Below are 70,244 nucleotides of genomic sequence, written 5' to 3' on the forward strand. Positions count from 1 at the left end.
TTTCCTGATTAAAAGTTCAGGCCTGTTGTGCAGGATTCTGAGCCATGCCCAGCTGGAAAACGTGCTCAGTGTGATCGTGTATTGGTGCAGGAAGCTGCTGAAGGTATGTGCATGGGTGGAAGAGTCCCTGCTGGGATATTTTTACCTGAGGGCTCTGTGAATCAGTGGAAAAGGGGATCAGAGCCCTCCCAGAGGCTTTGCTTTCTAGGAGTGGAGATGCCGGTGGGAGTGCTGAGGATCTGGACCGTGGGGTGGGAGCCAGCTCTGGTGTCAGCTCCAGGTCCCAGGCAGTGGGAGGGAGCTCAGGAGACCACAGGCACACACTGCTTGCAGAAACTACCAGAGGATTTTCCTTCCTGACATGATAAAGGGCCCTTCTTCGTCCTGCCTTGATGTCTGCTACTCTGAGATAGCCAGATTTTTCTCTTACACAGTTGGAGCCTGGAGTCTTTGGACTCTGCTGGTGTCCAGCAAGCCCAGCTCTGCCCTGGCTGCTGGAGCTGGTCTGCCAGGCGCAGCTCTGGACTTCAGTAAATGACCATGTGCTCCAGTAAGGACAGCTTCCAAGTGCTGTCTCGCAAGCCATGTGGGTGTTTCCAGCCACTTCCCCTTAAGCCTAGTTGTCTTCTGGCTTGAGCTCAAGCTGAAGAGATGCTGAGCTGTGGTGGGCTATGGGTAGGAAAATAAAAGCTGTCTTTTCTCATGTCCCTGTGGCTGTGTGGCTGCAGAGGAAACTCCCTGTAGCTGGGTAGGCAGTGTAGGAGGGGGATAAGTTCACTGGAGGAATTTGCTTTTCTCTTGGCCTCATCCCAGGTGATATCAAGACTCTTGCTTGGAGATAAATCCCCTCCCACCACTACTAAATAGGGAGAGTTTAACCATTTATGGGATCTAACAAGAGTCTTCCCCCAGCCCTCCTGCCCCTCTGCCCTGTTGCACTGGGAGCAGGGACTGGAAACAGATCCCATCATGACTGTGTCGTGCTGAGGACAAGAGTTTACAGTCCCATTTTCCTCCTTCCTGCCTCAGACTTGTCTCTGTGCTTGTGTGTGATGGAACAATCTGAAAGTGCACGGACAAGTTGGGATTTTGCACAAAAATGTCCCTTCTGTCCCCTCTGCTCAGCATCCCATCGCTGTTCCCATGACACTGGAGTGCAGTGGCAGGTGCCTGTGGCTGGCTGGGTGACAGATGAGCTCTGCCATGTCTGTGAGAAGGGGTTTGGGTCAGCAGAGCCCCAAGGGCTCTGCTGCTGTCAGTGGTGAAGGACACGCGGTGCCAGTGCTCGCTGCTTGGCAGGACTCAGGACCTTGGCAGTCCCCCGCCATCTGCGGCCTCCTGTGTGTGAGCCCCAGCAGCGTGCCAGAAAGGGGCCATTGAGCCTGAGCCCTGCCTGTTGTAAGAGTCAGGAGGGCACAATAAAGAAGATGTGTCCGGGCAGCGGCCTGGAATGGGTTCGTGTGTCAGGAACAAATGAGCCTTTGTACCAGGCACTGCTTTCAGCAGGAGGTTTGTCAGCTCTGGGGCTCGGACACTAGTGCGGGGCTCTGTGCCCAGCCCTGCTGCGCTGCTCGGGGCCTCCTCCCCGGTTCAGGGCTGACAGGCAGCCGGGAGTCAGGGCTGGTGGTTCTTCCTTCGCTGTGGGAGGTCTTTGCAGCAGGTCCTGCATGTCTGAGCATGGCTTTGCTTGGTGGGCTGAGTAGCTGCAGGAGACAGGACTCTCCTGTCCTCTCAAATCCCAGTGTTCGGCAGCCTGGCTGCTCTGTGCCGTGTGTGTGGCCTGAAGCTGTGTGTGTATAGGCTGTGTGTGTTTGCTGCAATGCATAAAGTCCCCAGGAGTGGCCTCAGGGTGACTGGGACAGGGCTGTAATGGACCAGGATGGCAATGTCACTGTATCTGGGGCTTGGAGGAGAACTGTCTCTTGGGAAGAGTTCAGCAGAGCAGGGCTGAGTGGGACCGCTTGACAATATGTGACAGCAACGCAATGTCAGATTGGAGAAGTGAGGGAAGCTCCTATGCTTGGGCTGTTACACTAGATACACTCGTTACAGGAGGATACATACACTTTAGAGAAAGCTGTCTCTTCCAGCTATTGAGAATGGACTTGAGGTCTGGCTGCTCTTCTGTCTCCGGTTGCAGCATCGGTGCCATGCTGGTGCAGAGCTCAGCGTGGCTGTGCCCAGGAGGTGACTGCCAGGTGATTCAGAGCTGCCCTCTCCAGAGTGGTGTGGTTGGTGGTGGGGTATGCGAAACCACAGATGGGCTGAGAAACTGGTGATTGAGGTGGTAGGACAAGATCATGTTGGAAAGTATCCCAAAAGGCTCTAAGCTTCTGGTTTTGTGGTAGTTACGTCCAGCTGGTTGCTGCTACTGCAGTATCACAGTGTGCTACTGCTGCTGCATTTTGTTCATGATACGTCCTAGTATTTCATCCTTTCTCACTAAAAGCACCGTTTCCCAGGAAAACTGGGTTCAGCTTTCTCCAACAAGACTATGAAGCTTTTCTTGGGAAGGAATGGAGAACTTGGTGCATGTTCTGCTGCTCTCTGCCATGGTTGTGAATCCACCACAGGCACCAGCTTTTCCAAAGGGAGGAATTGCTGAGGGGAATTGCAGGGCCTGGGAGGCAGGCTGAGAAGAGCATAATGTCTCTTCTGGCTCTGAAAAAACACTGTGTGTGCTCAGAGAGGAAGCAGCAACCACAGGAAGAGGGTAGTTGCTGAACTGAAATTGCCAAGAATTAAGCAATCTATTTCAAAGCATGAAACCTCCTGTTGAGCAAGAGGACTGTTTTCCCTCCCCAGGCAGGTGTGACCAGTAAAACAAGGCATCAGAGTCCTCCCGTTGTTCAGCTGCCAGACAGGGCCAACACTTCCTTAGCCCTCCCCACACAGGGTGTCCCCCGTTTTTTCCCTTCCCTCTGCTACTGTTTTCAGAAGCTTAGACACTCCCACACTACACACTGCCATTTCTATCTCCACCGTCTGCTCTGTGCTTTTGTGCTCACTAGGGCTGCGCAGGCACCGCTGGCACATCTTGCCCCTTTTTGAGGCAGGTGGGTACGTGGTTGCCCCAAGCGGCGCATCCATAAAAATGAAGACATGAAAAAGGTGTCTAGGTAAAGATTTCTCTGCACAGTATGATCTCTGCGGGACCTGGTAGCTGTTAATTTTTGGATCCTTGCTCATCAGTGGCAGATTTCTTCTGGCTTTGTAGAGAGTGGACCAAGAGATGTGGGAACAGCTTAGTCAACCCCTCCTCTGCTGCGGTGCCGTGCAGAGCAGTTGTGCTGTCTGCTGGGAGCAAGTTCTCTGTGCCCGCAGGGAAGTGGCCTGTGGGTGGGTGTATGGTAGAGCTTGATAGCAAAACCGAAGTGGGAGGGCTGCCGTGCCTCCCAGGTGTGTACTTTGCACAGAAGGAAGGTGTTTGGTCGTTCTGGGGAGGGTGAATTCAGACTGTGTCCGTCCCAACTGGCTGGCTGTTCAGTCTCCATGTGCTCAGGAGAGCAAAGTCTCTCTGGAGTCCTTTGCTCTGTAGCTGCTCCTGCGAGCCAGCACGTAAGTGGAAGCAGATGGCGTCATCTCAGCGGTTAGCAGGAATCTCTTGGTGCTGCAAAACTGCTAATGAAGTTCGGGGCTGGACCGAAGCAGACTGAGGCTGCTGCACTGACGGGGCGTGCTGGCTCGCAGCTCTGTGCTGGGGTGCCCATTATCGTCTCTGTTGCAAGGGCGCTGCGATTGCTGAGCCAACCTCCCCGCCCAGCGAGCTGCAGTGTTTCCTGTAGCAGCCTCGGACAGGGTGTTCATCTGGGCGCCACAGAGCCATCAGGACCTGTCAGTGTCTATCAGTCTCGGTAAATAATCTGTGTGGTCATCCTTACTGTGCATTCCAGACCTTGCATATCACACCTGCATTGTGGAAGGGCATGGGAAGCTCTCTGGTATCCAGCAGTCTCTGTTGAGCCTCTGAGCCAGATATTTCTCTGTCCAAGAGGGTCTTTTGCTCTATTTCACTACCAACTCAGACTAACTATTCTCATTTTTTCCCTACTGGTCAGCATCTCCGATAAGGAGAAGCAACACTCAGCAGCTACTGAGTATTATCTTAAGCTTGGAAAAAACTTTGTTTAAATTCCCTTTGACAGCACAGTTTGATTTAGATATTCAGTGACTTGAAGTTTTCTCCCATCATCACAGCATTTAACAAAATGTGACTCTCCAGTCATGCTGCAGGGCACAGAGAAGTGGCAAGTTGTGCAGCAGAGTTGTAACCAGGCTTGGTGTTTGCTGGAGCAAGTAGGTGGGGGGGAAGGGGAGAGAAACGTGTTGGAGAGCATCTCTTGATTCCCTTTTTGGTTGTTCTGACAGCATCCTCCCCAGTCACGGCCTCAGTGTCTGCATCGGCAGGGTACAAGAAGCCGATGTGAATGCTGGCTGGCCACACAGCCACAGGGAACTGGGGAAAGATCCTGGTCCCCAGCCTCTCTCCATTGGCTTGAGCTGCATGAGCCTTGGGCTGTAAAAAATTTTGACAGTCTTTGAAGCGTGGGATGAGCTCAGCCATCTGCTGCCTTGCAGCCCTTACCTTTTCTTCTTCTTTCATGCAGCAAACTGCCAGGCTTTGTATCTGCCTGGCCGGTCCCACAGCTGTCGGTAGCTGTGCTGGGGACCTCTTCAGGGCTGTGATGCCCTTCGGGAATACCGAGCCACACTGCCACTGTGCAGCAGCAGTGCTGATCCAGCGCAGTCACTGGTGTGTGCCAGGCCTTGGGAAGCTCAACCAGGCCACAAATGGTGGAAGAGGCACCGATTGCTCAACGGCTTCAGTGTCTCTGGCCTCATGGCCAGTGAGCCTGCCAGTGGGACAGCTGGGTAACACTCCATCCAGCACTCGGTGGGCAGCCAGCAATGGGCTAGTATGGATCTGTGGGAGAGAGTTAGCAGCAAGCTCCTGAAATCTTCCGAAAGTCTTTTCAAAGCCCCTTCCATGGGGCAGATGGCAGTTTGGTTTTTGCAGCCAAGTGGAGAGTAGAAACTACCCAGCCCAGGAAGCGATGTGGAGCTGCCCGAAGTCTCAATGGTTTGCGTCAGAGGCCTGTGAGACCCGCAGTGCTCTGCAGGGGCTCCGGACATTGCCTATGGACAATACAGTATGTTATAGGGTACAAGAGGTCAGAATTGACAGATCATCTCTGAAAACCTCAGTCTGCACATCTCCTGTAAGGGGGCATCTCTGGGGAGCCGTAAATCCCAGCAGGATAATTCTTTCTCTGCTGTCCTCTGTCAGGTGGAGAAGATGTGTCTGTGTGTCTTTGCAGGTCCTGGGGACACTTTTGCAATCATCAGGGCTTCAGGTGCCAGTACTGCTTCTCAGAAAGCCACTGCTTAGTGGCAGGGGAGAGGGACAGACATCTTGTATGCTCAGTGAGGATCTCTGTGGATACTTCATCTGGGCACACACTCCTTCCCTTCTCTGGGAGCTCAGAGAGACAGCTCTGTGTTTTACCCCAATTTCATCATTGCTCCATCTCTTCCTCAGGTTTCCTGCAGGAGAGTGTTATGATCTTTTTCTGAGAGCATTTCACACCCTTGCTGATAATCAGGTGTGCTTTTTTAGGCCCTACCCAAAAGAAAGGAGTGTTTCACACCACTAATCATAAATTGAGGCGTGCTGCAACCCGAGTGCAGCTGATGGCTTATTCCTGCTGATTAGCTTGCTTCCAATTGCCAACAACATCGCACTCATTTTAATAACATGCATGATGTGTGTCACTTGAGGAGAAGGGGCAGGGTGCAGGTGTGGGAGGGAAAGTGGTGTTTGCCAGACTGAATAGGATAAATGCTTCTGCAACTAAGCACTCAAATGGTTGCGCAGTTCGCTCTGCTGTTTATATTGAACCGAGAGCAACATCCAGGGGAGGAAGGGAGCAGAATTTCCCTCTGACTAATGCTGCTGGATTGTGCAGGGCTGCGGGGGAACTGTCAGCCGGAGAAACCATCAGGAGGAAAAAGGAAATAGAAAGGGAATCTAATTATCCATCTGCAGAGACAGACGCTAGTCCCAATGCAGGGCCCAGCCCTGGGCAGACTGATGCGGGCAGTGAGGTTTGCACAGACTGGTCATATGGTGGGGCTGGGAAACGGGCTCCCGGGGGTTCCCTCTGGGATGGCAGGTGGTCGAGCACACATCACAGGGAGCCGGGTGAGACTGGAAGCGACATAAGTGTGTTTGCCAGGGACACTGCCCTGTGCAGGCTCCAAAGGGCAGCACTTTGCAGCCAGGTACAGCTGGGTCATGTCTTGGTGGAAGTGGAGTGTGGGCAGAGCTGTGCATGTGCGAAGGGAGGCGGGTGAATGCCTGGCACCCTCTCAGCAGGCTCATCTCAGTCCAGTGGGCTGGTGGTGCAAGCCCAAGGGTGAGGGAAGGAGAGTGGAGGTCTTCACGTGTCTTTGCTATCTCAGCAAGCATGCACAAGGACTGTGCTTCATGTTCCTGCAGCGTGACTGCGTGGGGGCAGCTGACACCAGGGAGGGAGGGTGGGAGACTGGAGCCTGCGGGTCTGAGCGCTGGATGGAGACCTGCAGAAGACCCTCTAGGAAGGAAGAGATGCCTCTACCTCCTTGTCATGAAAAGCAGCAGTCTGTCTGGCCTTGAAGGGTGCTGTCAGCAGAGATTTTCCTCACACAGCCTGAGGCTGGCTTTCCTCTCCTTGAGTGCCTCCCAGGACTGAGGGTTGCTTTAGAGAGCTGTCTTTTCCCCCTTAACTAATGGAATTAAAAACATTCTGGTGAGCTGACAGTGGGCTTATTCTCCTCTCTTGTGGGCATCAGCTACTCCTAAAGTTATATTAATTGTGGCTGGGAGACCCAGACAGAGGTTGGGAGCTATCCCAAAATAGCTGGCTTTCGTTCTCTCAATATTGTTTTCAGGAGCCTGCTGGGAGGACAGCAGGGTTAAGAAAGACCTCCTTGCAGAGCTGGGAGTATCTGTGAGATGGATGTACAGGCGATGAAGTAGGAGCATCCTTGCTTGGGTGGAGCGTCCTGTTTCCAGCCTTCCTTGTCCGCTGCCTTGCTCTCCATGGTCCATGCTTGGTGTGCTGTTTGCAGGTGTGGTGCCCCAGCCTGGACTGTCTTCCCTGGCGATGCCCTTGGACTAGCCCCGCTGGACCAGGCGTGAGTGTCTCACAATGCTCAGAGGCAGTGATGTCCTCTCCGGTTCAGGATTCAGCCTTTTTGGTAGACAGGCCTGATCCTGCATCCCTTACTCACGTGAGCAGTCGTCTCCATTTCAAAGGGACTACTCGGTGAGTAAGGATCGCAGGATTGGGACCACTACCTGTAACTTTAAAGTGGACCTTCTGTAGGATCCTGTCCCCCACCTTTTTCTGTTCATGTATGTTAAGGTGCATCAAGAGCTTACAAAACTGCTGATGCTCCTGTCATTTGGACGGAGAACCTGAGAGCTGGAGAAGCAATGGCCTTCCATTTCGGAGGATAAATCACCATTATTTTCCACCCTCTCCCACCAAATGGCTCCCAGCCCAGCCAGCTTCTGTGCCGTGGAGCAATGTGTACCTGTTTGTCTCCCAAGCGTTCCTGTTCTCGGCTTCCTGGGGCTAGCAGGGCTCTGCTCTGCCTCTCTCTGGTTTTCCCAGTTATGGCTTTGAGATGAGAGGCAGGGAATCTAGGCAAGCCTGATGTGTGCTGCAGAGCTGGAGGATGAAGCAGAGGGAAAGATGAGCAGCGGTAGCACTGAGAGGCTGCTACAGACCTTCCTGCGCCACCTGGTCCCTCCTCCTGTCTGAACGGGCTAAATTTGGAAACCTCTGCCCCTTGCTGAGGTTTGGAATGCGGGCGCGATTGGAGGTGCCGGTGCCAGCGACCCTGTGCGAGGCAGAAGCAACGAGGGTCGCGGGTCTGAGCTGCAAAGTGATTTCTGCCAGGCCGCGGCCAGGGCACGCCGCCGAGCGAGCTCCCTGCCCGGCCCCCCGGGCGCAGCCCCGGCCCCCCGGCCCCGCTCGCCTGCGGAGCAGCTGCGCCCTCGCGTGGAGCGCGTCGGTACCGCCGCAGGCAGCGGGGAGGGTCTGGCTGGAGGCGGCTCCCCCCGCCCCCCCCGTGCTCCTGCCCCCCCGGAGAGGAGAGCGACGAGCCTTTTGTGGCGGAGCCAGCTCCACAGCTGCCCAGTTCGTTGCGTTTTGCAGGTTATCCTAACGGTGAGCAGAGGAGCTGGGGGGGGGGGGGCGACGAGAGCCGTGAACTTGCTCCGGAGGGAGTCACGAGTTTAAACCAGCGGGAAGCGATTTATGGTCCTTGGTCCTTTTTCAGAGCTGGAAGTGGAAGGCGTTGCCTAAGTCACACAGTGAATCTTGGGAAGCGTGAGGTACTTCAAGTGGAAGCAGGGAGCACAAGTACCTTTAAAATGGAATTTGGTAGATTTCTGGAGGGATTATGTGACGAAGCAGCAGTGATCCTTGAGTGGAAATTAAAGCTTGACCTGTGGGGTAGGTAAAAGAAAAGACAGGAGATTTGGTTGCTGTGTTGGTTGTGCTTTTGGCACTGTACATACAGGAGATTAATTGTGTGCCTTGGAATCCCTGTATTTCTGGTCTGGTATCTTGCTTTTCCGTGAGCATCAAAGGATGAAACCTGGCTGAACTGTCAGGGCCCTGATGCTCCCAGTAACCACTTACATAGAGCCTTGCTTTCAAGTTCAAAGTTAAATTAATCATCAGAGTTTAGATCAGCAAGGCATTTTCTCTTGGGTTAGGTCAGCAGGAAACTCAGGGTGAGCGTGCTGCTCTGCTGGTGATGGAGCAGCAGGGTCCAAACCTTGCAATACCTATGAGATTCATCTGTCTGAAGTCAGCAGTGATTTTGCATGTAGCAGGTGAGGAGGCAGCAGGAGGAGAAGGAACCAAGCCATGGATGTTCCCAGCTGTTCACAGGGAAGACACCTGCAGCTCCTCAGCCTCCGTTGCCCTGGTCCAAACTGGGAATGGGTTTACTGCCTGCTGCTGCTTCCATTTGACTTGAGCAAATGGCTCCCCTGGAACTGCCCACCCCATCCTGGTAGAAAACAGCCAGGAACCAAATTTCCCTTCTGTGGGCAATTGTGAAAATAGCTTTGTCTCTTTCGGAGGAAAAAACATAAATGCTGTTATGACGTGACTGTGCTGACCCTGCCGAGCCATGGATATGCAGAGCTTCACCGGTCCTCTGTGCCGGCCAGGCTGGCCAGATGCATCCCTGACAGGATACTATTGCCTGGCTCTGCGCTGCTGAAGAGTGTCTGTCTGGACCAGGCTGAAGATTTTCCTTCCATGATACGCTCCCAGTTGTTCACCAAGGATGGAGCCTGAGCACTGCAGTCCTTATGCCACAGCATTTCTGCCAGAACCCAGCTCCCCTGTGGGTGGGGGACCCCTCCTATGAGCTGGCTGGGGCCCTTTCTCCCTGCACTGTGCTGCTTCCCCTCGCTCCCCTTCCCCCTGGGTGCTCTGGTTGATGAGAGGGGAGAGCTCTTCACACCTGCACCTCTGGATCTAGCTCCCGTTTGTGTTATCTTTGCTGCTCATAGCTGAGCCTCTTGGCTAAGCCCATGCGAAAGGCCACGCATAGATGTTGCCAAGGAGAAAGGCCCCCTGGGAGCTGGGGGCTGCCGGGAGGAAGGTATATGGGACTGTGGTTGTCGTGCCTGGAGCCTGGCCGGGATGGCGTACATTTAGCCAGAATTTCCTCTCCCTGCCCCCATCCCCATCTCTAATCTATGCTGGTCTCTCCTCACTCATCCTTGTGTTGCTTCTGCTCCTTGCTTGTTGGGTTCACAGTCACCTCTACCCACCGTGCTGAGCTCTGTGTGGCTGATCTCTGCCCGTCACCGCTGCCAGGTCCTGAGCACTGGGTGTTTCTCTTAAATGGATGTATCGCTCCCAGCTCCAATGACTGTGCGATAGTCTGCCTTCAATTTGTGCTGTTGGTGGAGCACAGCTCCTTGTTCTTTGTTCCCTCGGCCAGCGGTGTGGAGTGCAGCGTGGGGTTTGCCCCTGCCTGCCCTCGCAAGGCTGATGGGCTGCTCTTGGGGACCATTTCTACGCTCCAGTCAGCTGCCCGGTGGTGAATTTTGCCTTCTGTGAGTTTACATCTAAAAGCATGAAATAATCCATTTTCTCGCCTCTTCTCAGAGCCCATCTTCAGCACTGCAGGCTAGAAATCCCCCCTAACAAAGGGAAAAGTAGGACATTGCTGTGGCTGCTAGTGAACAGCCACAGCTCTACCTACATGTGCTGCGTCCCCTGCTCAGAGCAGCCGTCGAGGCTGAGCCTTCCGCAAGCTGGCTTCAACAAGCCAAAGGAGAGAGATGTTGCAGAAGGGTTTGCTCTGCCTTGGCCTCATTGTTAGTGAGCAAGTGCTCAACGCAGCAGCAATGCGAAGGAGTCGGGCTGTGCTAGACAGCGCTCATTTTTGGGGGTTTGTTTTTTTTTTTTGTGTCTTTCTCTTTTGCTGTCACAGTTTGACAAAGAAGAGCTAGTCCATGAAGTGGGATGGGCTTGGTGCACACCAAATCTGTTTCCCCTGCTGAGTGCTCAGCAGGTTTGGGCCTGGCAGAGCTCTGCTCTGACAGTCAGAAACCTGGATTCTGCTGCCAGCTTCACCCCTGAGCTGCTGCTGCTAGCATCTGCCTGGGGAGGAAGTTAGAGGTGCATGTGGCCCATAAGCCAGTTGGAGAAGACACTCTGGGTTTGCTCTAGACCTTGAAAGGGCAAAAATGTGCTTTTCCCTGCTGAGCTCTGCTGCACGCCATGTGTGAGATGTCCTGTGTGCTATTTTTCCTCTCTTAAGGATGTCATACTTCAAATTTCTTGTTGGAGGAGCAGGCCAGGGTTTACACGGGGCATTTCCAGGGACTGCATGGAAAGGGAGAGGGGCAACCAGAAAGGACAGGAGCAAAATAAGGTTTGGCTTGGCTGTCTTTGGGAAGTTTGCACACAGACCAACCTGAGCCAACGCCTCTGGGTGTGTCATGCAGCACATCTGAGGGACACAATTGTGTCCGCTCCTTGACCCATCATTTCTGGTTTGGTGACTCTGGGTAGGAGAGGAGCCAAGATGAGCATCTCTAGGAGAGGCAGAGGAGACTGAGTCCGGGACCAGTTGACCTGCCTTCAGCATTTTGAAAGCCATAGCGTTGGCTACGCAGTTTTAAGATGATCTCCATAGCCAGGACCTTCTGGGTTTCTTTTCCTCATCTGCTTTCTGCATTCCCAGGCACGGCCTCCTGGCTGGAGTTCCTCCCTGGCTGACGGTTCTGAGAGTGTGTGATGTGTGAGAGCTCAAGGCGCCCAGGAGACAGTAGCTCCTTGTTCCTCTCTGCACTGTCAGCATGGCTCCTGGTGCCATGAACAACACTGTGGTTTTGTCGCAACCAAATCAGTGTTGACTTCATCTGTGATCCCAGCTCAGAAGAATGCTCTGATTTGGTGTAGTGGGCTCGTGAGGACACAGCATGTCTCCATGTGCCCATGGAAGATGCCTGTGGTTGATGGCCATGTGGCCTGTGGTCCTCAGACAAGGGTTTACCAAGCCATGAGAATTCGTGGGTGTTGGAGGGGGTTTGCTTGCAGCTAATGTGGTTTATGATGTGGAAGGACTAGTGAAACCTCTGTGTTATCTTGAGTAAGTTTGGATGCATCTTCAGTTTACCCAGTGCAGACAGTGTGGTACCTTCATTGCTCACAGCTGCCCCCAGACTTCAGGCCACTAGAGACCTTGCAGTAACTTCGTACCTTATAGCAGAACCTGGTGTCAGCCACGCTTGCGGTGTGTGGTGGAGACCCTGGCTTGCAGCCCAAGGGTGACTGGCGCAGGCCCTGCTGGTCAGGTGCTCTCTGGAGCTGCTGCCAGAGACCTGCGGTTCCCAGAGAAGCAGCGGGAGCTCTGGCTGGGGGCGAGGCAGGAGTGTGGCTACAGTCTGTGTCCTTCCCCATTCACGAGCAGAAAGCTGCTCAGGAACCCGTGTGGCAAGTGGCAGGTTACTCCAGCACCACCAGAGTTGCCATCTTGTGTGACTTCATTGTATGTGCTGTGATATTAACTCCCCGGTTTCCGGAATCATGTGATTGTATAAAATTATCAGCTTTTGTCTGTTTCAAATAAATTCCTGTTCAGTTTCTATGACTGCTTGGAAAAGCTGGAAAGCAGGTCTTATAGGTAGGTTCAGAACCCAAACCTGAGGTTTGAATGATTTTTCTGTGCATGCTAGGCTGTTGCTGGGTTTCTTATGCTTAATTAAAAAATACCTCTTTTTTTTGAAATGTCTTCAAAGCTTAAATGGTTGCTATAAGGTCCAGAACACATCAACTGCTCTTACAATTGGATTCAGAGATAAAGCTGCAATAGAGCCTGGACGAGACAACAGATGGACCTGCACCACGTGGAGGCAGATCCACGTCAACCAGGACTAGGATCGGGGAGCTAAGTTTGGACCCTGCTTTTTGGGAGTTTTCTGGACCCTCTAGACCTTCACACACGCTGCCAGAAGCAGCGAGTTTTTGCTGAGAGTAGGTTTCCTTGCAGCAAACCTTTGTCTCTGCTGTGTCAGTCGGGATATCTAAGAAATCCTCCGGCTGAATAAGCCCATTTGACAAAAGGAGTCAGCCTCATGGCTGGGACAGCATCCGGTACGTGCACAGCCTCTCGGCGGGACACTGGCAGAGCGAGAGACATTGCCTCTGGCCTGCTGCCGCAGTGGCTTTGTCCTGTCCTTGCTGGCAGGCTCCTCCCGCAGCAGAGGCAGAGGCAGGAAATCCCGGGCAGCTGCTGTGGGAGCCCACTTGCCTCTCCTCGCCTCTCCTCGCCTCTCCTCCTCGCCTCGCTGGGCTGCCGTGCCGAGGCGAGCCGAGCCAGTCCTGCGTGTGTGTGCATGCGTAGGCGGGGGGGCTGCCGCATGGATTTAGCGAAGGCTGGGAGGGAACACATGGGTTGGGTTTTTTTTCCTTGGCCCGCGGTGGCTGTCTGTCCTGCCGGCCGTGGTTATGGATTCAATCATTATTCAGGAGCGGTTAGTGGAGCGACTGCTTTCTCCCCGGACGCAGGCACAGCGAAGCCACCCGGCCAAGCTGAAGGTACGGGGATGTATTTATAGCACTGTGCGAGCCAGGGAGCAGCAGGGACAGGAGGGGGGAGGATGGTGCCCGAGAAGACGTGTGCGGCACGAGAGGAGACCGCTGAGGAGCAGAGGAGTGGAAAGACCCTGGTAAGGCCGAGATGGCGGGGACAGAAAGGAGGGGAGCAGCCCCCGCGGCAGCAGGGCCGAGGGGTGTGCTGGACAGCTGGGAGATGCACGACATATTTTTGTGCGGTTATTTGAGGCAGCGCTTCCCTGTCTGAATGGCGTATGTGCGCTTGGGGAGGCTCGGGGCAGGGGTTAGCGCTGCGTGCGTGCCCAAATGCAGCCTGGTTTGTGTTACCGTGTTCACGCTGTGCTTTGCTAGCCAGTTCTCCTTCTGCTGCAGCGAATGCTGGTGGGCAAGTGGTTTTGCTGATGTTCCCCCCCGTGCTCAGCCCCAGGCAGGCCCAAGGCAGCAGATGTACGTGGGAGATGCCTCCGGGGCTGTTTGTGTCAGGAATTCCCGCAGCTCGCTGGCAATGACAGGAAGCGAAGGGTCTTCTGCCTCTCCTCTGGGGCTGGGCTGTGCTGGTTCGTGCAGACGCGGACGTGGCGGCTGTGCCTGGCCAGAGGGAAATGGCTGGAGGAAGGGCCACCCGGGAGGGAGCTTGAATGGCTTGTGCTGGAGGCTGTAACACCGAGAGGGTCCCCCCCAGCCCCTGAAGAAGTAGAGGCAGGGGCACCAGGATCCCAGCACAAGTTCCATCATTTATGGTGTTTGCTTCAGACCTGGGGTAGGGGCTATTCTTCAAATTTTCTGTGATCCCATGGTATTTCATTTTAGCCCTTCTGAGCATATGTAGCAAGGCCCCATTTATTCCCAGGCTGAATGGTGAAGTCACATGAGATCTGGATTGGTTTAAACAGCACATCCACCAGAGAGGTGAGGAGGGAATCAGGAAGGACAGGAGCGATGGAGGCTGTGCTGCGTACTGTGCCTTGGAGGTACAGACAGCCCTGCGGACACCTTGGTACCAGGGGTGGCTTCTCTGTGCAATAGATTCCAAATGTTCCTACCCCCGACAGGAACAGGACTTGAACCCACCAGTGCTTTGTTCCTTGGCTTGAACTCCCAGGGAGAGCACTGCCTACCAGGGAGCCTCGGCCGCCCTGGCTGGGTAGCGGAGGATGCAAAGACGCGGAGTGTTGCTGTGATGTCCAGTGAACCAGTGAGCGTGTGCCAAGGCAGAGTACGGACATGTTTTGCTTGGCGTGGGGTACTTTGGTTTGTAACAGGGCCCCAAAAGTCAGCCACATCTCTTGGTGGCCTGGCCTCCTCTGTGGTGCGTGGGGCACGTTCCCAGGCATGTGGGAGCGGGACGCCTGCGGGAACAAAGGCAGCACGTGGAGGAGGCGGTGGGGAGAGGGGCTCCTCATACCAGAGCGCTGCTGGCTCAGCCAGCCGGGGCCTTTTCCTGACAGCTGGGGCTGGCAAGAGAAGTGCAGTGCAGTGACCAGCTGTCCCAGCTTGTGTCAGCTTGATGGAAGCTGGCTCGCGAGGGTCAGGAGCATGCGGAGGGGGCTGTGATGCCAAATATCTCATCTAATTAATGGATTTTAGCTTTTCACAACACAGAAAGGCACCTGCTTCCTTCAGTAGCCCTCTATGACCCCTTCAGTGCTCTCCATCCTGTGCATAGTTGCCCTGCAGACAGTGTCTGTATTGGGTCCCAATAAAGATGGTGAGTGGTGTAGAGCTTTGAGCAAGGCAGACACTAGGCTCAGGAGGCTACTTGGGCTCCTTAAGTGCGATGTTAATGTCAGCACACTAGCAGAGACGGTGGCACGTGCCTGCTGCATTGCCTGAACACGGCTGGGATGGGAGCACACGTTGGGTGTCGCAAAGCCAAGATGAGGAACCGTGGGTCTAGGCTGGCCGTGGTGCAGGGACCACACTGTTGTTCCTGAGAGAAGGCTGTTAGGAGAAGGGCTTCCTTCCCCACAGTTTTCCCTGCATCTCTTGCCTTCACCCTTGGCAGACACACTGGTCATCAGCTCCCGGCAGGGCTCTGCAGGGCGTCCATGGCTGGTCAGAGGGAGGCATGGCTGGGGGCAGGGCTTTTCCCCTTGTGACTCTGGCTGCCTCCACTGCGAGGGAAGCTCTTCCCTTGGTATTGTGCTCAGCACTGATCTTCCTTGCTGCGAGGGAAATGACCACATGAGTCATGGGTAAAGGGCAGTGTCCTGCACCAGCTGGGGTTTGCTCATTTCAAATGTGGTGATTCCCCAAGCTATGGACAGGTAACTAGAGGTACAGTAAATCCACACGTTCTCCGTTGGTCTAAACAGAAATGAGAGATCAGGTTCAGCCAGTTACGCTTGGCTGAAGTAAGCGGAGTTGCACCAGAGCTCAGCTTCCTCGTGTCTCCATTGTCAGCCCTTAGTCATCTAGGTTAAAAAACCAAAGAAAATAAGCGAAACACACCCTAAGCCTCAGCTGTGGTTTTATTAGCACATTGTTGGTACTATTTCACATGTCAAATCACTGGACGGAGCAGGTGATTGTTGTCTTTCCAAAGTCTGGTAAAGATAGGGGCATCTTCCTGCTCAGACCCAAAGCTTGGCTGTATGAGAAGCGCAAGGGGAAGGATGTTGTGTATTTGTGCTGGTCGCTGAGCAACACTGGTCCTTGCGCTGTGAGGCGCAGGCTGTTACGAGTGCGCTTTGGTTGAGTTCATGGATGTGTTTCAGCAGGAAGCAAAGCAGCTGGGAGGCAGCCCTGGCACTGAGGGACACAAGCTGGAAGCGGCCTCTTTTTTCTTGTTTTCTTGATCTTGCCGTTGCCACATTTCTTACCCTGCTTTGCACACCTCATGTTTACCCATTACTGAGCCTTTTCAGTGGCAGTTCGCAGTGTCCCCCAGGCAGGCATTGCTTTGCTGCGTGCAGCTTGTCAGAGCTGCCATCCCATTTTCATCCTGGGGTCTCACTGCACCGCTGCTTTGGGATGCTCCGCAGTTAGCGGCCAGTGGAGTGCTTTGGGCACTCTCTAATTCTCCCCACTTCTCTAATTTCATTTGGTCTTTACCTTTCTGCCTTTCTGGACTGTGGAGTGGTGAAAAAGCATTGCTTCAGCCACGTTAGCAAGGGGGTGAGGTGAGGGAGACCGGAGCCCATGGTCACTCTCTGTCAGGGCTAAAGTGACCAAGTCTGAGACCCAAACCTAACCTAAATTTCTAGAAGGCAGGTACTGTGCTAAAGAACAGAGTCCTTGGGCCATGACGGCCATCAGCCATGTCTTTCCCATCTGAGTGGGCAGCTGCAGAGCAGCCATAACTTGTTGGAGGAGGAGACTCTGTGTCCACTGCTGTATGTCCCCACCGGGACTTTGCAGTCTGCCTGGCTGAGAATGCCCGAGGATGCTCACACATGGACATGCAGTCAGAGGCTGTAGAGGGCTGCTTGCGAGCTGCATTGCCCACTTGCAGTAGGGAAATAAGTGCGAGTCAGCATTGCTCTAAGCTCAACACACTGGATTGTAAATTGTGTTTCTTTAAGTGTGTGCTGCAGGAATGGAGACAGTTAAGCTTAGGAACAGAGGTCTTCCCTGCTGTGCTTGGAGAACCAGTGCCCGGAGAGCTGCATGGTGAGGGCAGCCATATGCTTGAAGACATCCATGGCTGGGTGGGAGCTGGGGCTGGTTTTGAGGAACTCCTGGCTCCATGGATTTGCCTGTGGTGTGAATCCTAGGGGTATGTTTATTTTAAGTGATGTTGAAAAGCAGAGTCTATGATGTCGCTAGCTCAGGCATTTGTGAACGGCTGCTTCCTCTTGGGTCTGGCTTGAAAAGTATGTCACAAGGGAAGTGTTTGCCAGGGCCCATGTGCACCATCCCTTTGTGATGAGGCCTGGGGAGGGGAACGCACTGCTGTGGGGTGCAGGCTGTGAAAGACCAGGGGTGCTCCAGTGGAGGCTGGATGGATGGAGTGGCCAGGCTGTGTGGCCCACAGTTACATGCAGCCACCTGAGCTGTGAGCACTGGACTGTGTGCTGAGCTCAGCCTGAGGGCAGTACCTGGAGCAGGTCTGTGAATCCTGTAAATGAGCTGTGTTCAGCTTTTGGGATGTACCCTGCATGGGTTGGGTGTGTGCCCCTGGGACACAGCGTGTTTGCTCCTGGCTGCGGGAGGCATGCCATGCGCTTGTGCAACACACCATTGGTCATGTCACTCCTTGCGTGCACTTAGTGCGCTTGTACAGAGCAGGTGCCACACTTGTGGGGTGGCTGCAGCTTTTATGCTGTAAGAGAGCGCTCAGTGATGGGGGCTGCATCTGGTGGCTGGTTAGGCAGTAGTTAACACTCCAGTAATACTGTATGTGATACCCTCACCAAAAGCATTTCACCTGTGTTACCAATACTTTTGCATCTTCCCACTTCCCGTGCTCCTTGAACTTCTGTCTCTTCAGAAATAACACTAGAGATTATTCAGGATTTCCTCTTACTCAGCCAGGAGTGGCTGTGACACAGCAAGAAATAATCCCCTCTCAGGTCAAGCAGAAACCAAGCCACCGCACCTTCCCCTAGACACGGCTCAGGACATCACCAGCCCTGGGGTGCTAATTACAGAGAGCTGTCTATCATGTACCACGTGTGCCTCTGGAGGGAGAGATGTGGAAATGACTCTGAAGGACCCGGGGAGAGGTGACATTTGGTGACCCTGCTGTGAAGGAAGCCTCTGACTATGCAGGAGAAACAGGGTTTGGAACGTTGTATGTCAGTAGCAGCCCCAGATGTGCTCTATGGTGGAAACGGTGGGATGTGCCTTTTCGCTTATGCTCTCCATGCTGGGAGGCTTCTATGAACTGCTGTGTTGGCTAGTGACAGCAGCCGAGCAGGGCTGCGACTGGGAGGAGGTGGCCCTCCATGCTCACTTGCAGGAAGGGCAGGAGTCCCTGAGCCTAGAGGAGGTGTGTGCCCTGCCCTGCCCTGCTGCCAGTGCGGGGACCGACCTCTCCCCCAACCCTTGGCTCTTCCTCAAGGGCTTTTGGAGTCCAATGCCCTGTCACTGTGTGAGGCTCAAACAGGAGGGGTGGCACACCCTGACCTGCTCCCATCCTCCTCTGCCCTGCAGGACCATGAGAAGCAGTACGTGGGCTTTGCCACTCTGCCGAACCAGGTCCACCGGAAATCCGTGAAGAAGGGTTTCGACTTCACCCTGATGGTCGCAGGTGAGACTGCCCATGGATGGAGGTGGCTGGGCCACATGGTGGGTGTGTGGAGGGGAACAGCTCTCCTCACTTCCCTTAGGTACCCCCTTACTGCCTGGATCCTCCCCTCTCTCTGTCCTGGTCCTTGTCTCAGACCTTGCTTTGCTCCCCAGCCTGTGCTGCAGTCTGAGAGTTCCCCTAGGAGGAATGGGCCCCTCCTGACCACTCATAACCCAGTTGAGCAAGCTTCTCTTCCAACAGAGTGGCTGCTCTGGGTGGTGAAGGCAGGGCCAGGAAGGGACCGAGGGAAAGGAAGGAGAGGGAGGATGGAGGTGCTCGGAGATCACATGTGTACAAGGATTGAGACATTTTGCAGCAAAAGTCCTCCTGCTGCTGGAAAAATGTAACGCCAATAAACAGCTTCTGGCAGCTCATCTCTCGTCTCTCTCACTTCCTCTGGCTCAGGATTCAAAGCCTTGTTCAGAGTTTCATTTGTAAGTCAATTAGTGGGTCATGTTGCTTGCTTTTCCCTCCTCCCCTTTGCGCTCTGTCAATTAGGAGAGTCGGGTCTGGGCAAATCCACGCTGGTGAATAGCCTGTTCCTGACAGACCTCTACAAAGACAGAAAGCTCCTCAATGCAGAGGGTAAGTTGGGGACAAAGTGGGGTGAACGGTTCTTGTGCCCACAAATCTAGACTGTCCTAAGGACTAGTACTTTGATCCCTTGCTTCAGTGTCAGCTACAGGCTTGGCTGGATCTCAGCCCTGTTACTTGTTGCTCCACTCTCCTTTGCTGGCTGCAGAGGCACTAGTATTCGAGCAAAAAGGGTTTGGCTGTAGGGTTCTTCTGTCCTACAAAGCAAAGACAAGGCTGCAGAGCACCACTAGCCCTTTGGGTTGAGATGTTGAGATTTGTCTTTTGTTCTTGGGTGCTGGAGTGTGGTAGGGATTCCCCTTCACAAATGACTGGGCAAAATATTCAGAACCAGCTGGGCTACAGGCACTTCAGAGGTTTGTGTATCTTCTCAAAGTCTGTCTGCCTGCTGCTGGCCTCCCACAGTACTACTCCCTTGAAGCTCCTTAGATGACGATCAGGGTTTTTTGAAACCTGTGTTACTCCCTGTGCTCGGTGATAAGGAGGGAGCTGGCTTGTTGTGGGTGTGAGCAGGGATCACCTATGTTACTGCCCGGCTTTAACTCATGTATTCCTGTTCAAAGAGAGAATCAACCAGACAGTGGAGATCGTCAAGCACACGGTGGACATTGAGGAGAAGGGTGTCAAGCTGAAGCTGACCATAGTGGACACACCAGGCTTTGGAGATGCTGTTAACAACACTGAGTGGTGAGCAGGCCACTGCTGCCTTCCTTCTAGTCCTTGGCCACGTGTGTTTTCTGTGGATGCTTTACAGGAAGGGGGTCTGGTAGCAGGAAGGGGATGATGCTGCCTCATAGTCTCTAGGACACACTGTCCTGTTAAACACATGATTTTGTTTTGATTGAATTGCCCTTCCCAGCTGGAAGCCCATCACCGACTACATTGACCAGCAGTTTGAACAGTATTTCCGTGATGAGAGCGGCCTGAACCGGAAGAACATCCAGGACAACCGAGTGCATTGCTGCCTCTACTTCATCTCGCCCTTCGGGCATGGGTGAGAGCCCCGACTCCAGGGCCAGGGTGTGACTCAGTCTAGAGGAAAGACCCTTGTGCTCCAGGATTGCCCTATAGCGGCTTGTACCTTGGCAGAGCTGTCTACACAGGAGAGGAGCTGTCTGGATGCTCTCCCTTGGTTGAGCATCACACCACCTCCCTCTCCCTCACTGGCATGACAGACTGCCTGTCATCAGGCAGAGCGGATCTCCCTCAGACCTTACAGCCTGTTTTGGAAATCAGGAGTAATAATGCCACGCAGACTTGTATCTTTCTATCTAGCTAAGCCTGACTGATGGGTAGGAAAGGGAGTTTTAAGCTGCCTTCAGTCCCTGCCCCACGCTGGCTCGTGTGCCAGCCTAGCCTGGGGCAGCTGGAGGGGCCGTGCTGGCTGCCTGTGGCAGAGGACAGCTGGAGGAAGGCCCCAGGCTATGGCCTGGGTAGTATTTGGCCTGCAAGGGAGCAAATACCCAGCCTGTGTCTGCGTGAGATATTCAGCAGCTAAAATCTGAGACAGCTTTCCTGAAGATACAGCCCTAGCTGAGTGCTGTCCCAGTGCTGCTGCAGGCTCTTTTCCCTTCATGCTGGGTGGGTGGGAGAGGCTGGAGGGAGAGCTGCCCAATGTGTCCTTGCTAACTGTGTCCCTTCTTGTCCCTGCTGCAGGCTGAGGCCTGTGGATGTTGAGTTCATGAAGGCTCTGCATGAGAAGGTCAACATTGTGCCCCTGATTGCCAAAGCTGACTGCCTGATCCCCTCTGAGATCCGGAAGCTAAAAGAGAGGGTGAGATGCTCTTTCTCTACAGGGGCATACCTGATGTGGGGTGGGCTGAGGAGGGAGGGGAGATATATATATCTATCTATATATAGACAGCACACGCACGCATGTGTATATATATATACACACACACACAGTACCTCCAGATCTAATTGCAGCAGTGCTTTGCTGTGAGAAGGGAAGTGGTGTCTGCAGAGAGGCCAGCTCTAGCAGAAACATAAAATCCTTTTCCATCTGTACGCTATAGCAAACCCATGGTAGCACAAACAGAGAATAAAGCCAGCATTTCTGTATTGTTCAGTGTTGCGTCCTTTTGTTTTTGTCTTGCATGGACACAGATCCGGGAAGAGATTGACAAATTTGGCATTAAAGTGTACCAGTTTCCTGAGTGTGACTCTGATGAAGATGAGGAGTTCAAGCAGCAAGACAGAGAGCTGAAGGTAAGGAACGTGCCCAGCAGGGGACTGGGAAGTCAGGCTAATGGGTACGTTGGTTGCTTCAGAAGGAGCCAGAGCTGTCCTATATGTGCCAAAGGCCTGTGCTACTGATACCCAGGGGACAGCCTACATTGGCTCACATGATAGATGGCCTGGAGAAGGTGCTGGTGTTCTTGCAGGTGCCACGAAGTCAAGTGTGTCATGAAGACGTGGCACTTCTGCTCTCCCTTCATGCAGTTTCAGTCTTTCCTTGGTCTACTCCAGCCTGTATGTTTAAGATGAAGGCTGAGTTGTACAGAATTTGTAAGCACCACATTTCTGAGTCAGGTCATCAGCAAGGAGGAGCGATCTGTGGGTAAATGAGGCACCAGTGTGACACATTAGTTGCTTGGGGGGAGACAACATGATCATACAGGCCTGTCTGGAGGTCCCAGCAGCCCAGGCCTGACCCTCTCCCAAGCTGAGCCAGCCCTGTGTGTGCATGCAATATGGCCTTGTTTCTCCTGTCAGAGAGGTGCAATGGGCTTTGACTCCCTTCTGAGCAGAGAGGAGCACAGCCTGTACATCCCTGCCTGGACAAACTCTTGGCCTACATTGTCGCACTTGCTTGGTGTCCCAGCCTTTCTGCTCTGGCTTCCTTGTAGAGCTTCACCTCAAAGAAGGGATGCAGGCACATGCAGAGACACAGCTTCCCTCAGGACAGCTGAGAAGGTCAGCCTGGGAATTAGGCTGCCTGCAGATCCCAGTGCCTTAGGCTTTTCTCTGCAACTGGGTTGTGGTGTCCTGTGCTGTGGCACGTGTGGATGTCCCTCTGCCTTTCCTACCAGCACCTTCCTCTTCCTGTTCTGCTCTGCCTGAGCTTGGCCCTTGGAGGAGGGATCCATGGGCAGCTATGGGCTGAGCTGGGCTCAGCAATGCCTCTCATTACAGGAGAGTGCTCCCTTTGCCGTCATTGGCAGTAACACTGTGGTGGAGGCGAAAGGCCAGCGAGTCCGTGGACGGCTCTACCCCTGGGGCATTGTGGAAGGTAAGCGTGGTGCCTGGGAGCTGGCACTGTGAGCGAGGGGCAGGCAGACATGGGGGAAGGCAAGCAGGCACTTGCAACAGGCATGGCAGAGGAGAGCCCACCTCTGCACAGCCGTGACTGACGGTGGCAGCTTTGGCACATGGCAGGGGACAAAGTAGGGTAGAGAGGCACTGGGACTGGCTCAGGAGGTCTGTTGTGGGGATGTAGCAATCACCCAGCCTCTGAAGCCATGACAGAGTGAAGAAGAGAGGCTCCAGTGTGAGTCGAACAATGCCTGGGCTTTAATGCACTAGGATATGGATAAGGGGAGAGGCTGGACATTGCCAGTTTAGCTTCTGGGGAGAAGCCATTGCCCTCAGCCAAACTGAATCACAAACCCCCCTGCACTCCCTCCTCTGCTGCTGCTGCTGTATGTGCTGGAGTTGCTGGGCTGGAGGCTGTGCTGATGCACAGTGTGTTTGTCTCTAACTTTCTTCATTGCTAAAGGGAGAAATTTCATAAAGCCTGTAGGCAGAGTAATCCTGGAATGGCTTTTGCTGCTGTTGCTGACTCCCCCATGCTGGTGCATTGCTTTAAGGTCTTGCAGCTTTAGATCCGAAAAGCTTGTGTGTGCACTTGTGGGCTGGTGCCGGCTGCTTGGGCTGCCCAGCTGCTGGCTCTGCTCTCTCGTTGGCTCTGGAGGGGCCTGTGCCTGTCGAGGTGCTGGCATTTGGCAGTGGGATCAACTTTGTGAGACCCTGGGCCTGACACAGCCAGCTTCCCCGAGCCCTGCGGAGAGGTAAATGGAGATCACCATGGCAGGCACACAGCTGCCCAGCACAACCCTTCCCTGCAGAGTTCCTCAGCACTGCCTGGAGCCTGGCTCCCTCTGGTAGCTCTTTCAGCTCTGCAGACCAATGACTGCCCATGGCTTTGCCTCTCGGGCTGATTTTGCTTACGGGGGCCTTTCAGGAAGTCCGAAATTCTGAGGAGATGAGCAGTTTGCCTCCAGTACTGGCTGTGCTTACTGTGACTATAAGAATAACATCCCATGTACGTGGGAGCAGCATCCTCTTCCAGGACTCTGCTGTACGTGCTTAATTAATCCTCTTACACAGAAAAACTCTTCGGAACACAATGACTTCAGCACTCTTGCCTCAGCATCGAGAAGCACAGAGCATCATCGAGGTCTGCACCAGGGGCAGAGCCCCAGGCAGTGGCAGGGGAGAGTCGAGGGAGGATGAGGAGAGAGCCATGGGGAGAGTTTTAGTCCAGCGTAGGTACTGGTAGGTGAGAAGAGGCTCCCTGGAGAGGGCTGGTGAGGCGTGACATCCAAGCACTCTCTTGTTGTTGCTTCCACAGTGGAAAACCAGGCACACTGTGACTTCGTGAAGCTGCGGAACATGCTGATCCGGACACACATGCACGACCTGAAGGATGTCACTTGTGATGTCCACTACGAGAACTACCGAGCTCAGTGCATCCAGCAAATGACCAGGTGAGTCCCCACCACTTCAACTCGGAGGTGGCAGGGGAGTCTTTCTCTCTGCAGAGCTGGGGTTGCTGTCAGAATGGCTCCTTGGTCAGGAGGCTGCGGATCTGCTGGGGACATGCTGGGCTGCAGCCTGGGGAATGGCACTGGGAAATAAAATAGCAAATCCAAGTGTGTCTCCCACAGCCTGAAGCCATGGTGGGGATGCTTCCTGTCTGAGGATTTCCCATGCAGATCGTGGGAGATGGCCCTGGAGATTCTTTTGAGGAGCTGTTCCTAGAACTGGGTGAAATACATCCAGCCAAATGAAACGGGATAAACCGTCTCTCTGGTGGGTGATAGCTGTGTGCATCGCCAAGAGGAAGGCATTCTGCAGTCTGCAGTTTTGTCCAAATGACAGCATGACCCTTGGGATGCTGCTGTTTCTCGGACAACAGAGCCCAGGCAATTAGCAAGATGCTTAACACATATCCAAAGATTTATCTTCACTGTCTTCCTGTTGCATTTGATTCTCTGGGGTTTTAGTCACAATAATCAGAAGATAGAAGAGAGAACACTCATGGGCTTCTCATTTGAAACTTCTTTTTTTTTCTTTCTCCCTTCCATGACTGAAATACTGGTGACAAATTTTAGGTTTAAGTAGGTCTTGGCTCATCCGTTGTAAATCATCCCCTTCACTTCCTGCCTGAACTGGCTGGGTAGCTCTGTGCTGCCACGTTGCAGAGCAGAAGCAGCTGCACTTCAGCAAGGAACAGTCCTGCATGTGTGCAAACGTGCAGCTTGGCATATTCTGTTCACACGCCGTGTATCTCAGTACTTTTGCATAGCAGATGAGCCTGCCTTTTTCAACAGTGAGAATACAGAGTCCCAAAATAACTATGTTAAATGCTAGAGATCTGTGAGAAGTGTCACAGCTGCTATTTAGGTAGATTATGTATCTATTGAAAGACAAACACAATGAAAAAGCAGTTGCTCAGCTTAAGAAAAGCTTCCGTTTGGTACTGTTTCTCATGCCATGGCTAGTTCCTTGCCAGTGAACAAGTCTCGTAAAACCAGAACGTGGCTATTTCTGGCAGTGGGATAAGGGTCCTTCTCTAGAGAGATGTTTCTGGAGGAGATCCCAAGCTCCAGGGCTGGAATTGACTCAATAATGAACCAACGGTGACTCCAAGTGGTGAACACCTGCAAGTGGCATCTTGACTTCCCAGTTTCAGCCCAGGCATCTTTGGCTGCTACCACCCCCTTCTCACCTACTGAGAGCTCCTCTGACTTTTGGAAGAAAGTCGCCTCCTTCCTGTGTCCTCTGCCTGCACTCGTGTGCTCCCCCAGCCCTCACTGCAATGCTGCTGTGCCATGCCTGTTGTGGCTCGTGTCTCCCACCTCCTGAATACGAGGGCAGGCTTTGTTATCAGACTTGCAGCGGTTGAACTGCTTCCCTGGTTTTATTTTCCTGGGAAAAAAAAGGACCGTGGTGAGCATATGTTGCCTTAAGGGTGCTGATAGTTTGTGTTGATGCTGTGTATATGTATAGACACATGCACAGATGAGCGAAAGGAGACCAGATAAACCGTCTGTAAATGTCTTTGCTGAGCTTGCCTGTGCAGTTACAAAACGTGGTCAGAAACATCAGCGCTTTCTGTGTTTGTTCTCAGTGTAAGCCTGGTTTGGATCTTCTCTGTTAGCTACCCACAAGCTTCTACTTGAAAATGTACTGACTTTGCTCTCATTCTGCATCCGAGTGCATCCCGCACCTCTGGGCTAGATTACCCCACAGCCCCTCCACCTGGCTGGGTGCATGCTGCTGCGTTGCTGGCAGGTCTGCCATTGTGACTGACAGCCAGTGTGTGGTGACAGCCTGAACCACAACTGACTGCATTTCTCCCCTCTCTCCATCTCTAGCAAGCTGACTCAGGACAACAGGATAGAAAGCCCAATTCCTATCCTGCCTCTCCCAACGCCGGACACTGAGACAGAGAAGCTGATCAAAATGAAGGATGAGGAGGTGAGACCCATTTCTGCCTGGGCCTCCTTGGTTTTGGAGTTGGAATTTGAGGAGTTTCTCCAGGATTGCCCCATAGAGGCTGTCCTGGGGCTTCCCACTCCTGTCTCCCAGCGTCATGGGTTCCTGGTGTGGAGGACGGGGTGTGAAAGCTGTGTCTTCCTCTGTCAGGGAGACGTGGCTCCATTGCACCCCAGATACAAATGCCTCTGTGCTCAGACAGCCACAATAGATCCCTTTTTGACTATCTCTTCTCTGTCTCATGCAGTTACGACGGATGCAAGAGATGCTGCAGAAGATGCAGCAGCAGATGCAGGATCAGTGAGAGGCAGGTACTCGGAGGGCAGAGGGAATCCCCCAGTGACCATCTGAGGCCTGGCAAGAGCTGTGGACGTTTAGAAAAGGTTTCCCATTGTATAGAGACTCATGGGCAAGAGCTGCACCCACACCCTCTAATTTATTAGCAGCAATGCTGGCTTTGCAGTCAGCTGGATTGTGGAGGAGGCTGTTCACTTAACGGTTTACTGATGTGTATTTTTTAATAATTATCCTTTCTTTTCTTTTCTTTTCTTTTCTTTCTTTTTTTTTTTTTCCTTTAAAGAAAATAGCCTGGGAAGTCTTTAAGGCATCCTGAAAAAGAAAAAAGAAAAGAAAAAGCTCTTCCTTTCCCATGTACTAATCTCTTGTTTGAGAATGCTCTGGTATTTAAAGTCCTGGTTTCTCTGGTGTACGAACTTGAAGACTATCTGTGTCAATGCACGTATATGTTACCTCCTAAACGAGGTGCTGTGCCCCCCTCCCGGTTCCCCTTGTCTGGGGCCAGCACAAGCATTGTAAAGGCAGCCACACCCTCCTGTGAGTTTGACCTGCGCTGCTCGGGCTCCTCAGCCTGGGGCCAGCTCTGGCCCAGAGAGCTGGGGCTGGGGTTTCTCTGTGCACTGACCTGCTCAGGGGTCCTGATAGTTGCCTGTTTTCCTGCCTGGTTGTTTCTGGGTTTTTCGTTTAGTCGGTTGGTTTTGGTTTTCCTATCAAGGAACTCCAGGATCTTTGCACTCGGCAACAAGGGACTGAGTCTGTTGAGGTCAGTTAGAAGAAGATGTCTTCTACTGCTCTCAGTTATGTCTTTCTGGCAGAGAGGATGAGTTGTTGATTATTGCCTGAAGGAGGGGATGATGGGAGTGAGCACCTTCCCAGCCATGGTTTCTTCCCACAGCAGGCTGGTGTTGGTAGAGGAACCCCAGGGCCCTGCAGTAGCTGGGTGAGGGTATCTCATGGTTTAGCTCTGGTCATCCAGCTGCAGTGTGTCTCCAGTGTCTGCTCTGAAAAGCATCGTGGCAGCTAGAGTGCTTGACTGGGACTGCTTTGGAGGGGGTAGAAACCCTAGGGCTGAAATCCAACCTGAAATGCAGAGCTGTGCCCTAATCCTCAGGCTTTGCGGTCCCACAAGCACGTTGCTGGCTCTGAGCTTCTCCTGGGGAAAGGGGCAGTTTTTGTAGGCTTGTACCAGAGGTCTGCAAGCCACCTGTCCCGGCAGGTCTTGGGTCGGCATGGCAGGTGCAGGAGCATCACTGCATGGGCCTGAGCGCAGCCCAGCAGACTTGACACTTGCTTCCCTGCCCTTCCACTGGGACTCAGCCCTTCTCCCCCTCCCTGGTCCGAGGCTCTTCCTGTCTCAGTGCTGGGAAGGGTGGTGGATCTGCTGGGCAGAGATAAGAGCACTCTTTGGGCAGCAGTTTCTGTCCTGTTCTTGCTTCCTGCAGTATTTTTAACTTTAGCCCAGTCAGAGCAGAGCCCCAGAGTGTGATGTGCCTGACAGGGCAGGCCTCGCCAGCAACACTGCCGTGTTCGCATGGAATCAGGGCTGTTGGAGGGAGAGAGGGTCTTCCCTCCAACTCCAGGGAGTGCTGCCATGGGCTGGGCCCTTCTGCTTCTCTGGCTCTTGGCCCAATTCCTCTGTCCCTTTTTGTATCTGTTCCTCCATCTCTGGCTATCCCCAGTACATCTCCCTGGGTAGGAAGCAGTGTTGGCCAGGAATAGCCAGGTCCTAAATTCTGTTATTAGGTGCTGCGTTTGTCCGATTCCCCCATGGGGCTTTAGAGTCCTGATCAGGACTTGTCCAGGTGGTGAGTAGGTTGGCTGGTTCCAGTTATTCACTGTACAGAGCCTCAGCTTAGCCAGAACATGGGCTGTAGGGGCAGGGGAGAGACCCTGGCACAGTGTGGAAAGACAAAGCGAGAGTGGAAGCCCTTTGGCAGAAATTCGCAAGTTGGGCAAGAGCGGTGTCCAACAATGTTGGGTTTTTTTCTTTTTTTTTCATTCTCCTCCTGTATTGGGCTCACAAATGACAGCAGCAGTGCCAGCCTAGGAGAGGGGAAGGGTTCAGTTTGCCTTCCTAAACATGCAGGACCAAGGTGTTTGAGGAGGAAATACAACCTTTCTTTGTGCGATGTGCTTACTTGAGCAGTGGAGTAGCCTGAAACAGCAGCTTCCTCCAGGTTTTCTGGAGCTGGTTTGCTGCTGTCTGAAGCAGGAGGACTGCTGAGTTCTTAGCTTTAGCTGTGCTAGCATAATGGGAAACATCTTGCAGTACCTGTCCCCTCTTTTCTTACACTAGTCTTGTCTGTGAGGAGGATGTTCTGTTGCAAATGAGCCCTGTCCAGCTGCAGATGTTCCACTTTTGAACAGATTCATTCCTAGAAGATAAAGGAGACCTTTACCCTTTAGCATGGACATAGAGGAGCTGACAGCTTTTATCCTGGGCTGTGTGCAGGTGAGAACACAGGGTACGCTGGTCACAAGCAGGCAGGATTGCTGAGGGTGAATCTGCAACTGTCCCTCTGGGTGAGGAAGTCTCCATCAGCTCAGTGCACATGGCTCCTACATCAAGTTGATAGTCACAAGTCTGTCCTCTGCAGAGACCTGAAGCCTTCGGCTACCAGCTGGCCAAGATGGTTCAAGTTGCACTTAGGAAAAAAATGCGCAGGATTGAGGCACCAGAGATGGCTTCTGCAGAGGGGCAGTGGTACCGCTACGTCTCCGTGTAGGAGGTTCCTTGCCCACAGCAGCAGAGTTTGGGGGCTGCCTGGAAAAGGATTAGAGACTGACTTTGGTGGGCACCACGGAGTCAGACTCTGGTCTGGAAGGTGGCATCTGTTTATTAAACGAGTGTTTTGTACCGCTGCATTGAGCTGCACAGTAAGTGGAGAAGACTCTGAACAAATGTAGCTTGGCCATTTGGCTCTGGCAGTGAGAAGTGTGGATAGGAAAGTAATTTAACACCTCCCCTCACGCAACCCTCCACAGCCTTATGTGTGACCCCTGCGCCCCCAGGCACATTCCCACGCCTCTGCCAAGCTTTGCCCTGCTGAGCGGGTCGCCGCAGGGGTGGTGTGCCACTCCGCACCTGGGGCTGTCCTTACAACTTCTTGGACCTTGTGCCTGACTGGGGATGGAGCCGTGGCATGAACTCCTGGTGTTCCATTGCTGTGCTGGTCCTGTCTGTGCAGTCCTTGCTGCCTCCTTGCATGCCTCCCCCCAGAGAAGGAGTGGTCCCACTCTTCGTGCTCTGTGATGGCGTTCCCTGCTCTTACTCACAAACTCCGCTGTGCTTTAATGCTGGCTTGCTCCTGCCATGCAACTTCCTCACCCCCTGCTCCATTCCTAGGCTCTTTGTTTCCTGTCCACCTGTTGGGTTATTATAATATATATTTTTTTGTAAATTTCTGTTTGAACATTTTGTCATTGTGAACAAAGAAAAATGAAACCTTTTAAAACATATCCATTTTATTAAATGATTATTGTTATTATTATTATTATTATTAATGTTTACTACCTGAATTGATCAGTGAAATAAATAAATTAAAAAACCGCAACCTTTCTGTTTAATTTCCAGTCCCCTTGAGCAGCATTGGTGATACACTATGAGCAGCAGAGAGCCAAACTGACGCTGTGTGTCTTCATCTAATTCTGTCAGAGCAGGCTCCAGGCAGGGCTTCCTGCATGGGCTTTCTGGCCTGTTTATGTCAGAAGCTAGACAAGACGATCTTGAAGTTCTTCTGTCTTCAAGTTTTCTCTAGGAGCAGTGTCTAAATCAGCAATGGGCAGCTCAGCAGGATCCAGTCCCAGGAAATCCACTTTGGAAGTAGCCAAAGAAGCATTGCTGAGTCTGTGCTGCATGCAGAGCCAGAATGGGTCTGGCTCTAGATCAGCTCCATGCCAGACCTGGCCTATGTGAATAAACATAGCACCAAATGCATGAGATGAGGTTAGTTTGCTCAGCAGACTTACCCTGCGGTAGTCAAGCTGCTCCCAAATGGAAAGCAGGCCCTGCAGGAAAAACTGGGTTCATTTGTTAGCCCAAGATCTCTTTCCCACTCTGCCCACCTGCCACAGTGGAACAACTGGAATATCTGCTCCAACTTTCTAGAAATTTAACGCTTAATTGTTTTGTTTAGAGCATCAGAGATTTTCCCTTGGTTAGGGCAAATTCTGCTGTTGTTTACACCCTAAGTTCTCTTAACATCAACACATTCAGGGTGTTCATCATTTGTGCTCTGTACAGTATGCACAGTACAAGGTAACGGAGCGTTTGGTCCAGTGGGGCAACAGTTTCGCAATGTAATTCTGGTGGCCTTATCCTAAGGAGCGTAGCCAATGCCTAGAGTTGGGCTGATGGCAGAAAAATAGCTGTGAAGGTGTGATGGCCTTGAGAAGACAAGATTCTCCCAAAATATTGTTTTGACTCTTGGACTTACCTGTTCAAGTATTTCTGTAGTGCAAATTCTGAATAAAGGATGTGGTCAGTCTTTCTCAGTAACTGCAAGCTGCACTCGTCAAGAGCTGCCGACTCACTTGGCTATCAGAAGAGCAGTCCCTCAGAGCACTATCTTTCCCAGTCTGTCGTCCTTCCTGTGAATCTAACTAGTTTATTTTGATGTAGACAGTGGAACACCAAGAGTTATATTTTACCCCTATAGCAATCATGAGAGGATGCAAGTGCCAAGAGGATCTTTCTCTTTGGCTCAACTATTGACACCAGTGTGGTCACTAGAAGTCCATTTCTTTCAGCAGATCTTCCACTGCTCATTAGGACTAGATTTGTGTCACTACTTCAAGGGAAACCTCAGGGTCAGCACACTGCAAAGTGCTACATAGCACCACTCTGACAAATGTAGTCTTCCTGCTGAGATGGGAAACCAAAGGCCACAGTGCTCAGGGAGCGTGGTACAAACCAGTAACATCACCTTCCAGGCTGAAATGCATTTTGAGTTACTATGCAACTCAGACTTTGTGATGTTTCTGTTGGACTGAGCATGTCCGCCCAGAATCACAGTTATCAGTACTGTCGGCATCTCTCCCAGCAACTGTGTTCTTGCGAGCTGTGTCAGCTCCCATTTCTTGGAAGACTTGCTCAATGAAGCTTCATCTTCCGGTGACATGCAGCAAACTTGCAGGAAGGCCTCCTGTGGGAGGATGAGCCTGACCCTTATCTTGCCAGCCAGCTGCAAGGGGATTATCCGGGAGCTCAGCTATGCAGCTGCAAACACTCTTGCACTGGCTGGACTGCCTTAAGACCTCCTTCTTGTGTTGTAAAGCCAGCAAGAAAGCAAGGATTGAACTACTCTGGTAAGTCAACAAAGCTACCTTCTGTTGTTTGTTTGTTTGTTTTCTTCTGATTTGGTTGACAGATTGCACAGAAAAGCACTGCCTTGTTGAAGGTACGTGTAGTTGTTCTTCGGAAGAAGTTACAGCAGCTCATGTGTTCAGTGGTGGCATGAGACTGCAATACAAAGACAGCTCATTGACCCATGTTTCCCAGCATGGTGACAGCTCCAGAAGATTATTCACCTGTTGATTATTCACATGCTGGAGCAATGTCTAGCATGGAAAACTCCACTGATCTCCATCCTTGGTGGTCAGCACCCTCTCTGCTGGCCAAGGACTGTTTATCACTTCTTTTCAAAACTGAAAAGGCTATTTTTTACTTGTGGTAACAGTAAATTTATTTCTGAATCTCCTCTCGCAGTTTGCATGAACAAAGCTTTGCATACAGATGTAATTCAGGGCTATGATAGGCATGAGCAGTTTCATATTCTAATTTTTGATTTCTTGACATAAATTTTCTTGGCTACCCTAGTAATGCACCTCCAGTAATTCTGTAAGTACAAGCAGCTCTTGTACACATCTGAGGACTAGTGAAAATTAATTTGATGGCTGCAGCTAAGCCTCCCAGTGGCCATCTGTTCATATCCCACCTCAAATCCAGGGTTGGAAGACCAGGAACATTCCCCATCCTGTAATGAGAGATCAGGAATTTGCACAACACCTCTTTTAACTCTGTTCTTTTCAGAGCTCTCACATCTCCTGTGAAGGACACCAAATTCACCCAACTTTAGAAACTCATCCTCAGAACAAACCAAGAAAAGACCTGGGCTGTGGTGTCAGTCCTAGAGTGTGTGGTATCTACTTGCCTGGTCTCTACCTCATCTAGTCTCACCAGGGAAGTGTTTGCAGGTGAAGATGTACAGTGGAATTCTCTTCTTGTCACTCGTTGGCTTCCTCCCACTCGTGATACCCACATGTCCTGTGCCATGCAAATGTGCCACCAACATTATCGACTGCACGTCAAAAGGCCTTACTGTAGCAAAACTACCAGTTGCTTTCCGCCCTTCGGCTGAAATTATCCACCTTGCTTACAACCAGCTCACCTCTATTCCCAATGGGCTCTTTGACAACCTAAGGAGCCTCCAGGTAGTTTACCTGCAGGGCAACCCCTGGGAATGCAACTGTGACATCCTCTACTTGCGCTCCTGGCTCCAGTGGCAGCAGAACCGGACCTTATACAGGGATGTGAGATGCACCTCCCCAGCTCACCTGCAGGACCGGATCATTGCCTATCTCACAGAAGACGAGATCATGTCCACATGCCAGTACTGGTACTGCAGCCTGGCTTTTCTCTCTCAGCTCTGTCTCTTCATCCTCCTTTTCCTCCAGGGTATCTTGGTTATTTTCATCATAGTCTACCTGCAGAAATTTCGGAGAATGACCGCTGAAGCGCGGAGCACCACCCAAGATCTACAACAGCATGTAGACACCTGAGTATCTTCTTCAAGAAGACCCTACAACACAGATTAACATCACAAGACTGAAGACCCTCTTCCCCCTTGGGTGATGTGGTGCCAAGGTGATGTTGTTTGTGATATCCAGAGGGGACAATTCTGTGCAGCATCTGATCCTGACTGCACGCCGAAGCAGGACTTGAACTGATCGGACATCTGCTGTATTTCCAAAGACCTGATCTTGTAGGTTTTAATGCTTTAAACTCTTTGGCATGATCCTGATTGCTTTGCTGAGCTGGTAGTGGTTCTGGTTTGGTAGACTAAGGAAGCTGTAAACTACAGCAACCAGAACTGACTCAAACGGTGCTTGATCTCTCCTATGCTAGAGTATTTCAACCATACTTTCCATGATGCTTCTGATTGCATTGGGTCAGGTGAGGACAGAGATGGACAGTGAACAGTTAAGTTACTGGACTGGGACAATGGAGAAATAGTTCCCTTGGTACTACTACAGGTCACCTTGGTAATTTTGGACAAGTGACTTAGTTTTCTCCTGCCTCAGTTTCCCACCAGTAAAAGCAAAAGGAAGCTGCTTCTTGCCTGGTGCATCTTTTCCAATGTTCTTCTGGGGGAGGAAGGGAGGGAATGTTTAGAAGCCTACCCATTTTACCCTATATTCATTCCTTTTAATATACTTATATAGTTTTAATACTGACTTCAGCATGTACAGAGTCAGACTGGGACCCTGAATGTTAATGAGAAATTCACCCTGAAGCCAAGAGTTGTTGAGACCAGAGGCTCTTTCTGACTGTGCTGGTCCAGTTTTCTTTGGAGCCTCAAACTGCAAGACCCATTAATGTGGCTACTGATGATGATGATGTCCCTTAATTATTTTTGGAACAAAGCAAAATTGAAATAAAATAACTATGTGTGATGATGTATATGGCCTATTTTCCATTCTACACTAGGTGTCTTGCACTCTCTCATGCTCCCTGGCAGTTTCTCAACACTCCCTTACACTCAAACTTTGGGCTGAGCAAACCAAATACCGAAGGCAGGTGGAGATGTTACCAGAAGTCCACCACAGGGTTAAACTTCGACAGCTACCGGCTTCCACGATGGGCCAAATGTGGAGTTTCTTCTAGTTCCACTAACCTGGTGCTTATCTGTTCATGAGGCAGGCTGGGAAGGGAAGGGTGGTTCCTGGGGCGAGCACACCCCTAGGGCGACGGCCCTGCCGGCTGCGGGTGCACGGCCCCTCTGCCCCCAGCCCTGTTCAAGGGGGTTCCAGTTCTCCTCAAGGGCCCCAGTTCAAAGGGGGGGTCCAGTTCTCCTCCAGGGCCCTCAGATCACACAGACGCGCGGCTCAGCCGCCAGAGGAGCCCCTCCCGCGGTAATGGCGGCGTCGGCGCCAATGGCCGCCGCGCGCCCCCTGGCGGTCCTGCTTGGCCGTGGCCGCCCTCACCTGGGGCCCGCCACACCTCGAGGCGCGAGGCCGCTGAGGGAGCCTGTGAGGCGGCGGCAGGAGCGGGGCTGGGCGCTCAGGGGGCTGCCTGAGGAGAAAAGGAGGGTCCTGGGGCTCTTCTGCCTCAGGCTGCTTCACCTTGGCTCATCTCATCTCAGCGGTCCGCACTAGCCCAAAAAAGTACAAAGTTTTGCAGCAGAAAAGCCCCCGGTGCTTGGGTGGAGGCTGAGGTGGGAAGATGGTGTCCTCTGGGCGATATGAATCCCCCTCGCTCTGCTGAGGGAGGACTGGCGTGCAGCATGGCGGGTGGCGTTGAAGGCTGAGGAGGAGGTTCACCATGCTGTGTGTGCCTGGGACAGCCTGATGTGAGGTAAGTGACACACGGCTCTGCTTCGGGAGGCCTCTTTCCTCCCTTTCCTCTCTCTGCTCCCTGTCTCCCCAACACTAATCCTCTGTTGCGTGAGCCTGACTGGGTGTTGCAGTGTAGCACCCAAGGAAATGGAGTTCCAGGTCAGATTTTTTCTTATGGGGACTGGACCTTGCTGAGCTTTGTAGCCGATGCACCTCTTGCTAGGGGCTGCAGTATCCCCTGCGATATAACCGGTGACTGTGGCCTACAAGGGAGAACACAGCTCCACTGAGGAGCCTGCTCTGGAGTTACCCAAATTGGTGGTCTGTGAGGCTCACTGACACTCTCAAATCTCTGATTTTTATGTACTGTTGTATTATTATTTTTTTCCCCCTGAGGAACAAACTTTCTGTAGGAATAGAAAGCCCGTTTTCTGGCTTGTTCTTCCCTAGTGTTCTTTTCCCAGACTCAAGATGCAGATACGTAAGGAAGTTGCACAACCCACTGTCTTTCCTTCGCCCCTTCCTTCTGATTTCTTTAGGTCAATTAAATTGTTATTTTAGCTGTTTTGTGCCTGTTGTTGAAGTCCCTTTCCTTTACTGATACATGCAAGGGATGTAAATGGCCCTTTGCTTTCCCAGTACTATCACAAGATGTGCTAGTGTGGCAGAATGAATCCCTGGGTTTGCCTGCAGATATTTAGCTGCATTTACCTGGGTTAGAGGATGTTGTTAGTGCACGTGCGCAGGTACTGACAGTGCTGCAGGCACAGGCTCAGTTGCTGGGAGAGGCTGGACTGGGAGCAGGCACGATCCCAGCCCTGTGACCGCTGAGCTGCCTGCCTGTCAGCACTGCCGTGGGCTGCTGGAAAACCTTCAGGACTCTGTGTGCCTACAAAGACAGAACAACTGTTGACTTTGGTTTCACTTCCCTGGGGAGGCAGAAGGGGTCCTGACTTTGCATCATTAAGTCTTGGCACATGAAAGGTAAAAAGCCTTTTTGGCATCATTTGCACCTGTGAAGAATGTGACCAGCCGTAGCAATGTGATAATGAATTGCACTGAGCGCAGAGTGATTTGTATGCCATGGCAGCATGTCTAATCCATAAATCTTGGCTTCTCCTGGCTCAGAAAGCTGCACGTCACAGATGCTTTCTTGCTCCACTGGCCTGCAGAGGATCTGCTGTGCTGCTGCTGAAGGGAGGGACTGTCCAAGGCTGCACAGTGACTTCAAAGGGGAAGCAGTGGTAGAATATGACAAAGACAAATGCAAGCTATTAGCCTGCTTTGAAAATAACTTACTAGTATCAAGGCCTATCCAACACCTGGGTATGGAGGATTGTGCTACCAGGCCTGCTGGACAGGCTGCTGCATTGCCAAAGGTTCAGGGTGCTTCCAAGCAGCTCCTTTCTCTGAAAGGTACCAGATTAAAAAATTCTGGGAAAACCAAACCAAAGTGTGTTTGCAGCCTCCATGATGCAGAGCTCCAAACCTGAGGTGTCTAAAAAGCAAGTCAACACTTCCTAAGTGAAGGACCGAATGGTTGGTAGATGACCTGGGGGAAAGCACACTGGTTCTTCCTTCTTTCAAATGCCCTGTTTTTCAGGTATCTGCATGGTGACTCCTGTGTGCTTTGCAGAGTAAAAGAAGTCTTAAAAGCAAAGCAAGATGATTTTGGAGCCTAGAGAATTTTAGCCTGTAATCCCACAGAGAACCAGTTTTTCAGTCCCTGTACCTTATGGTGATAGTGGTTGTGTTTTGCTTCAAGATTGCTGCAGGTGCTTGTTTACAGATTGTTTGGGTTCACGTGGCACCTAGGAACCTAACCCTGCTGTTTTAAATAGACTTTCATAGTTTCTGCACCCTCATACCTGGGATGAAAATATCACATTTGTACCCATGAAGAACAACTTGTCATCCACTGCAGGGCTTTGGTCACTGTGACAGGCTAATTCTGTGCAACGGTTGGAGATTAAGCAGTGCTTGGAGATTGTGTGGAGGGAGAAGCATGGCCTATCCCTGTCTCATGTAGTCACAGCTCTATGCTATGTGTGTGCTCAAGTGAGAACGTTCAATGGATGCCTTGGTGGCAGCCTCATCTGGGATTTGTTGCATTGCTTATAAATTGAAAAAGACATTTTTCATGGTCATTAGTATGAGGCTACCTGGTCTTCTTCAAACCCTTCATTTCCCTTCAGGATTGAAGTATGCAGGGCATCCCAGAGAGAGTGCCAAGAAAAGCAGTGTTGGTTTCACATCATGGGACATCTTGTCTGTCCTAGGGTACATGGGAGAAGAACTATTTTAGAAATGGTTAGAAATGGCTTTTACTTTTTTTATGTATTTGTGTATGAAAACTGAGGCTCCTTCAGGCTCATAAGCCTGATTTTAGAGGGCTTTAATGGAGAGCACATGGTCTAATTTAACAGGTTTCTGCAAATGATTAGTTATCTTGTGTAAATGCCTTGAAAGCAGCAAGTTGCAGTGTTAATATTTGTTCTGAAGACAGTATGTGTGTACATATTGTATGTCTAGATAAAGGTATATGTTCCCTGGAAGGATAGGATAGAGCGCTGCTGGAGGACGTAACAGATTTAAGTGGTTTTAGTCAAAAAAAACCCCCAACCAAATCACCCTCTTAAATCTGCAAGTAATTTTTTTCCTGTTTCTTTACGTGTCTCGTGGCCTGCTGCTGCTCTGAAATGTTTGTGACTATTGAGAACAGAACATGCTGGGAGGTATTTCTTCGTATTTCCACACAGGAGGATTAACCTGAGAGTTATGAAACCAAAATGCCAAGAATGCCCTCTATGAATACCTAATGGTTTAGGCTGTGTAGCACTGATCTGCCACTCTCACCTGTAATTGCTGGTGATCAGTTCTGACCTGCCCTGGCACAGCTGTTTGATGTCATATCAATGTCATTCATTTGTCATGGAAACAGAGCTCTGCTTATTGAATGAAGACTGTCTTTAGAGCCGTTACCCACGTTGACATGTAATTTGGGTTTGCTCGGAAGAGGGCAGCAAATAGCTTTTAATCTCCTGTTTGCTTTTACCGGTAAAATCAACGGGACATGTGGGCCTGGGAGAGGATGAAGGTGAGCGTGGTGTGTGTCTGGCCAAAGAGACTGACATTGATGCTCCAAATTTAGTTGCCTAAAGAGCAGACATTGCTTTTTGAACCTGTAACTACAGGTTTAAACAGTCCTTTTCTTGTTGGTGTTCCACATCAGACTGAAACCGAGAGGAGAGGAAGATGGGCATCATGTTGCTATGGCTGTGATGGAAATAGTTTAATAGTTTTGGTTTTCTGTGGGGTCTTTAGTCTGATGAGCTTTGGAGGGCTGAAATCCACCCCTTGGCGGGTGAGGGGGGGAAAGCTTGCCCATCATCACTGGATGATGAGAGCAGCAGGTTTCTGCTGGTGTGCCTGTTGGAGATGGAAAGGTGCCTGGAGGATGGGTGGTAGGTAGGTGCTCTGAGAATACCCCAGGAATAGGTAGGATGGAGTTGCAGAACAGCTCAAAATTATTGATGTTAGTTCTGTGCATCTGTGGGACAGAAAATGCAGAGGTGAACAGCTAAACATGTAAGCACCCAGGGAGGTAAGCACTGGGAGGAGCTGTGGGGAGCTGAATTCCAGATTGAAGTACTGTGAAACACTGACATCTCCTGTTGTGAATCATAGCCCTTAACTTGGTTGTCTCTCATGGGATATGAAAAGGGCTGTGCCTGTGTTTGGGGAGATTCTTCCACAAGGGGCTTTTACCTCTGGCATTCTCAAGCTCACCAAGAGATGGTGCGGGTGCCGACACTCGCTCTGCATCTCCATTACCTGATCTTTCAACACAGTGTTAGCAAGCTTATTTTTTTCCCAGGCTGAGACACTAATTCCCTCCCATTGATCATGGCCAAAGAAGAGAGCTCAAATGAAGATTTTATTCCAGAAACAATGACCCCCTTATGTGCTGTGTCTTGATCTCGGTGAACGAACCTGCTGGTGAAATGGAGGCTTTTCCCCAGGCTGTTTTGTACCTTTCTCAGGTGAATCTTCATATTAGATCAGCTGCCTGCATTCCTACAGGGAGAGAGAAGGGAGGTAAAGCATGAAATCTTTGTTCCGTGGGGACATGAGACAAAATGACAGTCAATGTGGCTTCATATTTAGTTTCCATAAATCCCCATGTGCTGCAGCGAGGCTGTCCACATCAAAACCTCTGAAGCAGAGGGCAGTTCCCCGCGCAGCTGTACGTGTTTTTCAGCCTTGTTACGCTTCGGGTCCAGTCCAAAGCCTCCGCCCTGGGCTGGCTGTTCACTTCAAACCAAAGCTGGCGTCATCCTTCTTGCCTCATCCTCAGCTCTGCTGTGAGCTGCTGCCTATTCTGTTGGTACCTGCTCTTCCCCACCCTTCCAAGCACTGTCAGCATTTCTGAAGTTGTACATAAAATATAGCTTGCTGCTTTCCCATGTTTGGCCCTTTGCTGGCCGAGCTGCACCAAAAACATCAAACTAATTAATTTGATGACCCAGTGCAGACAGCTTTAAGAGCAGGACATTGGTGTTCTTGATCACTTCCTCTCTTCTCATCCCCTCTGCCACTACCTGTCAAGAATAGCATTTTAATGATCCCTTTGCTGCTTTTTTTCTTTGCCTGAGAATTGCAAAAGTACAGTAAGCAACAGTGTCATTTCTGTGCTGCCAACCTCTAACTGAGTGGAAACCCCTTCCAAGTGGTGTGTCTGAATTTCAGTGTGCAAATTCCCCTGCAGTTTCCCACAGTGCGTCAGGTAGAGTGGTTTATATCTGTCCATTGCTGGTTCTTGGCCTGAGTGAAAAAAGGACTGTAATGTTTTCTATTTCTGTGTTGAGTGAGTGAGACCCATGGAGAGGAGGAAAAGAGATATGGTTACATAAAGTAAAGGTGGAGAGAGAGGGAATTGCATTGTCTGTAATTTGAAAATATATCATGAGATATATTTTCAGGTGTGGATCTGAGAGAAGGCTCCACATTGAGTGCGGTGTGGTTTGAACTATATGGTGGTGTTCACACTCTGGGAGATGTCATGCTTTGGGTAAGTTGCTGTGTGTTGCAATAAACCAGTGCCCTAATTTCTGTTCTAGACGTGCGTGGAAAAAATGACGTGGACATGCAACTGCTGAAAACGTGTGTAGCTTCAAGGCACTGGAAACAGGGAGTGAAATCCTAGCCCTGCTCTGTTCTGCCATTGACTTCAATAAAACCAGCGTTTGCCAAAGGCGCCTTTGGAGTGTATGCTAGGCTGTGCACACAAACTGCCAAGATGAATCTCTTATTTAATGAGATCCAATGCAGGAAGGCACAGCTGTGAGGCATGGGCACTTGGTTATACATGTCTTGGTAGTGTAATGTTAGTTATGTGCAGTAAGGCAAGTATTTCTAAATCCACCAAAAGCATCTGAGTTCTGTCAAAATGAGAGGAAATTGGGAAGAAAATTGGGCACTGTATCCCCTAAACTTGTTCCACTTGTCGTTAATTAGCTGTGGAAAAATTGGCATGTAATTTCAATCCCCATTTGTCTCTGAGTTTCCAGCATTCCTACCTTGCCTTGCCTTTATCTCTGTAGATGTCTGCAGGGCCCCATGTGCTAGGCACTCTATGTTCCCAGGGATGGGAAATTGTGAAATCCATGTGGGATGGGAAATTGTCTCAGGTGTTTCCCATCTTAGATAGGGGAAAAAGAGTCTATCTTGGAAACGATTCAGCTGAAACCCAGGGCACACAACCGGTGCATTTCATCTCCATGCTCAACCTCCTGCCTACTAGCAACACACTTGAATTTCTCAGTGAAAAATTACTCTAATCCAAAAATTGCAGCTTCAATAATTGTGAACTGGAAAACAGACATCTAAACAAGTCCACTGATTTATATATATATTTTTAATCCATGTTTTAAAGATAGATACTTGTACTAGCTGTTCCTTGGTCTTGACAAGTTGAAGGTTTCGTATTAAAATAATAATTCACTGAAAGGTTTCCACCAGCTTTGTATCTTGCACAGTGAAGAGGGTCTGTCTGCTGAAATGTCTTTCATGGCAGAGACAGGAGGATGGGGTAAATGATCTTTGTTAGTAGAATTACCAGTGACCTCATGGCCTAGTGGACTGCTGCTGTTGAGGAGAGGTGGCTTATGGTTCCCTCTGGAGCCAAGCCTCTGTGACATAAATCTTCCTGCAAGAGGCTGGATCTTGCCTAAGTTACAGCTTTATTTTTGCTTTGCTGTGTGAGTGAATCCACCTGATGGAAGCAGAGCAGGACTGACAGCATTTGGGGTTTCTCCCCTGGAAAGCAGAAGGCTTGTGTAGCTTAGAAGCTGAGAGTTTATTAACCACAGTGATCCAGCAGGTCTTGGAAGGACTCCCAGGACCCCTGGAGGTACCGAGCTGCGCGTGTTGACACACTGGGAGTCCAGCGCCTGCTGTGTTTCTCTTGTTTCAAAGGAAATGTCAGTCAGAGAGGGAATATCTCCTCTGTTGGGAAGCAGCTGGAGCGCATATCAAACAGGAGCTTTTGCTGGGTAGGAGGGCAGGGTAGGAGACAGCCTCTTATGTGGAAGGGAAGGGAGCAGATGGGGATCCTGACAGCTGATCCAGCACAGGGATGGCCTGGCATTAGTGCAGTCAAGGGCCTTGGGTTCCCTGCCCACTGCGAGTAGGCTGCAGCCCCAGAGATGCTGGGGTGATGTCTCCTTCGGCTGTGCTGTGGTGGCCGGTGGGGGAAGCGGGTGGGATGGGATGCTGAGCTGGGTGCTGCACGGTTAACAGCTGCACCCTGCCAGGTCCCTGCATCCCTCGGCATTAGCACCAGCAGGGCGTAAGGTAACTCAGTGCTGAAGTAGGCTGGTACAGAGATGGACATCTGTGCCTAGGACGAGAAACATGTAAAGCTGAGAGGCTGTGTGGAACTGCTCTCCTTCCTGCTGTTAGAGCCAGCAGGAGCCTTGTGTAAACCATGCCATGGATTTAGTGACTACCCATTAGAAAAGATAACTTGCTGCAGTATGGGGCATTATCTTGTACCCTTCTCTGGAGCACTTCTGAATCCTTGAGCCATGAGTGGATTCACCAGTGCTCCCCGTGTCAAATGAGATGGGCTGTTCTCTGCCTGGCAGTTGCGCTGTTGGACTGATGCCACAGGGAGTTCATCAGGGTTGCTGGAGAGCATCATGGCTGGGGCGTCTTCACTAGCTGCCCAGGACAGCATTAACACATCCTCAGAGGTCTTTTGCCTTGGCTTACCTGAGCTGAGCGCTGAAAGGATGAAGAGGTCCCTAGCAGGCATGTGGGAGCATTCACTGATGGCTGTTCATTTGCTGTTATGAGCTGCCTGGAACAGGTTTCCTTGCTCAGCTAGGAAGAACCTTGCTGCAGAGTTTAGTATCAGTGCTACCGATGCTTAAAGCAAGCTGACAGCAAACAGCCCTCAGGATGAAGTCTGTGTGTACGACCAGGAAAACGAGCAGGAGTGAGCAGGAAAAAGGGGCTAGATCTGATGGGCAGTTTCCTGGCAACACGGAGCTTGATCTGGGCCGATTACTGAGTATTTACAAATGCTGAAGCAGTTGTTGCCTACTGAGCTGGCCTAGTTGTATCCTCAGCAATTCCTACAGATGGAGAATGAGTGGCAAGAATAACAGACGAGGGAGGATCTGGTTACAGGCTCAGGGAGGAATGCCAGGATTTCCTTGCCTGGCTTGGTGCTGGCTCCTCCTACCCTGCCCTGCCCTCCTACCTTTTGGGCTAATCCAGCCCTGGTTCAGAGTCCAGCACAGCAGGAAAGGGAGGCTCTTCTGTTGAAATCGCTGCACCCGAGTCAGTGTATGCCAAGCTGTACATAAAATAAAACCTAAAATATATTGGAGCTGCTGCACTTAAGCTTGCAATGGAGAAACAAGAAGTAGAACTTGTGGGCTGCCGTGAGGCACCCTGTAGCTTCACAGCAAAGCAGCTTTTGCAGGGACTTTGTGAGCAGAAGGAAAAAGCTGAGGTCTATTTTATTGAGTAGAGTTATCAAGAAACTTAATCTAGGAAGTTAATCTCAGAAGTATGCTAAGTTTGAACATCTGTAAGTGCTTTGAGATTTGTGAGTGAAAAATGCTGGGCAGAAGGAGAGGATGTATCTGTGGTTCAAAGCAGGGCCAAGGATACAACTCCTGCCTACAGCTTGGCTATGCAATAACTTCTGAAAAACTGTTTCTTTGCTTTTGAAATACATTTGACTGCACTAAGTGGCATGGCGTTCTCAAAATGTTTTCCTTGGCCTGTCCAATGCTTCCTGGACTCTATTCCTTCTCTTTTTCTTCACTATTCTTTGCAAACAATTTAGTTTGAACCTTACTTTACTTTGTTTAGGTTTAGTATTTCCCTCAAATATTTAAGGCTATGATACTTATCTTGAGTAGCAAGCCAAGGAATCGCAGAAATTCTGTATTAATGTCTCACCCTCCTTTTGCTAGACAGAGGCTTCCCTGAGCAGAGTTGTAAGCTCCCCAGCTGCTTCTTATTCCACCCTAATGCAGTGTAGAGAGTTTGGTCTGTTACCTTTTGGATGGTGGGACCCTTAAAAATAGCTCTAGGCACTGTTCATCCTTTTACCTACCTTGTAATGAACGTGCTGTTTCAGGAAGTGTGGGGAACATACTTAGTAAAATAAAAGTATCTGTCTCATAGATACTTCCCATCAACAGATCTCTGAGGGCTTTGCCAAGCTGGATACCAGTTGCTACACCTATTGAAAAGATGGAGAAACTGAAGTACGAATAGTTTTGGGATCCCCTGTTCTCACAGAGCATATCAGCAGCAAAGCCGGGATTGAACACAGCTGCATTTCACACCAGCTTCCTGGGAAGTGGGAGGGAGGGATATGCAGCCCAAGGTGGCTGTCTTGCATGTAGCTCTTCCTCGCTTTCTTCTCAATAACTGCACGCTGCAGAAAAGGGACTGTGTTCCCCTGTTCTTCGTGGTGAAGTTGTTGGGTTCCCTCTAGATTTCAGTGAGTCTGAGGCTAGAAGAACTGATGTTACAGGATGACACCAGGGTCTTGGGGACAGTGTCTGTCTCCAGACCCTGTGCTTAGATGGGCAGCTGCTGCCACCTCATAGAAGTCTCATAAAATGCTGCCATGACTCTTCTCAAAGTATTCAAATCCTGGGTGTTATAGGAATGACAGGGAACAAGGGCATTTTTTGATGTTTGGTGCAGCTGGGAGCTGCTGCACTGGGAAGAGATCTCTCTAACTTTGGTCTTGTTGAGCAGGAAATGTATCCTGCAATCTGGCAAGGTGCAGAGCTAGCAGTGGGAACAGAGGTCTCCAGTTGCAATCACGCTTCACTCAAGTGTGCACAGAGATATGGGACAGTGTCCTCTTTCAGTGTGCAAGGAAAGCCAAATCCTGCTTTCATCAGGTCTGCATGGCCTTGAAGTAACTTCATTTCTCTCTGCTATGCTGCAGTGGTGCACTCGGCTCCCCTACTTGTGAACCACAACACCCACTGAGGGATGTGTCTTCAAGCCCCTTCAAGCCCTCAGACATTTTTCCTGGAGGCTGACATACAAAGGCACTTGTGATGCTCAGAAAAGGGAGGGCAGAGTGCATGCCTGCCCCATAAGATAATGCGTCTCCACCTACGCCTGGCATGGCTGTGTTTTTCTAGCTCTTTTGTGGTTTTGTTGTTCTCCCCTTGCACCCACAAGACCCTGCTCTGGCTACGGCAATTGGCTAAATCTTTCTTGTGTTCTTCCCGCAGGACCCAGGCACAAGCACAGCCAAGCTTTTCATATATGTCTGCAGATGGACCTTTGCCCCTATGGTTTGCCTGGCCCCCTCTTCACCCACGGACGGCACGCCAGTGCATGAAGTGGACATTTTCCAGCCCTGAGCTGCCAGAGTTAATTAACCTTCTGCTAAGACCAGGCCAGTCTTTCTGGGAAACTAGATCCATTGGGCTGTGCATTCCACATGCCTCTCTTTGCCTGGCGTCTCACGTATCTGTACAGGAAAACTCCGTTTCTTTCTCCATGTACTTGTGTTTTGGGATTGGAAGGGGCAGAAGCATGGGGAAGAGAGAAGGGATTGAGTTCCCCAAGTCTCCCTGCTGTCAGCAGCTGCCAGGAACTCGCCATGGGAGAGAACCCACCCAAAGCTGCTGGAGATGACTTGGCTTTTCCTGGGTAGAGTATACACACACAGAGTTTTCCCCATCTCCTCTGAGAAAGAGCCAAGTCTCTCCTTCCTTGCAGTAGAGCTGTCTTTGTGTAAGGCAGCTGCCATAGTTTCCTAGGAACTGCTTGACATGGCTGGTCATAACGTTACTCTCCAGCTTAGCCTTTATCCTCTCTCTTCCAGCAGGCTTGCACCACTTTCAGAGGAAAGCACAAGGCTTTTCTCTGGGTTCTGTTTAATTTATGTGATACTACTGGTCAAACCCCTGCAGAATGATGTTCTTAATGCCATTACCCTTTCGGGCCATGGGGCCCGATTTCCTTATGTGCCTTGAGGTTTCAGAGGTCCTTGAGATACCTTTCTCCAAAGAGCCTGTGGAGACAGAGGTCAAGGATTGACTGGACTCTCACTGAAACACTCTGGGCTCCAGTGGCTGAGTTCTTGGGGCAAACTGTAGAGATGAGTATTGAATTCTTCCCTGGCTGATCTTTATCTCGAAACGAAATACCTCTTTTGCACTGCGCCTAGTACATCTGTGTGTTTTCAGGCTTGTACCACCTGCATCACTGTGCTTCATCTCGTGATAGGTTTGTGCTGGTGCCGGAGGGAACAAATGCTGGGTTGTTCAGTCTTCTGACATACGTGCCTGACTCCTGTTGGTAATATGCTGTATAAGGCAATATGCTGTATAAGGCCATTTATCTCCTCTCTGTGGGGCAAAATGCTTTCTTCCAAAAGGCCCTAATCAAGCAGAACGCTGGCCAGACCTGTTCCTGTTAACTGAGCCTGTCTTTCCTTGTAAGAAAAAGTCTAATCGTGCTGTCTTCCAAAAATAATAATTAAAACGTTTAAGCTTGCATGGAAGTGCGTTATGCTCTGGAGAAAGAAAGATAGGGACCTTTTTGACTGGTGATGGGGGCAGGATACAGAGAGTTGTTTGCTTAATGTGAAAAAAGACAGAATTTACCTGTATGGTCCACTCCTGTTTGGATAGAGGCTGCAAATCCCCCTCTCCCGCCTAGTACCATGAGTGAGTTCCAGTAAATCAGGACAAGCTGAGAGGGTTGTGTGTGTTTGGTGGTTTGTTTTTTTTTTTTGGAAAGGGCCTTGATTGTCCAGCTATTTTTCTCCCTTGGTGCCGCTTCACGCCACTTCTGACTTTGATTAATAGGTCTCTGAATAAAATGTTAATCTAACTAGGGGTCCTTGGCCCAGCCCCCCTGACCTCCATGCTGTGCTCCAGAAATATCAGAGAAAACACACAGAGATTTTGTCTCCCTGCAGAGCACTTGTAGCTTTTGATTAATGGGTGGAAGGGCCCAGCTCCAGGTTTGTGGCATCTCTCCCGACTGCAGAAAAATAAGCAAAAAGTCACCAAACATGACACAGAGAAGGAAAGTCCCAGGAGCTGCGATGAGAAGAAAGAAAGGAGAGAGAGCAGCTTATGATTCAAGATGTACCCCACTGTAAGCCTTGGTATTTGTGAGTCTGAGTTCAGACCCTCATCTCCATTTTAACCTTTCTTTATAATGAGCTCAGACCACATTGCTGGATTCAGCAGTTTCCAAGCTCTGGGATGTCTTAACTTCTAATATCTGCATCATGAACTACTCTGCACATTGCCCTGGGCTGACACTTCGCCTGCATGTGTTAAGAGTGGCTAAGATGGCTTAATAAAAAAATGAGACCTTACACTTCAAACAGGACACGTGTTTCCCCTCTTGCTCTTCAAACGCTTGCCCATTCTCTGAATCAAACTTCTTTTGGAGCTTCTGAAATTATCAGAAACATGTGTTTCATTTCTGTTTTCTGGCCAGTACTGAACTTGGAAAGGCTGTTCTTGTATTACTTTCATGTGGAAGCCAGACCTGCTGGAAACTTGCTTGTTCCCTCAAGGTGGATGATTTGGTGGAACTACATGTATAAGAAGCTACTCATGAGAGGCCTTGTATACATGGAGCAATTAGGCTCGAGTGGGTTGGGAAGTCAAACTGTGCTACTATGTTAGTCTGAAGTAAGAGTATCCACTGGAGCAGCTCATCAAAAAAGCTGTTCCTGAGGCAAGCTTTAAGTAATGGTATGGGATGTGGATGAAGTGTGAAGGAGAGTGAAGACTGACATATGTACCACCTTACAATCCCTTACCTTCCCTTGCAATCCTTCTGTCGAGCAGTTAGTGCCCAGCTATGTTCCTCCATTTTGTAGTGGAGTAACTGGAGCAAAGCTTGTATCGCTTAGTTGCTGGTCACAGTGCTGGAAGATACAGGCTGAGCTGTAAGGCAGGTGGGGTTTCTTGTATGTGTGCTCAGTGTTACAATACTGTAGGGAAAGGCTCACACCATTGAGAAAAGAGGGAATAAATTCCCTGAATATTTTGAGACTGCATTTTTTGGTCAGAATATGTAAAGGGCTTTAATTCGTGCAGTTGCAATGCTCCCTTATGCCAAGGAAAGTCTTGCATCCTCAGCTACTGGAGAAATCTTTCAGTTAAGAACAATCAACCCTGATATCAAGACATTTATGCTTTCTTCACCTGCAAGGAATCTGCAAAGCAGTGTGGCCTTTCCTGGCACCGGTGTGGGATCTCGACACTGCTGTATGATCTTCCTTCTTCTCTTGGCATCTCCCTGGAGGCCTTGTCGGTTCTTGACAGGCCTGTCATCCAACTCACTCGACAATGACATGCCTGGAGGATGCGGCTGTCCCTGCTGACAACAGCTTTGTTTCCCATGTGATGGATGGCTTTGTGGCCCAAGCCTTGCCATTGTCCCCTTGCCTGTGGCCTTGCTTCAGTGATTCTTATCTCTGCCCTGGGCATCCACTCCCTGCATCGAAGGTGAGCAGTTACCAGTGCTGCACCTTCTCCCTAGGTGCCTCTCCAGGACCGGGGTGGGGGGAAGGACAACGGGCATCCTCTCGAGATTGAGTGAAGCCAAACTGTGCTGTTTACCCGGGCCTGTGTGGCATTTGGCTCTTATCTGCTGGGGAAGGCAGATGAGGGATTCTTTTTGTTAGTCAAACAGTCAGTTGTATAGGCAGTGTGGAAGTGCTCATGTAATTACCATTCTCTTGCTCTCACACCCCTATCTTGTAAATCACCAATCCATCACAGCCCTCCTCCTTGTATTGTTCTATAATTAACTGGACAAACTACAGGAGCATTGTCACAGCTCCCCATTTACAGAGGAGGGACAAAGGCTTGAAGGAAGATTTCAGTCCCCTTCAGCTTTTTTCCTCCTCTCTTGAACTCTTTTTTTTCTGTATCTTCTGATCCATCTCATGACTCTAAAGATGTCTCACCTGCTTCTCTGAATGACCACTTATTTGCAAACCTACAATCAACACAGAAAGAGTGGCCACAAAAGGACAGACCCAAGGATTTTAACCCTTCTTGTTCCACTACAGATGTGTGCATGTGTGCTCACTCACTCCCTAGTGCAAGGAGCAGCTCAATTCTTCTGAACAGGCTTTGGACCCTCTGCTAATGAAGAAGGGGTGCAGTCGCATCATCCATTCCTTCATGATAATACGCTGGGTATTTAGCTCCTAGCAAAGAGTCTGCTTATGAGTTAGACACTCCCTGGGGCTGGATTATGAGCTACGAGGGAGATGGAAGATTTCCAAAGGGTGTGGTAGTGTGAACATTTGGGGAGTTACTGATAGTTCGGTGTTATTGACCCAGGAAGGTGGATAATATATTTCAAGGTTCCATATAGCTCTGAAGGCTATAAAAAAGTTTGATGTGGGCTCTGGAGCATGGAGGGAACTGGAAGTGATTTGGGGTCGTAAAGCTGGTTTCTCTTCTATAGATCAGGTGAGTGAGGCTGCTATGCTGCTGGGCAGTGTGGAGAGCTGGTTCAACTCTGCAGGAGGTGGAGGCAGAACTTTCCCTAAGTTGGGTCATCTTACTTTGAAAGACTGTTCCCAACAGCCTTTGATGTGGGTATCCTGCTCCAGAGAGAGAATACAGGCCCAGTGAGAGAATACAGGGCCATGGGTGGATCAGGAGAACTGGACTAAAGCTCTGCTCTTCTTGCTTTATCTTCTTTCGCCCTCTTGCCTACAGGGATTTCACTACTTCAAAGCAGGGTGTTTCTCTCACTTTGGCTTACAGCAGCTAGCATGCTGTGGCCCTGTTTGCAGCTGGAAGCTTTAGATGCTGGAGCACTACAAATAACAATCGTTTATAGACCCTCTGTTCTCTTCCTCTGCAAATTTTTAGAAAAGGTCACAGTTCTCACTGATGCTGCTTTGACAGCAGAATTTAGTTCTTGGTGTTGATAGTGTCACGCAGCCAACTTTGCTGATCCCATGGGCGTTCCTTGGAGGAGATTTTGGCTCAGAGGCTGAAAATCTACTTTTCTTCCTTATTTGAGGTGTCAGGTAGGGTCCACTGGATGAAATGTATGCCTTTATGTTCTGGTAGGCCAGGCCTTATACTAAAAAACATTGCTTATTTAACCCCCGTCTCTAAAATCTTCTTTTCCAGCAGTTATGAGCTGTAAATTAAACGTGTCTACTGCATGAAAACTCTGGAGAAGTGACCTGTGGCTGACCTCCAAGCCATGGGTCACTTCTTAGTGCTACCTGCATCCCAGTGACCAGGTCACCTGTATTAATATCTGAGCACATTGGATTCCCTCTTGTAAGGCCAATGAAGCACAGGGTGTCTAAGCTCCTCTTGGAAAGAGGCTTTGCCACTTCAGTACGTTTGAATGGAAAGGGGAAGACCTGTTCGTGTTTATTTTACAGCCCCTTTTATTGACTTGATTTATAGCCTGAGGCTGTGAGTTAATTGAGGTCTAGTCCAGGAGAGGGCACCTGGGAAGGGGAGGTGCTGCAGTGCCACCAGAGAGAAAACATGCAGGAAAGTGCTTTTATAAAGCACAATTTGTTGTGAGCTCTGGCCCTTGCTCTGTGACAGCAAGCCAAGCTCTTGCCACCAGAACTGGTTGTTTTGGCTCAGGGAACATCTTTCGCTCACTGTGGGTGGCAAGAACCAGGGGGGCAGAGGTTGATCAAGAGAAGGTGCTTTTTCCTTGGTGTGCCCTTCATTAAAGCATCCTTTTGCCTGTCTCTTACAGGTGAAACCTAGTCACCTGTATAAGTGCAACTGTCATCGCCTTCTCTAATGGAGACCTGATGGGGTTGTTCCCATAGCCTGAAAGCAGTTACCTTTCAGTGCACACCTCCTGGGCCTGCAGAGCAGATGCCAAGGCCAGCTCTCCTCTTCGGCACCTAAAGTGTGGAATGCAGCGAATGATGCACATTTACATGCAGAGTTCAGAGTTCGTGCACTGAGGCAGGCAAGGAAGCCAGGCTCTTACCCAGGTCAGCTGGCTCCAAGACAAGTCTGGGAAAGAGCTCCTTCAGCCCAGTGCCACCATAACAGAGAGGAAATAATATTCACAGAATAGTTTGGGTTGGAAGGGAACTTTAAAGGCCATCTAGTCCAACCCCCCTGCAGTGAGCAGGGACATCTTTAGATAGATCAGATTGCTCAGAGCCCTATCCAGCTGTTGCTGTGGGTGGCCAAGGGCTAAGCCCGTTGTAAAGCTGGAGGGTGGCAGATCGATCTGGAGGGGTTGGTTCACCCTTTTCTGTGTGGGAAACAGTGTTCTGGCTGTGGGGTTTTGCACAAGCCCCTAGTGCAGGTGCTCTGAGCCTGCTCTGGCTGCTCCTGAGCTCTTGGATATGGGGATAGGCTGGAGCTGAAGGCGTGCCAGCATCTCTGCTTGTTCTTCTGAGCTAGTGGGGTATGAAATCTGTGTGCTATTCCCATTGAAGCTGTGCTAAGAGAACAGTGTTTCTATACTGTAAAAACCCCTGACAGGCCAGGGGCAAAGTTACAGCAACACTTCTTGCTAGGCTGGCTCTGGCACAAACATATGCTACTCTCTTTCCTTTCAGCTATTTACAGCATGCATGTATCATAAATAGTACTGCGCAGCCACTATGCCTTTCACAGAGAGACCTTTCCTTGCTCTGGGAAGGCCTTTTTAGCCTGGTTTGTGCCAGGGAGGGCAAAGGGAGTAAAGATGCTGTCAGATGAACTGCAAGGCTTCCTTCCCTTCCCAGGCTTGTGTGGAGCAGGTACCATGTCTTCATTCCTAGCACCCAGTCACTCCTTGGATGGCTGGTTCAGTAAATTCCAGCTGAATGGGATGGAGCAGCCATGTGCCACAGGCATGGAAATCAAAAGAAGGTGAACTTGTTGAATAATGAATATCCCCATGTCCTTGCACCCCAGTGTTACTAAAAGGGATCACCTAGCGTACCTCTCTCCTTCCACATAATGCTATCCTAAAGCTTGGCAAGGAAGGCTGGGTTTCTAGGGAGAGGCAATATCCTTTTTCAGATAAACTGATAGAGCCAGGAAAAGCAGAAGAACTTTGGATGCATGAATTCTTCTTAAAATCTGAGTACAATCTCAGTAAGCTTTTCTGTTTGTAGGATGTGTGATCTCATTTCTGGGCCTCAGACATATAGTTTGGGGATTACTTTTGTTGTCTTGCATGAGCTTGGTACTGAGCACTGCAGATCAAATCCCCTTTGCTTCAGGAGGCCCTGTCCTGAAGGAAGGCACATCTTGCAAGTGCTCCATTTCCTTTGGGTCCTAGTTGTGTCTGCACTACAGCTCTGTGATAAAGTTGTGCTGTGATTGTTTGTTTGTTTGTTTTAAAATACTTTATGCTGCTTTTTGGAGGATCCCCTTTAGAAAGAGGTCTTGCTGGAAATGAGAACCAATTTTGTACCTTAGATTTTGTCTGAGCAGTGAAAAGAAGTGTTGAGATCAGCCAGGCCAGAGTGAGCAGAGCATATTGATTTTAGCATATTGCTGCACTGGCCCTTTCCCTACCCCAGAGGAAGGGTTCAGAGTTCAAAGGCTGGCACACCTTTAGCAAAGAGCCCCTCTTCCTCTCTCCTCATCCCTTTCATCAGCCTTGTGGGAGAAGCTGCTCTGCCAGTCATAGCAGCAGTTCCCTGGCAGCTCCTGCTTCTTATCCAACCTGCAGTGAAAATCCAAGCCCACAGGCAGCTGCAGCAGGATACTTCTGGACAAAGCAGCCCGGTGGGTCCCTGTGGAGCTGAACCTCCCAAATTCTCAGCCTGCTGATCAGCTCATGGGAGCTCTACGTCAGGGATCTGTGTTGCTAACTCATCACCAGCTGACATGAGCAGGAAATAAAAAGAGCAATTTACCCTTCATTTCTTCTGTGCAATGAGCCCTTTTCTTTAAGCCGTCAGCCCCTTTATCTTATGCCACCAGAGTGGCTGCAGTGTAGCTTGTTTTCATCTGTCAGGGCACTTGTTTAGCCCCGGTCAGATAATCCCCTCTTTCACTCTGAACAAGTAGAGTGCTCCTGGGCTGCGTGGCTCTTCCCCTGCCCCATTGTAGTGCAGCAAGAGAGGGGCCAATACAGCTCAGTATGTGCTGAGGGGGCTGTTCATTGAAGACAAACCCACAGATGCTGGTGATTTTTCAAATATCTTCTGCTCAGCCCTGCCCTTGCTGACTGGAGAGGGACTGAGAGTGACAGGGATGCTGAAGCAGTCAGAATGGCACTCGCAGTTATCCCGTATGTGTGATTTTACGGCAACCACGCCGTCCCTTTGCAGATGTGTGGCAGCGTGGGAGACCTGGTCAGACTGAGGAGAGGGAAGGAGTTTCCTACGCCAAGGGATGGTCTGTACATGGTGTTTGAGGCCTTCTGGCACAGGCTGGCAGCCTTTCTCCCCCGTGCTGCTCCCATCAGGCTAATCCTTCTCTCGCTGGTCGGCAGAGGGCACCAGCAACCTGGAGAGAGTCCTTGGGATGCACTTGCTCTGCTACTTCCAATGGCGAGCAGGCGAGGGAAAAGGGACATAATGCTCTGGGACCGATTTCTCTGACATTTGCATAGAAACCTCTCCCAGCTGGATCTTCCCTCCGGTTGCTCACTCCATCCAGCCAGTCTGGGGAATGGCTTCAGGGGATGTTCCCACGAAAGGATTCTCTGAATCCCATCGCCTGCCTATTGGGCTCGTACACACAGACAGAACTGTGCCCTGCTCATCTCTGCTGCCGGTGGCTGAAGTGAATGTTTTTGACAGAGTCAGTAGCTGGATCAGATCCTTCTGCCTTTCCTTTGCCTCATGCATCAGGTGGTCTGGAGGTGTTCTACAGGGAACATATCCCTGGATCAGGGTACAGCTGTTCTGCATTTCCGTATACGAATTTCCATTAGACCGAGAGACAGGCCGTTTAAGTTAGCAGTGGCTGTATGAGCACTTCCTACTTAACTTTCATTTGGCTTTTTCAATCTCTATCCAAATCTGACCATCACAGCTCTGCTAGAACTGTTTACTGCTCTTTTCTACAGACACGGATGAAAAAACATGCAATGCTGCAAGGGCAGCTTTGAAGGCAGATGTGCTGCACTGAGTGGTACTAATGGCATTCATTATAGCCTTCTTGCCGTAGTTTTAAAAGCATGTGGTATCTAAAAAGACATTCCTTTTTCCTTGTTTTTGTTACATCTCAAACTCTTACTTCCCTCCTGGCCTGCTGAACTCCTTGTTATATGGCTTTTTTTAATGTAGGATCTGTCTCCACGTTACACGTAGTTAAGCTGCTTCTGCAAAGACAACCCTATTTCCCTTTTCCCTGGTCCCTCCTTTGCACTAGATCTAAATCATGTAGTTGCAGGGGAAGTTGATAGAAAGCTAAAAGGAAATAAATTTTCTTTTTTTCTTCAAATTATTTTCCCAAAGATGAACAGTGGAGAATGAGGCCAGATTCCCTTTCATTTCAAGCTGCTTGGCAGGCGGTGTGTAGACAACCTTGCCATCCCTCAGTGTGTGACCCAAATGAAGCAGTCGTTCAACCTTCAGAGTCCAAACCAGTTCTGACTGTCAGGCTTCAGTTGTTTGTAGCATCTCCTGTCAGAGAGGCATGTGTTTCAGTACACCAGCTGCAGTGAAACTAGTGATGATATTGCACACCTTCTGATTTATTGTCAGAACTACCTTCTGATCTCTGTTTCATGTATGTAAGTCTGGAGGAAGGGCACTGATTTTAGCAGACTTATTCCAGCTTCACATGCTGTAACTGAGGTTGGGGTCAGGCTGACTGACGTCTCAGTTTTTGTTACTTCGTGTTTTTCTGTCTCATTTTAATTCCATCTGTTGCTTTCCTAATTGCAGTTGATCGAGGATGAGCAATGAGTCCTACATAAAAGTCTCAATCATCTGCTCGTACACGTCACCTAAATCCCAAACCTGTCAGGTGCTTGATTTCTTTTTCATTAATTTCTATGTACTTTGGCGTTTTCTAGCTTGAACTAGAAAAGCAACAGAGACTGGGAGGCTACAACAGAGCCACTCCTTGAAGGTTTCTTTTTCCACATGGAAATATGGGAAAGGGTCTCTATTAGAGGCTATTTTTTCCAGTCTTCGGGAGTGTTCTTCCTCACGTAGTACAAACATAATGAAACTGACTTTGAGTTATGTTGGCTGACTAAAACAAGGAAGATTTGGCTCAGTGTTAGAAATGACAGATGAATTTGTAACTGTATTTAATTGCTATTGATACTGGCACACTATTTAATTTGTGTAAGGAATCTTCGTATCAGCCAGTACAGAAGTGTTTATCTGAAATTCACTGATTATATATAACTGCTGGGCATCTCTAGATGTGCTTTTCCAGAACTGAATTAAAGATGCTTCTGTAAACTCCAGAAGACAACAGTGCTTCTGGAAATATACAGAGCTGGTTGGGAGTAGTAATCATTGTAGTGTGGTCTGTATGGATCTGCTGGATATGGATCAAACTAGGAATGTGTTTGTGGATGGAGGGATGGGGCACAGAGAACCAGTCACAGGGGATTTAGGTGAAGGTAAGTTTCTCTGGCCAAGATTTAATTTCATATAAGTTCCTTAAAACAGCTTTGTTTGATCAGGAGAGTAGGTCTTATATATTCATATCTCCAATACGTCACCATCAAAGTCTGTTCATGTTTCTTCAACTCCTAGCTTGCTGGTTTTGTTCTGGAGTCAGTTGTCCCAGAATAGTATAGTTCTTCATTACTGCCCCAATTTTTTTCATCTCCACACAGTTGTCACTGACTGGATTGCCTGTACTGTGGAGAGTTAAATAATAACCTAGCTTCATGCTTTGGATTTGGCCAGTGAAGAGCATGTGAGCTCAGAGCTGATGTTTTCTGTTGGCACCTACTGTTCATCCACATCTGGCTATTACTAAAACTCTGACGCTGGAGAGGTGGTTTCAGTCTTCTGGGCTGGAGTCAGTGTTTAGATTGTACAGTTTATTCTTCATGGAAAATCTTGTTGCAGGAAAATATTTTTAAGAAACTGTGTTACTTCTTGTGCAACCTGGAGAGAAACAATAGTATATTACCTTTGTGAAAATTGTGTTTTCACTCCTAAGTGAGAGTCAGATCCTGCTATAGAAATTGCCTTTTACAGGGTAAATACTTCCCAGGACACAATGCTGTCAAAGCAGGTTGTCCTTTGGTCACTTACTGTGGAAGAGATTTCGTGGATTCACTAAAATATGGTTTAACACTCTACATTGGGATCCTGTGAGTGAATTTTTTTAATCACAGTTTAATGCAAGACCACATAGAAAAGTCAAAGGATGCTTGATCATTTTAAATGCTGAAGGTCGTCTTGATTTTATTACAGTTGCAAAAGCTTTTTGGTTTAGGTGTTTTAATTTGGCAGGCTTGAGTTAATGCCAAGGGGACGTAGTGAAAATGCTCTTTTGATGTTCTCATGCCATCCTGTTTGCACAAGTGGCTGTGCCAGGGGTTGGATTTGTTACACAGGAATGAGAACAAGAGCTAAGATATTACGTATTCTGTAGAAACAAGAAACCAAAAGGGATGACTTCTCATCTCCTTCGCACTTGGTAGTGTTTCTTAGGAGTAATCCCAGTTTGCATGCATAGTCCAGTCTTAGAGTGGTTATTGCAAAATAATGTAAGGATTATGCTTTTTCTCCTGGTTCTGTGACTCCCTGGAGCTGTGATCTGCCAGGGTTTCAGAGAGGTTTTGAATCAAATGCTGTGAACCCTGTGGCTTTCTTGGGAGAAATGTCTTCTCTGGTGGCCCAGGGTTGATGGGTTTTGGGGTTGTTTTATGCCTGAGACAGAGAGTTCCATGTTCAGCTTTGCCCAGCCACTTTTGCTTAAAACAGTGCTGCTGATATAAGAGAGGGTAGGGAGTACAGAAGGCTGGTACAAAGAGAAACCCTACAATGAGGGCACTGCCCCAGAGGGACTGTGGGGAGCGAGGGCAGAGAGGGAAACAGCCCACACAGCTAATTGAAAGCGCATCTTCCCGTCAGTCATGGGGCTTGCCCATCAATCATTCTGGCACCAACAGGATCTGACATCAGTAGGGAATTAAATAAACTCCTCTCTCTTTAGGGACCTGCTGATGGAAACCTGTAGGGGGGAAGTGAGCAGAGAAGAGCAGGAAGCGTGTGCGTGGGGGAGGAACAGTCTCAGTGGTCCCCTGGGATGATGCAAGTCTGTCCTTCCTCTTTCTCACACCAGCATGTACAGCTGAAAGAATTTTTCAATGAGTCCCCAAAAAGGTGAATTTAAAGCTGGTAACAGGCCAAGCTCATCTCTGTTTAAATAAACAAACTGCAATAAACAGTATCCTATGGTGAGTGCCCTGAAAGCTGAATGATGCTCTGTGCAGCTGAAAAGTAGTTTTCACCCTTGGGTGAAATTAGTGTTATTGGACTAAAGTAACTGAGAGGTGAATCTGGACCAAAGTGTCAGAGCAAAACGCTGGGAAGAGGAAATGGACCAGAGCAGAGGGTTAGAAGGCGAGACCTTGTTTTCTATCCTGCTGTGAATCTGCCTCTGTGGTGAATTAGGATGTGATTTGAATTAGGATATTACAGTTTGGACCTGGCTGAAATCAAGGGTTCAGTGCAGATAAAGTGACTTATGTCTTCATTGGAGGGGCTATCACCAGTCAGTTGGCTGAAGTGGGTAAAGTGTCAGTGTGCGCACACGTGTGCTTGTGTGGAGGGCTGTGGAGCAGCTGGAAACCATTCGGGCACTGACAAGTCCCCTGATGGACCTCTACTGACATGGAGCAGCTTTGGTTTCAGGAAAGCCAAAGGGAACCTGTCACTAATTAGACACACAGCTAATTAACGAGAAGCAAACAAAGACCAGCAGCTTGTGTTTTGGGAAAGCTCAGCTTTAGTAGCTAAGGACGTCTGCTCCTCCCTTTCAAACCATTTCAAAAACAAACAAAGCGGGGAAGACTTGCATTTCAAAGCAGTGCAAACACTGCCAACCTCAGAAAGCCTTCCAGAAGGGACAGCCAAGAGTGGGATTTAGCAGTGAAAGCAAAAAGGGCTCTCCAGGTGTAATGAGACCTTCCCTGTCCCTAGACCAGGGCCCTCTGAATCCCCAGTGTGAATCTCTTATCCATTAGCTTTTAATTTTTCTTTCTCCAAATAAACACTCCTGTTAAAATTTTGGGTGGGTGGATGGGGAAGAAAGGCAGGTGTGGAAACATGAGCTGCCATTTTGTGCTTTGCTACTTTCCAGGTCTTGCAGAAATGTATTGTATTTCAATTTAAAAACCTTTTTTTGTGCATTGTTTTTATTGATGTTGTATGCTGCTTTATTATTGCAAGGTTGGCTAGAAGTGTAGATCAGTAACATAAATAAGAAAAAATTACCTAGGCTGTGTAAACAGATGCTCTGGAGTGGATGAGGCTCTGTTTGAGTGCTAATATCTTTAATAAGAGAAGTGTGCTTTCAGGATAGAAGGAATCCAAAGCTGTAATCCCAGTTATGAGTCCTCCAATGACCCTGAGACAGCTTGGTTAGAGCCTGATCCTCCAATGAGCCTTGTCAGGGTCCCAAGTCCTGCTCAGAGCAATAATTTTTGACTGCCTCCAAATACACCAGTGCTTGCAAGATTCATTAACTGAGGCTTGCAAAGTGCTTTGAACATGAAACACAGTAAGAATGCCAAGTTATGCGATATTTGGTGTATTTCCTACAGCCATGCATGTTATTAAGGGATAATCTCAGCTTTCAAAAACCAAGGCAGTCTCTAACCCTCTTTGTCGTAGGAAAAAACCAATAATCTGGAAAACAGGACTCAAGGCTTAGAAATTAGGAGGCAAATTTAAAACAACCCACCAAATTATGCTATCTTAATACTAATCTCATGGTTTTGGTTTTAATTTATTTATTTTAAATTTATTTATATTTAAATAATAAAATAGAGTGCTTGGGTTTGACACTATGTGACTATGCTTTAAATATTTATTAAAAGAAAATACATTATTAATTTTCTTGTGCATTCAATATAGAAATTATTAAGTCTTTATCATCACTAATGTGGAAATTTAGCATATCATTTGTCCTCAGATTAGCCTATCAGTATATCTTTGCCTATTTTCTTCCATCATCTTGGAGGAAGGACTGTGTTCCTGGTTAGGGAAACGGCTGGGAGTTGCGGGTTCAGTCTCAGTGCTGTCAATGGCTTCCTGGAAGAGCCTCCTGTGGTCCTGCCAGGATCAGAGTCCTCAGCCCCACAGGGGTGGGAGCAGACATCGGCTCTCTAGCAGACTGTAAAGTGGAGTGAAGGATACTTCCATGGGATGCTGCAGTGTTTAGCTCATGAGTGTTTTTAAAGCACTCTAGCCTCCTTGACCAGAAGGAGTTATCAGAGCGCCTGGTGTTACACTGCAGTAGTAGATCACCACATGCACTTACATTAGGTGTTTTGGTTTTTTTTTCAGCACTCATCTGGTTTTGCTGCTTTATGGCCTGATTTGAAATTGCCTTATACTCTGCTATCAGCATGGGTGTTTGTTGCTGTCAAAGGACCTGTTCAAAGAATCCACAAAGACACAGCAGGATTCCTTCTAATATCATTTTGGCTCAGGTCTCAAATATGTATCAGTAATTAAAAAAAAAAAAAAAAGAAAAAAAAAGAAAAAAAGAAAGAGAAAAAAATGGGAGGAAAAAAAGAAGGCAATGGCTTCGGGTTACAACACGTAAGGAGCATATCAACTTTTCCAGACACAGATTGATTTCGCTGTGCCTCTCCCCATGAATATCCTTAGCTTCTATGAAGTAGCTATTGGAGGCAAATACATGAAGCACTTCATAAAGAAAACATTGTGTGGCACTCCAGTTTCTCTTTCTGGGATGCTACTTAGCCATTTTATTATTGAGGCACTGCAAAAACCCAGAAAGGTACAAAGCAGGACAAGAAGATAATGAGAATTTTCTATCAAGCCAGCACAGGGCTGTTTCAGATGGCATCAGGTTTCTTCAGCCTACTCAGAGCTCGAAAATGTGCCCTTGATTTCAGCCCACAGGAACGTGGGCTTGTGCTGCTTTATTGTCTAATGGATCTTTCACTTGATCTCCTCATAGAAACACGTTGAGCATGTGCTTGGGTCACTTAGAGAAAACTGAACCCCACTCATGTTCTTAGAGTGTAATCCCTTAATATTGATTACTGTGTTGCACAGGGGCAACAGGTAACAAAATCCGTGTGGATTCAGACTGGCAGCTGATCGTCCCACACACGCACGGTTCAGCTGGTGAGCTCTTTGCAGTGTTGGGACTGCTTTGCCTAATCGCTTACCACTGATGTATAAAACACATAAATATGTTGGAACAGAAAGACGGGATTGCAGCAGTTGTTCATCTGAAGTGAACAGATGCAATGGAGGATTTTACTATGGAGTGTGTTCCTCTCTAGATTTTTCTTGTAGGCAGCTCATGTTTATCTTTTGCCAGCTCATGTTAGACCAGAGTAGGGTAATCTTTAAGCCAGTGTATTTTGTGAAATAAAGGCAAGCAACTAATTATAAAATGTATAGGGGGACAATCTAACATTTGTAAAAACAGCTTTCCAATGACCAGAACAATGCTTTGATTGGATTTTGGATGTCTTTCATTTTCTGACATTTTTTTTGTCTCAATGGAAGCCTCATTCTTCTCTGTGGCTTTTGGGGACTATGCAATATGAATTTGTAATTGAAGTGATTTGTGGGGAATACATTATATACTTGGGTCTGAAGGGAGCTAGGAATCTCAAGAACTGTTGTAGCCTGAGGCTGATTTCTAAATATAAAGTACCCTGAGATGATCTGTAATGTTTGAATGTCTCCTTGGTTCAGTTTAATGGTAGCTCAAATGCTGGAGGTGTGAAACAGGAAAATGGACTAATGGGAACCCTTACAAACACTTGAGTCAAGATGAGTGACTAGTTAAAGGTATGGTCATCTGCTCGGTGATTGCTGGGCTATAAAGGGGCATCTTATGGGGGGAAGGAGGGGAGATGCCAACTGGCTTTCTATTCTGCCTCTAAATATAGCAAGTGCAGATTTTGCACCCAGATGGATAGAGCTGCACATACAATACTGCTCATGCAATAACCATGCATTAGAGTATAAAGGTGCAATCCGGGATGCTTACGGGAAATGTGTCCCTTAAGACCACTGTATCATGTTACTCCCAACAAAAAAAAAAAAAAAAGAGATATGCTCTCAGGTTCATTTTACATGAAGCATTTGCCAGTTCTCTACTATTTGATAATTAAAGAGTGTTTCTGTTAAGAGTCCCACATGTACCTCTTAAATGAGCCTGTGATTTCTAAAAACTGTGTTCCCAACAAAATAACTCAAATTATTTTGGCACTCTCATTTCCCAACTAGACACCCTGAGACTGTATTTTTCACAGCATTTTTATCTGGGGTTGTTTTGGCACGAATTTCAAACCTGAATGCATCAGTATCCCCAGGCTATCTTGAGGATCTGATCTAAGAGGCATCTTCACACTTACCCTAAAAGGTTGGAGACGGTATGTGCTGTTAGCTCATTTAAGACCTACAGGTCTGTAACAGACTTGCAGGTCGCTAAGGATCCCTTACTAGCTAGTGAAAAAATGACCTTGGCTGTAATGCCAAATGCTGCTGAAAATCATTATATCCATCAGGATATGCATGACTTGCACTTTAAAACTGTGTTTTTCTTTGGGACAGGATAGTCTTAGGGACAACTGTGTTTGAACAAGATGGTGGGTGAAGAAATCAAAATCTAACACACTGAAGGGGGCTATATATATGGCATTTAAGACTGACATTGCTGTCAGATGATATATTGCTGCTTAGAGTATGACAGATTTGTTATAATTATTAGTTCATTATTAGCTTTATCTAGTTCTTCACTCAGTTCTGTTGTATTACATTCAGTATTTAATACTTGAATCTTCATCCAGACTTAAACTTCTCCCTCTTTTCACTTCCCTCCAATTTGGAGAGATTATGAATTGAGACAAAGTTTGTTAATTTATTAACCTAGAGCTGTTTAAAAACCCATTTGTCAAGATGCTTAGGGAGAGGAGAGGTAAGTCACCAGCCAGCTGGCCATCTTTGCCACCCTCAACATAAAAAAGGGCACCAGATTTCATGAAATGATTCTTGCATCAGACCCCCATCTTTTAGCTGACCAATTACTATTAGAAATCAGCATTTACAGAGCGGGGAATCCTCCATTTTCTTGGGGCAAAAGCCTTGTTAGTCTGGATTTATAGAGAGAAATTATGCCACTTTTTACCATTCCTGAACAGAGCAGACACAGGAGAGCATTCCTTTAGATTTTCTCCTGCTCGAGACATATGCAAGCTAAAGGCACACTGGCAGTGTTGCAATGGAGGCTTTGCATAGCTCTGCATGTTCCCCTTCTCCCTACCACTTTCAAGCTTCAATAGATGTGATCCGATCAGAAGATTTGGTATCTCAGTGACCTGGTTTACATGAGAGCAGCCAGATCTCTGGGCACTTGCAAACTCTCATTTGCAAAGCTGTAGTCATATTTAGAGGATGCTTTTTCAAAGTTTAGCTCCCCTGTCCCCAAATATTGTTTTTCATGCTGTGTTCTAATAGCCGTATTTGGGACCATAGATTCCAGGAATTTAAACTACCACCTTATAAAATGTTAGAATAATCCAGTGCGACATTCAAAACATAAGTGAATTGGAGCCAGCTGGAAACAGAATACAGGAGGTAGATTTTCTCCTGGAGGGGTGCTAATAATTCCTAGTAAAGATCAAAACGAAGCACAGTTGGGTTGGTTTTGGACAGCGCATGGCTTCGCATGAAGAGAATCTCTTCGGTCTGCAGCTTAACATCAGGAGGTCTTTTGCTTTTTACTAGTGGACATCCATTTTCCTGTTCTGTTTGCCACCTGGGCTGTATTTGCAGGTGCGTGCTCTCTCTAGGGCATGCCACCAGACACAGTGAGAGTTGCCTGTGATGCCCAGAGACATCAGTTCAAGTCCCACAGGGCAAGCAGAGCTCAAGGGGGGATCCCGGGAGTGGTTGACAGCACAACGCATGAGTGACCCTCTTCTGTGCTGGGGTAACCGCTCCCCCCCAGGAGCCCAACGCTGCCTCCGAATTGCACTCCACTGCACCTTTGTGCCACATCAGCTTGCCTACCTGGCAGCAGAACAACCTGGATGTGAGGGTTAGAAGAGCCCAGGACTGGTTGTTCCCTGCTCCACTTCCAGTCTTGCTGCTGAGCTTAGGTGTCACAGCCCTGCTCCCAGGTGAGCAGGCCACCAGCACTTTCTTTCCTTGCTCTCTTGATACTTAGGAGTCTTTAAAACACAGCTGTTAGCTGTAGGTAGCTGTCGTTACCTACATTTCATTGTATCATTTGAATCTTATGTTATGCTTTTATGCTCATCAGTGTTGCTCTGCCTTAGTGCCTACTTTGTGTTTGCTGCCCATGCCTTGAAACAGGGATGTACCATCCCTTGGAGTTACCAGTGGATTAAAGCTGCGGCAGTCACCAAATTCCGAGGCAGAAGACTTTGCCTATTGGTGCAGGGGTTCAAGATCTTCATTCAAACCCTGACAGCTAAAAATCTTGATTCACTGGTACAGCCAGCTCAGCAGTGTGCTTGGGCATGTGCTTAGCTTTCACATTGTCCTCAGAGGTCCTTAACCATATGCTGAAACACTTTTTCTGAGTTGATGCTGATGGATAGCACAAATGGTTGTATCACACATGCCAGTGCAGTGCATTAGACAAATGATTTTACTAAATGGGGAGGCATGGGAAGTCTATGAAGCTTGTCATAACCTTTGATCAGTAGCAGGGTGGAGAAAGAAAGAACACTTGGATAATTTTTACATTAGCTTAAGTAAAAATATGTGAATTGATTAGATTCTTTATAACAGAACGATGGCTGAGTTTGTTACTGTGTCTCTGATATTTGCCAAGCAATCTCTATGGCAGCAAATACAGCAGAACTGCAGTCAGGTGTGAGCATGCACACAGCCTGCGTGAGGATATTTCAGGTATGAAGGATTTGCTATGCAAATATTCACCATGAACAGTATCAAGGAGACCAGAACACTGAGGATTCTTCTGCTTTTCTTAAAAAGTCATAGAAACCCTTTTCTTACAGGGATGAGAAAGATGAAGCACTTAGGTCTTTACTGCTGCCCACTTCAATCATTTTTCTTCCCCATTACCCCAATCCCTAGTGCACATTGTACATGTCTACAGGATAGATTAACTACCTCCTCTTTGCATGCAGGGTGCCTCTGGGAGGCTGCAAAACATGCAGGTGTTTTTGCTGTGTTTTATGTGTAGGTCTTGAGTACATGATGCAAGAGGAGTCGTGTCACTCTACTTCTTTCTCTTTTCCTGCAGTGATGCCTCAGGATGGTGGTAACTTAGAATCATAGAACAGTTTCGGTTGGAAGAGACCTTCAAGATCATAGAGTCCAACCTTTGTCCTAGCTCTAGCAACACCACCAAACCATGTCCCTAAGTACAACATCTACCCGTCTCTTAAACACCTCGCTGGGGAGGCTGTTCCAATGCCTGACAACCCTTTCAGTAAAGAAATTCTTCCTAATATCCTAATAATTCAGGGTCTTTGTTTGATAGATCAAAATTCACTTTCTTCCTCTTCCCACTGCCAGTTGGCTCTGAGGTAGCTGTGGCAGACACTACCGAAGAGATCCATGGCAAGTCCTTTTTTCCTATGCTATTCTGTAATGCCCCTGTATATTGCTAAACAGCCATTATGGTCTTCTCCACAGCAAAACAGTTATTTAAAAAAGAACTTGCTGAGATTCACGTTTTTCCTTCTCAAGTCTGATGAATGTCAGGCTACCACCTAGTGTTTCCATCCAGAATATCAGGGCACATGGGATGCTAGGGACATGTTTCTTCTCCCTCAGTATCTTTGTTGTGGCAGGTACTGCTCTAAAGAGGTTCACAGAAGAATTAAGCCTTTTTTCTTATACTTCAGCCACTTTCCTTCCAAGAATTTAAAGGTGCAGCCGGACACCATTCAAAGTAGCTCCTCATTTTGATCAGCCTCCCCGTTTTAATCAGCTCACCTGCGTTTTATGTACATTCAGGTATATTTAGATGACCTGTTAGGCTGGTTAATGTAAGGCAAATGCCAGACACACTTGTGTGTTTATTGTGATGTCCTGATTATTTCTAAACCTTCAAATACATGATGATCCTTTGAGGTTGTATTAGCACCTAGAAGCCCCAGAATCTCATTGTCCTGCAGTTAAACAAACATATCATAACCTACCTGTCAAGTGCAGCACATGGTTCATCAGTGTGTAGTGTCTAAGTACTTACAGAAATCATCTCTTTGCTCATTAGTCTGAGAAGATACTCTGAGAAGTTTTGCTCGGTGTTGTCCCTTTCTAAAGCTAAAGGGAGAGTGGTGGCTTGTCTTTGCCAGAAAAGGATCTAATTTTAAACATGTACATTTTTCTAAGTTACCAGTATCTGTAAGAACTTTTTGAGGCAGTTTGATGATTATGGGACAAGGAGGATTTCCATTTTTGTTGCAGAAGGCTTTTTGCCAATTTTATTAAGCCTTAAGAGAAATTTTTTTGCAGGGGCTTGGTGAGAAAATGTTCTTTATTGTTTCAACATGTCTTGGGACAAATAGAAACTGGTCCTGAGGCAAGACAGTATTCAGAATTAAATTAATTCTCTTAATTATGTTATTTCAAGATACTGTTGATATTGACATGTTTCCCAAAGTGTGCCTGGTACTGTTGGCTGCGTGTCCCCTCCTTTTATTGATATTGCCTTATTCAGTTGATTGGAAATGAAAGTAGATTAATTTTACCTTAAATTTATTCCCTTCAGACAGTAACTCGGAGATAGTATATCCTATATACTTGGCCCTTACTCTGCTGAGTATGTTTCACAAGCTTGGATTCACCCTGGCCCATACACCAATACATTATTATTTTTTGAGTGCAGTGCGTTAGTGCAAAGTGACACGGCATGGTGGGTTCTTGGTTTTACCAGCATGTAGGAAGAGAAAGACCTTGACCTCTGTAGCTTGTGTGTTGGAGATGGGCATCTTTGAAAAAATTTTGGGGCTGCCTCCTCCTGCTCACACTGTGGTGTCACAACACTGCATACTTTTCCATGCAGAAGGTGGAATTGCCATGTCCAGGTTGGGACACGGGTTCACAAGGACTGTGACTTGGCCATAATCTCAAAGGAAATCTGAAAAGCAGAGCTGAGACGTAAGCTTGGAGCTTGTGCCTTAACTGTGCTGTTTTAGACAGTTCAATAGCTAAGGTGCAGGACAGGTTCTTGAGAGATGAGTGACTTGCCAAAAGCCAAGAGGTCAGGAGTAGGAGGAGATTACAAGGCTCCCAGTTGGTTCGGAGTGTCCTGTTCTCCATGCTACACATGCTCCTGGGAAGCAGCACCTGTGGTATAGAAAAGCACCTGGGGCTTAGCACCACTTGCTGGTTAATCTCTGCCCTGTGTGCGTGCCTTTGGGATTCCTCAAAAGCACAAAGCACTGAGGAACCCAGGGCTCTGCCAGTGTATGGGAGAGGAAAACACACAGACACCTTGGAAGGGAAAAGATGTGTCTGTGGGGAGAAGCAAGAAGAGAGGCTGGGAAGTTTCCAGGAGGCAGTTCCAGGCTTGCTAACATGTATTCTCCAGTGTGCCAAATAGCTCTGTAGAAGTCTATGGTTGCAGCAAGGGCTGCTAACAGATATGGCTTATGGCTCTTATTCACCTGCGATGCACAAATGTGGTACGAGGTGCTGCTTTGTAAATTGGATTACAGGATTGGGAAGATTTGTTTGTTGTGTATTGCCAAGTCCCAGCTGTTCCCTCTCATTGCCTACAGCAGAGAAACTGCTCTGTGAGGACAGTGCAAGTCAACTACAGGGGTGCTCACCACCATGAATGCTGAATCCCAGCACAGCTGTGGGTGACAGTCTGGCAGGATGAAGTGACAGGGAGGAGAGGGTTAGCTGCATGAGCTTGGTAGACTGTCCAGAGGGACACAGCTCTCTGGATGGGCATTTGCAGATTTATGGAGCTAGATAAGCATCGGCGACGATGACTAACGACGCCACACAAGGTGAAGGAAAACTGCTTCCAGGAATATAAGTTGTAAGAGGAACACTAAAAATAATGTCAGAAATAATATCTCTTCCAGCCCTGTAGGTATCTGGCAATAAAAATGTATTGATTAGCTGACATCCTTGCTAACAGATGCTAACAAAGAGAGCCTGTACGAGGCTGATTTTTAAACTGAGTCATGGCTTATGCATTGGAAACTATTGGAAAGAAGTTCCTAATGTCTTATATCTACGTGGGCCCTGCTCCCATTTCTGCAGCTGAGCCTCTTTTACCTGGAAGAGCAAATGGGGGTTGTACTTCCCTCTTCTGCCACTCAGAAATAGTGATCTACTTTCTTATCAGCAAATCTCCAGCTCTGCACTTCCTATTCTTGCTATTTTATCTTTTATAGCCTTTGTGGGTTATACATGCCTTGCGTCCCAAAGCTAGTGTGTTAAAGGAGTGCCTTTTCCTGGCACTGGACAGTTCCCTGTCCAAATTCTGAATTTTGCAGCCAAATTCTGCAGTGGTTCTTCAAATTAAATCCCCATTGAAGTGAATTTTTATTCAATTGAGGGGTGGAGAAACGGTTCACTCTGATTCATGGCAGCAGAACTCCTCAGTCCCAGCTGCTCAGCTGATATTAATGCCAGTCTTTCAGTTGCATTCAATAACATTTTGACTTTAATTCCTCTGAGGGATTGGTCTCTTAGATGCCTGAAGTAAAAGCCCGATCCTTGTGTCAGGTGGGCTTCTGCTGTTTTGTGGGCTTGATGAGAAAAGCATTTTTTTATGTGGAGACAAATCAAAGCTGCTTTCTTGCCAGGTGCAGATGAATTGGATGGGTAGAGAAAAGTGGCTTTTTAGTGCAGAGGCGTGTGTTAGCTTAAACAAACAAACAAGAAAAAGAACAACTAAATCTGAGCATGAATTATAGCCTGCTTCAGATTTCGGTGTGTCACGTTTTGAATTGAGCTGGAGTACCTATGGCTTTTTTTTAAATTGCATTTGAACAAAAGTAAATACAAAGAGAAAGAAACCAGGACAGCAAAAGCCTGCAGGAAATTCCTCTACTGTAAACAAAGTCACCTTATGATTGATGTGAATGTACAGCCCCTTGTAAACATGTCTGTTTACTTGCAGGAAACCAGAAAGAACCCACATTGGGTGCTGCTGATTTTATCTAGCTTTGCTTAAATGCTTTTGGCTTCCAGTAGTCACTCCAGAGGGAGCACAGGAGTGATGGCTGCTCCCTGGAAAACTTGAGTCTACTGTACTCTAAAACCTGTGCCAAATACTGCAGATGGGCAGAGCTGCATGGGAAAGTTTGATAGTAGCATTGTGTGGCTATCCTGAACCTCAGCAGTGAAAGCTTATTAATAGTGGATGTGAAGCATTAATCCTTTGCGAAGGTGCTCTAGTTTTCAGTGCACCTAAGGAGGAAATTTTATACCTCTAAAAAGGCAGGAATAACCCTGATCCCACACCCTGAGGTTCCTGCGGGCTCCCACTGAAAATTCTTCTAACAAAGATTGTCAGTGCTACTGAGGTTGATGAATTTTGTATTGATGGGAAATGCTGTAGCTGTTTGTGGCACACGTTGTGTTCGTTTAAAAGTTTGGTCATATCTGAGAGCGAAATCCTGGCTATGCTGAAGTCCATGGGAAACTGGTTGTAGCCTTCAGGGGGGCTGCAAGTCATGGCAAGCAAATCTGGATTTTTTGTAATGGATATATCAGAAATGATGGGGAGCTATGAATTGTCTCCTGCTGGAGATGTGATATGCCTTGCATTATAGAGACAGAGCTAATTACTTGGGTGATGATTTGGTTTTGATCTAAAAATGCCCCCTGCCAGTTGATTGTAATCTGTCTCCCAGGACTGAATGCATTTCAGGGTTCCTCCCAAAGACCTTGTTCTGTCCTTACATGAGCAAAGGGGTTTTTCCCTCAATAAGAATTGCAATTTTGAGATGCTCTGAATGCTGCAAAGAACTGCAGTTTTGAGATGCTCTGAATGCTGCAAACACTTGCCCCTAGCAAAACGCATCAAAATCTGCAGATCTGTTCCCATGGGAAAATGTTACACCTGGGATTGTTCACAAAAACGTGCCTCTGGTTTGTAAATTGCATTGCCATAGATTGTTACATAGAGGGAAAATAGGGAAAAATAGGGAAGGAAATATTTTTTTTTCCCCCTTTGTGCATATGAATTTGGAATTTGAAAGAAGATTTTCAAATATTTTAGGCTAACAATCATTTTGTGCCACAAAGGATCTGACAGCATATTGGCATCTGTGCCTTTGCATATATCAGTTTTCAATGAAAACTATTTACGTGTGTAGGGCTGTTCACAGGCAGCGTTAGTCACTGAGACATTACTGGGTCGTGCTACCACACAAGTACCAATGCATGAAAAGGGGCCCCTCTATTGTTATTTTCTGAGCTGAGTAAAACCCAAAAAATGAAGGTGGGAAAGGGAGGTTGAGATAACAACAGGCAGAGCCTGAGCCTTGCCCGAGCCACATGCTTAATCACGTGTTTAATTTAAGCTTAAGAATGGTCACCCGACTTTGCCTGGTCAACTAGTAAATCACGTTTGCTAATTCGTTACGGACCTCTCCCATATCCCCCCCTACTTGTCTCCTTTCCAGCTGAAAAGTCCTGTCTCTTTAGTCTCGCCTTACATGGAAGGTATTTTCTATTCATACTTATTGCCATTTCCTGTATATTTCCTGGGTCTCTCCTGTCCGTTTAGAGGGAATGAACAGCACAGCAGGCAGTGGTCAAGGCTCACATCCAGGCATAAGGAAGTTTTCTGTTCTGTTCTCTGTTCATTTCCTAACAATTTCTAACATTATAGGGTCCTTCTTGGCCAAGAACAAGCACTGAGTTGATATCTTCAGTGCACTATCCCCAGGGATTTCTAAATCTCTCTTTGTCAGTGGTAATACCTAACCCAGACATGTCAAAGGGTTTATGGAGTTTGAATTTCTCCACGTGTGCATTACTTTGTAGTTATTGAAATATAATTCAGTCTGATGCTTCTGTACCCTGTCAGTCAGTTTGTTGAGATCTCGCTACACCTCATCACTCTCAGTTTCAGATTTTACAATCTTGTATGATTTGGGAAACAATTGCAAATGTCATTTTCCTAATCACCCCTTTCCTGCATTGTTATGGACGAGTTAAACAGGAGAGATGCCAGGCAAGGCCTTTGGAACAGTGTCTTAGGAATCCTGTTCTGCTGTAAAAAGTGAATTTCCTTTCTTTTAACCAGTTACTAATCTACAAGAGGGTGTTCCTTCTCACACCATGACAACATTAGGAATCTTTGATAAGGGACCTTCTTGAAAGATTTTCTTTAAAAAAAAAAAAATTTAAACAATATCAACTAGATCATCCTTACCTATACACACAGTGAATCCTTCAGAGAGCTCTAAGGAATCAGTGGTACCATTATCACATATTTATCCATGCAATTAAGTCTGTTCTTTAGCATAGTTTCCACTAATTTCCTCAGTACAAAGACCAAGTGTAAGTACTCAAATTCCAGGATCACTCATAACTATGTATTTTAGTGAGCAGACCTTTATGATGCCCCAAAATTTAGTTCTACATCTTGATTCAGTATGACATTTACCTACTCTTTGTGAAGATAGTCAGTCTCCCCCTACTTATGCTTTCTATTTTTGCACTTTTTGAAAGTCTCTGAACATGTTATAATCAGGGTCATCATCTTGATGGGACAGTTGAGAGAACAGTCGTAATGGTTCCTATGTAGAAGTAGTCATGTTTACAGACTGAGTTTAGAGAAGAACAAAATTAGCTTCAAAGTTGCAGCTTTATAAGGAAAGTTCAAAGCCTGAATATTGGCTCTGAGACATCCATCAGGCACAGGAGCCATAACAGCCATCTCTGGTTCCCTTTAGGGTAATGCCAGGCATGAAATCCTTGCACTGCTGAAGTCAGTGATGTCAGTAAGAGTAATGAGCTGAAAGTAAAAGGGGAATTTGGGCTAAATAGGGGAAAAATCATGCATGTCACAATTAATACAGACAGGTAG

General features: G+C 48.5%; 2 protein-coding genes across 2 annotated transcripts; both read left to right on the forward strand.

Moving 5' to 3' along the window:
* The first annotated feature begins 13,034 nt into the window (after positions 1-13,034).
* Positions 13,035-26,074, forward strand: SEPTIN5 (septin 5). Its single transcript, XM_009948539.2, has 11 exons — positions 13,035-13,124; positions 18,240-18,336; positions 18,874-18,960; positions 19,533-19,656; positions 19,829-19,963; positions 20,626-20,743; positions 21,076-21,177; positions 22,105-22,201; positions 23,543-23,678; positions 25,572-25,674; positions 25,940-26,074. Exons 1-11 carry the CDS (start codon positions 13,035-13,037, stop codon positions 25,994-25,996), a joined length of 1,146 nt encoding a protein of 381 aa, XP_009946841.1. The 3' UTR covers positions 25,997-26,074.
* Positions 26,075-31,202: 5,128 nt separating this feature from the next.
* On the forward strand, positions 31,203-33,670 carry GP1BB (glycoprotein Ib platelet subunit beta). The gene is made up of 2 exons (XM_086474329.1): positions 31,203-31,296; positions 32,021-33,670. The coding sequence occupies exon 2, from the start codon at positions 32,191-32,193 to the stop codon at positions 32,767-32,769; it is 579 nt and encodes a 192-aa protein (XP_086330455.1). The 5' UTR covers positions 31,203-31,296; positions 32,021-32,190; the 3' UTR covers positions 32,770-33,670.
* The last annotated feature ends 36,574 nt before the right edge of the window (positions 33,671-70,244 follow it).

The sequence above is a fragment of the Leptosomus discolor genome, chromosome 16 (assembly GCF_034619465.1).
Source record: "Leptosomus discolor isolate bLepDis1 chromosome 16, bLepDis1.hap2, whole genome shotgun sequence".
In the NCBI taxonomy this organism is placed as follows: Eukaryota; Metazoa; Chordata; class Aves; order Leptosomiformes; family Leptosomidae; genus Leptosomus; species Leptosomus discolor.

What these genes read in the sequence shown, in the direction of transcription:
- GP1BB (XM_086474329.1), top strand. Translation starts at nt 32,191, where the DNA reads ATGTACAGTGGAATTCTCTTCTTGTCACTCGTTGGCTTCCTCCCACTC.
- SEPTIN5 (XM_009948539.2), top strand. Translation starts at nt 13,035, where the DNA reads ATGGATTCAATCATTATTCAGGAGCGGTTAGTGGAGCGACTGCTTTCT. An exon ending in AAAGCTCCTCAATGCAGAGG is followed by an intron (nt 18,961 to 19,532) that starts GTAAGTTGGGGA and finishes TCCTGTTCAAAG; the next exon opens with AGAGAATCAACCAGACAGTG. An exon ending in AGCAAGACAGAGAGCTGAAG is followed by an intron (nt 21,178 to 22,104) that starts GTAAGGAACGTG and finishes CTCTCATTACAG; the next exon opens with GAGAGTGCTCCCTTTGCCGT.